Raw genomic sequence first — 72,089 nt, 5'->3', positions numbered from 1 at the left:
TGGGGCTACTCCGAGGCCTATGCACTCAACTTCAGGTGTCTGTCCATCCAAGGGGTGGCAGGATCGCTGGTTCCCTACCTCACCAAGAACATCACTGCCAGGTAAGTTTTATAGTTTGTATCTTTTGACATATGTTTCCCTTTCTAACATATACTATTTACATATATCGTATATTTTTTCTTTTTTTCCATGAGGGCATTTTGGTCCAGTTTATTACTTACCATAGCAAGTTGCTGAACAATACAATTGTTGTTGCTGGAGCAGTATTAATGTACATATACAGTTGAACCTCTATTATCCGGCCTCCCTTTATCCGGATCTCTCTATTATCCGGACGCAATCTCGCCGTGATTTTTTTTTTTTTTAATAATTACGGGAGGAAAGGGGGATTCCCAACTCCATGAGAACTCCTACACAAACACACATGAATTACATATTACTTCCAACATGATTAACATACATTACATCAAATTTCCTTCCAAATTGCTTACCTTCAGACATTTTAACATCCCCAAACATCCCCAAATGTAACAATGAAAAGGTTGCAGTATACACATTACTACATGTGGTACTACAATGGGCTACATCAGTACATGTGTATGTATATGTACATGTATAAAGCATTGGGTCTCCCGTATCCGGCCAAAATCCCTTATCCGGATGAGCCCCGGTCCCAACTTGTCCGGATACGAGAGGTTCAACTGTATCTGGAGTCAGCTTTGTCTTTGTCCATTTTAATTCCAAGTCACTTCCTGTCAAAGTCAGTATTATCAAATTTTGGCTTTTACTCTTAGTGCAGGCAATAATTCAAACTGCAAACAATGATTAGTTTATAGTTGAATTACATTACTTCTTTCCAGTTGATTTGATTTTTGTATGCGTAAATTTTACTGTTGCGTGTCAGTGCTGATGTCCGTCAAAAAAACTGGCCAGCAGAAATGAAGATAACTGCAGTCTAATGGAATGAATTTTTTGCTTCATTTGGTGTAGATGGTGCAATTTTAATTCCCCCATTGTGTCCGTGTGTGCGTCCGTGTGTGATCAACATCTTCAATTTGCTACTTCTCTGTCATTTATGAGCCAATTTTGATTCTGTTTGCTTTATATGATAGCACTACATGGGAGCTTTGAAACTTCTACACAGAATTTCAGTCGTGACCTTTGACCTTGACCTTTGACTTCTTTGACCTTTGACCTTGATTTTTTGACCTATATTGTACATTTTGCTACAAAATGCTACTCCTTGAGGGCTTCAAAACTTCTACACAGAATTTTGACCTTTGACTTCTTTGACCTTTGACCTTGATTTTTGACCTGTATTGTTCATTTTGCTACAAAATGCTACTCCTTCGCCATTTCTAACCCGATTTCACTTCCGTTTGCTTTATGTGATGGCACTAGGTGAGGGCTTCAAAACTTCTACACAGAATTTTGACCTTTGACTTCTTTGACCTCTGACCTTGATTTTTAACCTACAATGTGTATATTGTACATTGGCTACAAAATGCTACTCCTTCACCATTTCTAACCCGATTTCGATTCTGTTTCCTTTATGTGATGGCACTAGGTGAGAGCTTCAAAACTTCTACACAGAATTTTGACCTTTGACTTCTTTGACCTTTGACCTTGATTTTTTACCTATATTGTACATTTTGCTACTAAATGCTACTTCCGGCGGGGACATATATTACGCACGGCATTATTTCTACTTTTCCTTGTTTCTATTATGAAAGTGGAAGCTCCACCTTTTGATGGCTGGCAAGAAGAACTGTGATTATATGAGAAACTGCCATGAAAAATGTTGTAGCTGATCTTGCAGCAATTTTTGCGGCAAATCTGCAGTGAATGAGAGTGAATCTTTATGTGTATTGCACTTTTTGTGAGACCAAAATTGAAAACTTTGCCTATGATTTACAAAAAAAAAAAAAAAATGACCTGTTAATTGTCACACATCCTATATCATGGAGAGTCTGTTTGAAGTAGCTGAGAGAAAATGTCTTCAGGATGCAGTTTCTAGGCAAAATTTGAATTATCAGACCCTATAGAAGACCCAGTTATGCCTCAACCAAGTCACAACATGGGTCTGTAGGATGATGATGATGCAAGCAAAAACGTGAATCGAGATGTTGACGGTCTAGTAGAGTTAATTTGAATAAATGGAACAGTGCATGTTTCCATAATATGAGACAAAAATTGGTAAGTTATTGATATTTAAAGTTGTATATTTTTTGTCTCGCCCACCGGAGGTGAAGGCAAGACTAAGGGATCCAAATGGCCTCTGTCCATCGTCCGTCGTCCGTCACAAATGTTAAAGTTTACCTGCAAGACTCTCTTATGATGCATAACTTGGCAACTGTTAAAGCAATGGCAGCCACACTTGGGTGATAGAAGCACTAGGGGTATCTTCATGTTATGGTGTTGTCGGAGGTCATGTGATGATGTCAAAGGTCATTTGAGGTCATGTATTAAAGAGTATGTGCAGGACTCTCTTTTCTATGTTAAAGTTTACCTGCAAGACTCTCTTTTGACAAATAACTTCACATAAGTTGCTTGGATTACAACCTAACTTGGGTCATAGATGCACTGGGGGTACCTTCATGTTATGGTGCCGTTGGAGGTCACAGGATAAGGTCAAAGGTCATTTGAGGTCATATGTTAAAGTTTATTTGCAAGAATCTCTTATCACACGCAACTCAACACATGTTGCTACAATGGCAATCAAACTTGGGTGATGGATGCACTGGGGGTACCTTCATATTATGGTGCCGTAAGAGGTCACATGATAAGGTCAAAGGTCATTTGAGGTCATACGTTAAAGTTTACTTGCAAGACTCTCTTATCACACGTAACTCAGCACATGTTGCTACAATGACAATCAAACTTGGGTGATGGTAGATGTCTTTTGGGAAGTTGAAGGTAACCACAAGGTCAAAGGTCACAGACAGGGGTCAATGAACTTTTAGGGCCCAATGTAAATGTTTTTAGGGTGCATTTCGTTTATGGCTCATAACTTTTGATCCCTTTGTCCGTTTGTGGCCAAACTTGGTTGGAAGATGTCCCTTGGGGAGGTAAAGGTCGTCACAAGGTCAAAGGTCACAGACAGGGGTCAACAAACTTTTAGGGCCCAATGTTATGTTTTTAAGGCACATTTTGATTGTGGCTCATAACTTTTGATCCCTATGTCCGTTTGTGACCAAACTTGGATGGTAAATATCCCTTGGGGTGTTGAAGGTCACCACAAGGTCAAAGGTCATAAGCAGGTCAACCAACTTCTGGGAGTTATAAAAAATATTAATTCCTTGTACGCGAATGGGCGAGACACAATTTGGCACTTGCCTTGTTTTTCATTGAACAGTGATTTCAGTTAATCGCATATTAATGCAAATTTTACATTTGAGGCAATGGTGTTGCTGCCTCCCAACTGGGCAATTGTTATGTTAGATTATGTTATAGAAATCTCATGTTTTTCTAAATGACTTTGATAACAATGATAAGTCCCCTTGTTAAAATCATCACATCAACATAACTCTCAACTCAGGAGTACTTTGATGTGAGGTATATACTTTTTTTCTTCTTCTTTTTCCATTCATTTTAAGAAAGAAATCTAGGAAAGTTTTGTATTGTACACTTTGCGGGAGATTTGTTAGTTGATGACATCATCACCTTAAGTGTAATTTGCAGTTTAAATGTGATTAAGGTTTATAACACTGTTTTGTGAAAACATGCAAATCTTCAGAAATCCATTACTCTCAATTAATCTCATTTTTCGTCAAAACTAAATAAAACTTTTTCTGCTGTGATTAGCAATGCTCTGTTTGGTAAAAATCAACTAGAAAGGGGGTTGAACTACTTTCAATAAACAGTTTGTTCCCTGGTTGGGTATGATTTCAGTATCGGAAGCTGCCAACATTCCACATGTAGAGTGTTAGAAAATTGTATCAAGTGCTGTTTTTGCTACACCCGTTACATGTGAGTAGGATTTGTAGCTTTTGGTGTGGAGTGTAAATGACTATTAAGTTTGGCACTGCACTAGTTCCCTTTTTTGCCGGAAATAGGGGGAAGACAAACCAGATAATGTCACCATTCATTTGCACACTCATAGATTGCCTACTGGTGAATGAGTTTTGGCAAAGTTTGCTTCACACGTGTACTGCACTGTTCCCATGGTAGCTGCTCTTGAACTTGGATTCCATTTTGTGGCCTTCCTACTCCCCCTGCCCCACCCCTCCTCACACACCCACAGTTTATACCCACATCCAATTCAATTAATGCATTAATCTGAGGAGAGACTATCTTTTCTGATATGTCAAGCTCTTGGTATGTCTCCCCGGTCTCATTCATGTACAAAAAGTGATGTTAAAACAAACTTAATGATCGCAACATATTGATGCAATAAGTGGCTGCAAAGTGTGGACTTGCCATGAGATTTAAAAAAAAAAAGAATTGACAAGAATATGTATATAAACGTACATTTATGATGCCTTGCAAAATGTCATTTGTATATTTCCTGCAGCATGAATTTTTATGTGTTTTTTTTTGGTGAGAAACAAGACACAGGTCTGAAGTTTTTCAAAACAAAATGCAGATGAACGCAATATATTAAAAACTATTGACTGAAAAAAAGAAGAAGAAGAATAGAGTGCACAAACAGGAGTACAAGATATTATGAATAGTTGCAAAACAAACTGCAATGCATTATTGGTTGGACGTGGTGAAGGGATAAGTTAGAAAGTTTCAAGGTGAGTTTTGAAAGAGACTAGACGAGAAACTTGTCGGATGTGTGTGTGGGGAGGTTGCAGGAGTCGTGGTGCGATGACTTAAAGGATGTGGGGTCACTGTGGGGAGTCATGGTGCTTGGCCTCGCATTAAAATTCATGTGAAACCATGTATCAACTTGTATGAAAACATGACTAGGGAAATGAGTAGCAGTGCTGCTTTACTTGTCGTAGAAAACTTACTCTCCTCTCTCAACGCCCTTCCTCCGAATTTCTTGGAATCATATATGCTTGGTAAATAAAAACATCAAAAGTATCATCATTGCCGCAAAGGCATCAACTCCAATTTAGTTTGTATGCTGCTAACTCCCTTCTGGCGATAAACGGACAACCCAAGGACATCGGCCATGAAAGGCATCAAATAGTTCAATATTTTGATCTAAATGCAGAAGATCCTGCACCGGAAGAGAAAGTGTTTTAAGTGACTCTTTCTCCCCATGGAGTTATATCCTTTTCCCCTAATTTCTAATGAAGCTTGTGATTGATGTGAGATTAGTGTGTGCTAACATTTAAAGGGGAGTGAAGCCCATCCTATGTGGATTGAGTGAATTTAGGAATGTTAGTAGAACACATCAATGAAAGTTTGAGGAGAATTTGTAAAGTTTCAGTGCAGCCATCCCTTGATGAAAAGACTACCCAGGTACTACAGCTTGTGACCTCACATGTATGGAAAACAATCATATATAGAAAATATAAAGAGAATTCGACAAAATGTATTCTTTATGAAAGTACACATTCCCTCAGTGTATTATTGACATTACGTTAAAGATGATATCATTCCCCCTACCTTCTGTAAGAGGTAAATCAAATGCTCTCTCATTACATTAAAAAAAAGGGAAAATAGAATATTTAATTTTCTTTATATTGTTTTTTTTTTTGTACATGATGCTACAAAGTGTTGCAGTCATCTTATCCAGCGATGGCAGCACCAAAACTTTGAAATTTCATGACTTTTCAATGGATTGTCAGATTTTCCTCAAACTTTCACTGATGTGTTCAACTGATATTGCTGTATTCCCTCAATTCACTAATCACATATATTTGGGTTTCATTCTCCTTCTTGTGAATTTTGCATCGAGTGATTTACCACTTCTATCGTGAGTTGTTCTGTCTAGAGATAAGTTTGTTGAATGATGAAATGTGTTTGCCCTGCTCAAAACTAGCAAAAAGTAGGTCAATATGAATTTCCACTTTTCTACATAGCTTAGAAATGTATTAAGCTCTAAGCTTTAAAATGAGATGTAGCTTGTTAAAAATGTTGGACCATCCTTACACCCATTTAAAAAGTATTTGATTGGAATAAGAGAGTTAGGGGGTGCAGTTTCACATGAAAGGGAGAAAAGAAAAATTACAGATTAGGATCATGTAGGTGTGCAGTGCTGAACTGTAAATGAAAACATATTCTATTCCCCTTGAAAGCAGTGCTTGTCTGAAAAAAAAAAAGAATTGTTCAAATAAACTTATATCTCAATTTCTGTTTTGTTTAAAGCCACCAAATTTTGACAGTAGAAAGAGAAAATATTCTACTCTCCAGGGTAAGACAAACTTTAAAGGGACTGTACAGTGCTGGTTGAGGTGAGGATTCAGCTTGTAACATTTTGCGAGATATTTAGAAACCACTCTATGAAATGTTAAAGAGCATACAATTTTAATGGGAATCAAAAGTTTATTTGATGAAAATTGGTTTCGAAATGACTGAGATATCTAAAAACAACGTAAAACAAAGAAATCCTAATAAAAATTGTGGCTAGTCAATTTTATTAGGATCACTTTTTTGGATATCTCAGCCATTTCAAGGCCAATTTTCATCAAATAAACATTGAATCCATCTTGAAATTACATGGTCTTTCATGTTTCATATGAGGTTTCTTATTGTCTCACCAAAAAAAAAATGTTATAAACTTGAATCCTCACCTCAACCTGTCCTGTACAGTCCCTTTAAGAATTTGAGTCAATCAACCCAAGTGATATGTTTTGGTCCGTTTCAGAGTTGTTGTAATCTGTAACTTTTTGTGGTTTTTAGCTGGGCGGTCACAAATCAGTCTATTCAACATGCGCCTTCTCATGAAAGTGTTGTGTTGAATATCTTCTATGGCTTCTGCTTTTTCTCCTTGACTGAGAATCTGAGGTTATAATGCAGTCGTACCTCTTCCAAATATGTCAATGACACAGAGTACTACAAAATTATTCAATTCGTAAACAGTATTTGCGTGGCAGAGGAGGGTTAACCCATTGAGGACGGACTAATTTTGCTACAACACGCATTTCCCGTAGACACCTGCCCGAGTATACTCGGGACTCGTCCTCAACGGGTTAATAGGATACCTACACGTAATGGCCCAGGGTGACAAGACCTCATATCGCATTTGGCATAATTTGCCAAAATGAATCTGAGGTCTTGTCACCCCAGGGACGTCATGTATTATGTTAAGATGTCTGCAAATTCAATTTTTGTAGATCCAAAATACTGATCTGGGTTTAAAAACAGAACACTTATTATTCTAATCCAAATCAGTGTTTTGGCATTATTTGACGTCAACATTGATATCATTTTGCAAAAATGCTATGAAAATGTAAAAAGTTATTTTTTTCCCTCTCCAGAAATAGGTTTGAGATGATATACAAAATCTTGTCACTCCAGGGACCAACTTAAGGGAAAACACTACCGGTATTCTGTCTGATTGCACCCTTTGTTTCATTTCACCTAATGTCATTTTCTTGATGAAAAGCTGACGGTGCTGTGGTGTTTAAAAACTCTACATGCATGCTTTAACCCTTTGAGTGCTCTGAGTGCTGATTGGCTCAGAAAACTCCTAGAGCATTGTACAGACTGTCAAATATCCTGTCACAGAAAGAGTTAAGAACATCAACTTTTTCCTGTGGCAATAATGCTAAAAATAGGGTGCTTTTCTACGCTCCATATTCAGGCTCACATGCTCTCATATCCCAGTCAGCATCTGATGCAAGGTAAAAGCCATGATCGCTTCTGTCATTTGAGGAACAGTTCAGTACATCATTGAACAAATGCGTTTTACCAGAGGCTCCAATCTGTATTATCGCACCAGTGCAAAAAGGAAATATAATTTTTGTTTTCTTCTGTTGTTGTTGGATGGGGCAATTACTTGAAAAGTTTTTTAGTGAAATCGGACTGAGGTCAATGGTCAAAGATCAAGGTCAAATCCTAAAATTTATCTGTTTACGTGATAACTCAAAACTGGATGAAGCAGCTTTCACCAAACTTGTTTAAGGATGATGTATGATGGGGCAATTAGTTGAGGAGATTTTAGTGACATTGGCAAGAGGTCAAAGGTCAAAAGATCGAGGTCAAATGCTAAAAATGTTGCTATTTCCCCCATATCTATGCAATGCCCGAAGGTATTTCATTGAAACTTAGTGTAGACATGTACTACTGCGTAAAGATTTTCCAGAGAGAGTTTCATGTCATAAGGTCAAAGATCAAAAGGTCAAAGGTTAGGTGAAAATGTTGCAATTTCACTTTTCTCGCAAATGGTTCAATGTATCTGATTTATGGAACTTGGTACATATGCATGTACTGACTGGCAGGGATTATCTAGGGAATTTAGGGGTCATGGGTCAATAGTCAGGGGGGGTCAAAGGTCAAGGTCAACTTCTCAAAATTTTACTGTTTCCCTCATATACTAGTATATAATGCAATGCTTGCATTATTAGTTTTAAAATGTAATATATACATGTATTACCTAATGGAGATTCTCTGGGAAATTTCCACTCAGAAGGTTAAAGGTCAAAGGTTAAGGGTCAAAGGTCAGGTTTAAATGAAAAAAAAAATTGTACTGTAATTACGTTCTTTCTTCATACCTTGAAAATTACTCAATACATAAATTCATAACAGGGTTGGTCAGAAGTCAAGTAAAAATCCTCAATTCCCAAAATATGTGTACCTGCACCCTTAGACAATTATAGCAAACCCAGTTTGAGAAAAGTGAACATTCAAGAAATTTCTGACAAACCTGTCATATCAATATTTTGCCAGTTATAAATGTGAAACTGTCATCACACATTGACAAGACATTGTACTATACACCTATTGGGAGAATCATGCATTATGGCGGAGGCATCAGTAGCCATATTGTTGTTGTTGTTGTTTTTTTTTTCAGGTTGTCTGTTATGTTGTCAATCCTTCATTCTGCATTCCCTTTTTAAAAGAAAATGCCTGTGGTGGATCTTCACTACATTTGGCCCAGGTATGCTACATGTGTGTAGTATGCTTTGATTACTAGATTGCAGGTGCCTTCATGTTAAAGGTCAAAGGTCACCAAAATGTAACTCACACTGCCAATTCTGAGGTGTAACTTCACGTAGGAATATCCATTGTTACTTTTATGTATTAAGAAGTCTTAGATTTTCTTCAAATAATTGTAGATAAGTATTTGCATAAATGGATGGGATGAAAGGTCAAAGGTCACTGTACCCTGATCAAATTTTAAATTTCCTTGCCACAAGTTCAGTGGGAAATGACCAGTTTAGATATAGATTGGTAGGTAAGCTTATAGAAGACAGAATTGTTCACACAATTGTGGTGTGACAGGCTCAATGTCAGGGGCATAGGGAGAAAAAAATCTTCATTGTAGGGCAATATTGGCACAGTTTGCTAGATAGCAAATGTACCCAAGAAACTGACAATTGTACACATACAATCATATACTGCACATCCCTGATATGTACGTCACGTCATGCAACTTTTTTTTTTCAAAGATACACTTTGAACTTATCTTTGGATATATTTTTGGAACTGGAGTTTTTATACCGTCAGGAGTTGAATGCCACACTACAGGACCTTAGCATACAATTCACTTCGTGGATGAGGTTTTCTCACTTCAGGGTATGGAAATATGAAGCATTCCTAGATCCATATTGAAGAATATCTGAGTTTGAAGTGAAGTAGTTCAGGCAAGAAGGAGGTAACATTTTCTGTAGGATAAAGACATGAGTATTCCATGCTGATACCGAAAAATGGTCAATATTTGAGAATTTCAGATTGAAAGATGTGGGTGTTGTGTGGGCTGAAAAGGTCAAATTTAAAAAAAAAAAAAATCTTATCGCATGTTTTCATAAGTTTTGAATAAGTCTGTCGAGATAAATGAATGCTGGACTTTCCACAGATGGAGATAATTGACAAGAGTGGGTGGACAAGTGTGTGTAGCAAACCTGGTGGAGGTGATCGACCTCTCTGAGAGATATGCTGAATCTGATAGTTTGGTCTGAATCTGAGCATTTGGGCTGGATTAGGGTTTGGATGAATGTGAAAGTGTAGACTGAGTCTGAATGTTAGGCTAGATCTGAGCTTTTCAAGATTGAATCTGAGTGTTTGAGCTAAATTAGGTTTGAAAGTTGAGAATGAGTATGGGCATTTTGGGTTAAATCTGAGTTTTTTGGCTGAATCTGAGAGTTTAAACTGGGTCTGCATGGTTTGTTATCTAAAGATTTAGGCAAAATCTGAACAATTGGGCTTTAGTCTTAAATGCAAAGGCAGAATCTGTGTTTAGGCTGAATCTGAGAGTTTTGATTGAATCTGAGGTTTTATCCTGAATCTTGAGTATTTTGGCTAAATCTACAATCAGGCTCAATTAACAATTAGACTTAGAATTTAAGGGTTTATTCTGAATCTCAGCGGTCAGGCAGATTCGAAGAGTTTAAGCTGAGTCTGAATATTTTGTCTAAATTTGATTTTAGGCTGAATCTGAGATTTTAGGCTGGAACTGAGAGTTTAGGCTTTGTCTAAATGGCACTGTGTTGAGTAACCAGTACTCTGTCGCTCGTATGAAATTTACATCCCTAGAAGTGAGTTAATCCCCAAACCTTGTACAGTCCAATGCCTGATGTCCTTGTGATCCTACCTTATGGAGAATGAGGTGGTCTTCATGATCTTGTTATGTCATTACTTCAATGTCTTACTGAGGTCACACTTCAGTGCAGACTGGAGGTAAACAGTTACTACAAGTACACAGAGACAAAACTAAGGAACTGTTTTTAAAAACCCGTACGTTGTTGAATGGCTGATTTTACTACAACACGCATTTCCCATAGGCACGTGCTCGAGTATGCTCCGGACTAGTCTCCAACGGGTTAAGCTGTATTTATTCACATACATGTACCAGCAGTTTCTGTGCCATCACTGTTCATTTTGGCATCAGCCTCCCGAGCCGATACATCATTTTGCAGTTGAATGAAAGGAGGAAAGAGAGAAAGATATAAAAACAATGCTCAGGTCAGAGGGTGTTAGAGGAAATGCAGGGCACTCAAAGGTCTATACAATGGTGTAATATGCATATGTAGGTGCAGACGAGTTCATGTTGCACAACCACTGACATTCCGTACTCAAGCCTGTGCATTATTTGTTTTATAAAATGGTTCTATGAACTGCTTTGCATTCACCTTTATGGGTAAATACCAGTCAGCTACATGTCAAACTTGCTTTTGAAAAAAGCCAAGATGCCCGAAGAAATGTTTCAATCACACAGGCTGCTGACACGAACTCGTTTGTGGTAAATAGGTGATTGAGCGCATGCTTGTAAGTGATTGAGTGCACATTGCTAATGTATTCAATTGGGATGTCATTTAGCGTGATTACAGCAAGCCACAATCACGCCCACCTCTCTTAGTAGTCATTAGTACACAGTCCGTGGTAAAAAACTTATGCCCACAGGGCATCTTAGGCAAAATGAAAGACTGGTCACATGATTAATGCTCCTGGACAATCATTTGATTGGGATCCATACATGACCACTTTATAATTGAGTAAATGGTGTAACCCATCATCCTCCTTGTTCAGTTCATCAGTGCATATTGATAGTAATGCGTTATTGATGTTTCTCAAGAAAGCAATTTAAATTTCCCAGTAAGCATACAATATTTGTTCCCAATTATGGAGAACTGATAGTACGATACCATGTTGTGATTAAGTTCACTTTGTTAAAGAGTAAAATCATATATGAATAACACAGTACTCCCCCATTTTTTTTTTCTTTAATGGACAAAGAGGAAGAAAGTCATTGCATATAATACAAATAAATTTTACATGTGAAGGATATTCCTTTTTCTTAATATCAGGTTCATGTCATTAGAAAAAGCTTAGTGGGAGATCGTGTGTTCAGGTCAAGTGGGGTTTTGTGAAGATGTACATCATCACTTCAATACAATGCAATTCAATTTAATTTAATTTAATTCAATTCAGTTCAATTCATGTATACTTTATTCCAATCCAACAAAAGGTAATACATAATACAAAGTATACATTTGACAAATTATATTGTGTAAGAATTTGTAATTAGTACAAGTCATGAAGTATGATACAAAATACAGTACAAATGAAGCTAATGAGAGAAACAGTGCATACACTTTGCAACATATGCAAATATGATTGTTCCCAGCATCACTGTTTTGTAAAAACATGTGAAAGTTGGCGATATCATATTAACTTTCTTTATTGTGTATGAATTCTGTCAAAACTTCTGCTATTCAGTTCATTTGATTTTACAAATTTTACTCAAATTTTAAGTCACGTCAAACTTGGTGCAGAATTGCATTTTAAGGAGAAAGCTGCTACCAGAAGGTATTGACCGATTCAGGTTCGTTGAGGGCAGCAGACATTTCATGGCACTTGGCGCAGCCATAGTGGGTGTCTGAGCTGACCCCCCCTGCTCTCCCCCACCCCGGGCGACATGTTTATCACGCACTTGTAACAAAGGTTCGCGCACTAAGCAAGCATTCGCGCACTCAGTACGAGACGCCTATTGGCTAAAGCAGTTTTTCATTCTGCGCGCGTGCTAATGTAGGGAGAGGGGTGGGGAATGGGAAGGGGGGGGTCGGCTAAGACACCCACTATGGCTGCGCCCATGCCAAAAATACACATAGCGCGTCACAGAATCGGTCAATAACTCTGTTGTCCAGCTCCATGGTTTCACTCGCCTGCACGTGCTTGTCATCCCCCCCCCCACACTATTTTAAAGATATTCAAACGATGTCATTTTATGATTTCTATTCACCCAATGTCCATGTGATCCGCCCTCAGAACAGTGATGATTGACAGAGGAGAAAGAGTCCTCCACGACTCGTTTGGAAGGGCGGAGTATTGGGCAGTAAGTGTCTAATTAACTCACAGATGGTGAAGACCTGCCTGAGGCGGGTGTGGCAAAGATGTGATATGTAACGAGACCATTTACAATGTCAGTTGAAATGTTGCTAACATTGTGCAGTGGTTGGTTGTGGTCTGATATTATACCTCTTACCTTTGATCCATTACTTGTTGTTTTCACTGTCGTTTGTATTGATTATTGCACACTTGTTAGTTGACTGCGTGTTTACTGTTTATTAAATGACAGGTTCACAGAGCACTTTAAGTACAGTGGGTTCCTTTGAAATTTTTTCCTCAAAGTTTTGCTAAAGGGTAAAAGATAAATACATTTATAATACTCCAGAAGTCATGTGACATTTTGTCAATTACAAAAGGGTGAAATGACCTGCGGAATTACTCCGGACAAATGTAACGTTACTAACCGTAACGTTACTAACCATGCTTTTGGGGGTCTAGCTAAGAAATTATTGGTCGAACTGCTAAAAAACATTGTGTGAACATTTGTCATGATGCAATAATTGAAATTAATGCAACACTTTGTTTCAAGTAACTTGAATTTTTGCACACTTTTTGTTACAAGACATTGATTTTTTTGTCATGTCCTTTTTTCGTAACGTTACTAACCAGTCCTTTAAGTTGCCATAGCAATGCTATTATTTCTTGGATTGTATTCATCCTTATCTGTATCATAAACCTGGGAATGATGAACATGTTTTTGACATAATTTTGGCTTGAAATGAATAAATGGTAATTTAGTAGTAAAAACCAAATGTTCATTTATAGGCATTATATTAAGAACACAACATTAACATTATTTATCATGTGCTGTAAGCCATCCAGTTAGTAAATATTTAAGGATTCTCTAACATGTTTCCCTCTCTATTCTAACACAAATTTGGTGGTCCTCACACCATGAAACCTGTTGATGGGCTGTCAGGTGATGGAATACTAAATACGCGGTCATGTTTGATTGTGACGAATGTCGTGGAGATGACTGCATTTGATGGATATCAAATTTACTATCTTGACATGTAGATCTCCACTCCCTTTGAAAATGCCTACGAGATCATGTAGGGTATTTCTGGCATGAGGCAAATCTCACAAATCCAGAGTTTAACTGGTTTTTTTTTTTCCATTTGGTCAATTCCTGCTAGATTTCATTAAGATCTTGTGGATCCTGTGGATCATTAGTATAATGAGGTTGACATTTGCCTCTCATGGTGGAGTGGAACATCTACCCGCATTACAAGAAAATATTTGCAGAAACTTTTTTTTTTTTTAAAGAGAGAGAGACAATATATATAATAGAATAAAAAGACAGAGAAAAAAAAAAAGCTAGCCATTAAAATGCTCAGAAATCACTGTTCATGTTACCAGAGGAGATTTCATGCCGTCGTCTTGGAATTTGGCTGCGCCTGCTGTCAGCGAGACCTTTGGGAGATGTGACATGTCGCTCACTTCAGCCTTGTTTGATTGATTGACATGTTTACTTCTTCCATTCCATTCATAAAGGCCCGTAATCATTGCGGTTCATTTTCTTTCTGGTCATAACCTGGGGACATCAGCTCAGAATTGTAATGATGCTCTATTTTGATTCCATTTTATAGTGAACTTACAATTTCATGGGAATCAAAGTCGTAGTGAAATCTTATGGTTGGATTCCAAGTGTTCGTGTGTTGTTTACAGAAACCAGCCTGCCCAGCATTAATGTAATTTACTGTTAGTCATGGAATTGTAGCATGAAATTAAATGTTATTCCCATAGCAAGTGAAGCAAGTACTTAAATAGTATGTCTTTCAATTACAAATTCAAACTGAGGAGTATTTGTGACACTTTGAGGGAACGTGCCAAAATTCATGTGAATAGCATTTAAATTGTGAGTGCTTTCCCCCAACAAACATGCAATAGCAAACTATTTAGCCAGGCAAGGATACTGTTTGAAAAAAAAAAAAATTCAGAAATCAGAATGCGGAACTTAATGTCTTTATCATTATGTTAGGATAGCATTATTGATTCCGCATTATGTACATCCTTGTGATAATGTCTATATACAGGGTGTCCCAAAAAAAGCGGAAGGATGGATTTTCAGTACCTTGCATTCTAAAAGTGATATATTTTTTGACATCATTAGAAAGAGCATCTTCCGCAGAAGACAATGATATCAAAATCATTGAATTTGGTTCAGTACTTTTTATTCTATGCCAATTTCTGAAAATGCAGTCATTTTCAAATTTCACCGGATTTTTGCGAGTTATGAGATAATAATTTGAGTGCGACACGCGATCCATACGGTGAATATTGTGTAAGCTCGGTGATCCATGTCAACAAAAGATACAGCTTTCACATTGGGCATGTATGGATGTATGTATGTGCGTGTGTGTGTGTGTGTGTCTGTGTGTGTGTGTGTGCGCGTCCAATATGAAAGCGCTATCTTTTGTTGACATGGATCACCGAGCTTACACAATTCATCGTATGGAACGCGTGTCGCACCCAAATTATTATCTTACAAGTCACAAAAAATTGAAAATGACTGCATTTACAGAAATTGGCATAGAATAAAAATTACAGAACCAAATTTAACTAGACCCGGAATTTGTCAAGACTGACAAATTAGGTGATCCGATCTTTTGAAAATCAATGATTTGAGTTTTGATCCCAATATAGGCATGACTATATAGGTTTCATCTGTGTTAAGGGATATTGGCTGTGTGATGTTTGGATACTGATTTTTAAAAGGGAGTCAGGTCTGCCATCTATGGTACCAAATTCCGTTCACACTATAACGAAGATACAGAATGAAGTATATTTGAGCATTGAGCCCACTTTGCACAGCCAAGATGGCATCTGAACAAAAAGTGATTACTTTGTGAAATGATCGATGTGACATGGTCTTTGCGTGTGCAAAATATGGGAGAGATAGGACATGTATTTACTAAAATACAGGATGAAACATTTATGATCTTTGACCCTTATTTCCATATCAAGACGGTGTCTGATCAAGTAGTTGTTATTTTATGAAATAATGTACGTAACATGAACTAAACATGTGCAAAATATGGGGGTGATAGGAGCTATTTTTCTTGAGTTATTGCAAAGAAAGTTGGAAAAAGAAAGAAATATGAAAATACATCGAAGATAACCTTTAATTTCAACCACGTTTTTGGACGTGATCCCGACACCGTATGAATAACAAAGGGCACACGTACGATAGCGCAAAGTCTCAGCTACAACATATTAAAATCTGGGAGAAATTCACTGAAGGGTAAGTGAGCTAGTGCTCGATAACGACAATCATGTCAATTTTCACATCTAGAAAAATTCCCTCCCATAGAGATAACACGTCATAACGAAGATAAAGAAAGAAGTACATATGACCTTTGACCCCGATCTGCACAGACAAGATGGCATCTGAGCAAAAAGTGATTATTTTGTGAAATGATCCTTGTAACACAGTCTTTATGTGTGCAAAATATGGGAAAGATAGGACATGTATTCACCAAGATAGAGGATGAAACATTTATGACCTTTGACCCTAATTAACATACCCAAGATGGCGTCCGATGAAGTAGTTGTTATTTTATGAAATAATGTACGTGACATGAACTAAACATGTGCAAAATATGGTGGTGATAGGGTATGTTTTTCTTGAGTTATTGCAAAGAAAGTTGGAAAAAGAAAGAAATATGAAAATACATCGAAGATAGGCTTTGATTTCAACCAAGTTTTTGGACGTGATCCTGATACCGTATGAAAAAATGAAGGGCACATTCACGATAGCCCAAAGTCTCAGCTACAACATATTAAAATCGTAGAGAAATTCACCGAAGCATAAGTGAGATAGTGCTCGATAAAGATAGTCATGTCAGTTTTCATTTCCAGAAAAACTGCACTCCCATAGATATAACACGTAAACTCGTCAAATTTGACGATGTTACCTTTAATCCCTTTTTACGAGGTGATGCCGTCATCTAATCAAAATATTGTTACTATGTGACTGAAAGACCATTTAATAAGCTACAACATATTGAAATTTGGACAAAAATCAACAAAACAATAATCGAGATATGCTTGAGTGAACTTGAAATTTGATGACGTCATTTTAAAAATTTACTTTTTTTACTTCATTAAGAAATTTGATATCTTTTAATCATTTTTCCAGCATCGCCAACCCATGAAATGACATGTACAACTCATCAGCTTTCAGAATATGTAAAGAAAATGGGGGATCACCGTCCATCCTGACGAGTAAAATCGGATTCAAAATTGGCGTTTTTTTGGCATTGTTGCACTGTATATCGCCATTGACACGCGCGCGGAATTTCAACTTTGACGGGCCCGTGTGACGTCATATTGAGTAGGATTGACTTGAAACTTGGTAGAAATATTCCTTGACATTTTAGGCATCCGATAAGTGGGAAAAAACAGGAAATTTCTATTGCGTATGAGCTGTGCGTGCGTATATGTGCGCACGCGTACGTGTCCGTCCAATTTTTTCAATTTTTCAAAAAATGCTCCAAATGTTCTGAAACGTGTGCAAAAAAAATTTGAGCTCGATTTGAGCATACAAATATTTCAACGCGCGCGTACGCGCACGTTTTAAGAGAAAATATCAATTTTGATTATATGAGTAGAATGCGCTTGACTTGAAATATATGTGACGTAAATTTCATTGAAAATTTTCATTCCATGAAAGAGATATGATTGAGAATGTGTTTTCATATAATGACGTCATAGTGACGTCACGGTCGACTAATCACTATGATTTTATTAGAAGGTTCGTCTTTGGGACATGATACATATATGGTATAATTTTGACATTGATAGGAAGAGGACTTTCCGAGATTAGCGATACACAACTTTTGAGGAGAAAGAAGAAGAAGAAAAACAAAGAATCAGTACAGATACAGAAGGTGATCCGAGAGGATACTCGGATCACCTAATAATTTTGGTACCATGGTCTTCTGCGGAAGATGCTCTTTCTAATGATGTCAAAAAATATATCACTTTTAGAACGCAAGGTACTGAAAATCCACCGTTCCGCTTTTTTTGGGACACCCGGTATGTAGTAAATTTCATTACCCTGTCCAAGTCACTATGACATTTAGTTCTGCACTTCCAACGGAAGTTTTACATCATGGTGTAAACTGTGATCAGAATCACGTTTTGGGGGTTTTCGTTATAGTGTTTGTTTGGTGCTATTAAACTGAATCCTCTTTTTGCAGATACTACAAAAATGAAATGTAATGATATGTTTTTCAAAAGGCAAAATGTGTAGCTTATAAACAATAATTACTTTTTCATGATGTATCATTAATTCAATTAATGATACATCATGAAAAAGTAAAAAAATTGTGATGTTAAATGATTATAAGTAGACTGGTATTCATTCTACAATTCTAAACTCTGGCCATTTTCAAGCGGAATATCTTCGTTTTTTAGTATTTTCCCGCAATATCCATATTCATGTGGTCATGAAAATGACATTGTTGCATCTTTACTGCATGATTTGCAAGAAATAATTCTCACTTTTGTGTGCCTACAAAATGTTGGCTCCTGTAATATTCCCGCCCCTGTCTCATGACTGGAAAATGTAAGCGGTTACTAATCTTAAACCCTTATTTTGCATCTTGTAAATCATACTTCATTTCCTATCTCTCCTCATTTTTTCTTTTTTTTTTCACATAAACTAACATTTACCCAGGTCAGTTCTATTAGACCGATGTGAAGAAGTGCTACATGATTACTACGGACAAGTTGAATACTGGAATGTAAGTCATGCATGCGTGGCCAAAAACTATTGGTGTGTATGGCGTACTTTAGTACTCTGTAGTTGTCATACTGTACGTTCTTTCTACTTTGTGCCATGGTAGTGTTGTCTCAATACAAAATGAATGAAATGGGAATCAACATGTAAATAGTGCAGAAAGGCCATGGAAGTACTGGTACAGGTTTACAACTTTCCAGAAACCAAACATTTTATATACAGAGTCATAAATGTGAGAGCTGTTTGAATAAAAACCTAATACCTGCCAAAACAATTATTGCAGTAACTCATTTGACAAAATTTTATGACCTCAATGAGTGTAGACTGTCAGCATACAGATTAATTTCAGTAACTGTATTCATTATTGATCTTAAAGTTAATGAAGAAATTCAAATTGTCAAAGTTTTATCAAGATACGACAGAAATAAAAATATGAATGTTATAGAAATTTATTGTTTCACATGTTTCCATGAAACTGATATCAGATATAATCGTATGAGATATGCAAATTTGGCGATGTGATGAAGATATACTTACCTCACTGCTCTTCTTTTGGTTTGCACACATTAAATATTAAAGAGATAAAGGTCTTTTCTCAACAATTCAGAAACTCTATCCCCATGGCAAATAGTCATTGTTGCATCAGCACTTGGATTAACTCTAGAATAGTATAATGTGGTGAAAGAAAGACCTTCTATTCAATTTATTCAAAAATGTGGGAAGTCAAGTGAAGTGAAACTTTTTGGACAAGTCTCAACGAGAGACTTCGTGAGTTAGTAGCATCATTATCTTGTCAAATTTTCACCCCCAGTATGACAGATAACACTGTTTTATGAAAATTTGCCCAATTTTGAATTGCATGATCTTCTTAATTTTTTGTTCTTTTGTTTTTTTTTGTTTCATTGTCTGCCTGCATGAAATTTTCACTGTCCTCTTTGTTTGGTTTACTTTGTATGTATTTTCTCACTAGTTTGTGTGGTTTAATTTGTATTTTCTCATAAGTTTGTGTGGTTGCATGGTGCTGTGTTTATTGCTGGATGCTGTCTGCAGAAGAAATTTACTCAAACAGCAAATCCTTGTTCATTCAAGGGGTCAGACATTGCTCTGAATGATGCACAGTGTTTAAAAATAATCTATTGGTCTTAAAATGTACCAATACCCTGAATATTATGTTTGCTATAAGTCTGTAAAACAAGGAATGTTCACATGCATTTTAATTTCGCGAATTTCGCGAGAGGCAAATTCGCCAAATTAAAATGCACGCGAAAGTTCTTGTCTACACTATCTATTTTGCATTGCATGTTAGAGGCAACTCGCGAAAATTTCATGCCGCATAAAAAGCTGTTGGCTTCAATTCACGAAAATTTCATGCTGCAAAAATATCGTGTTTTACACTATTATGTAGAATGTACTTGAGACATGCCCTCTGCAAAATATTAGAAAAGTTTTGTCACTCCGATTTTTATTCATTGGGGTTTAACTGTAAATTTAAAGAGTACGCAAAAACAAAAATGACTTGAAATAGACTAGTCGATCACCCAATTCTTTTAATCGAATGATCTTCCTATCAATATTTTTTTTTTTCCAAATATCTCTTGAATGATAGTGATATGCATGTGTGCATGCGATTAGCTGTCTGATTGACGTGGAATCTCAATATTATTCGTAAAAACTTACGCGAATGGCGAGAACACGCACACGCCAGCACTGGCGCTTGCGAAGCAGAACTTAAAAGCGTGAAGCACAGGCGCCAAATTATGATAGAGGTATGATCTGATTTATTGAAATTCAGGGCCTATCAGTAGTATCACAGGTGAATTATGGCTGTTCTAAGTATATTCTAGCAGTACACAAAAGTTGATTTCCAGGGTATTGTTACACTTTAAGCATTGATCGAGCTGTTTTGAATGGAATCTTAAGCTATGTTTGCTGTTCTCAATTTTGCATTGGGTTGATGGAGTGAAATGCTTGCAGACTTTATGGAAGTTAAGTAGGTAACACAAGTTTTTAGTTTGATTTGATTTAATTTAATTTAATCTAATTTCATTAAATTCCTATTTCATTTCCAACAAAAATACATTTGTAGTATATATATAACGTCTGACATGCACATAGTTATACAAAGTCAATGCAACTCATTTCAAATGATCAGTAAAAATGATTTAATCACAATGTAACCCCTCTTAATATATTTATATATTTCAATCTTCTTACTCGTAACTAATTTCTGTCAGTAGCAAGGAGTTAAAAAATGCCTGGTACTGTCTTGGTGTCATGTTGATAAAAGTGTGAAGAGATACTCGTAAATATTTGTAGCAGTCAGTAATAAATGTACAGATCCCCATACCGGGAAGAATTTGGTTTTGCCAAGTTAAGACCAAGAAATGCCATCAAAAGAGCAGCTTAGCCTTCACCATGAAAAGCACCAATACAGTACTCTTCATTTAATCAGGTAGTTTCTATCATAACTTTGTTATTACCCGATTAGTCAGTACATGATTAAGTGGAGAGTACTGTATGGGCATAGGTGGTTGAGACTTAAAATTGTGAATTGGGTAATTATCAAAGCATAACATTGCACAAAAGATGGGTACTCCAGTTGCAGTCTTGGAGTGACCTACTTGTCCACGGTACATCTGATGATATTCTGACTTCTGACTCATTGTGAATATTATGAAAACTCTGCAATATATGTACTTTTGGTTGTTAACCCCCCCAAAAAAACAACAACAAACAAACAACAAAACAAAACAAACAAACAAACAAACAAACAAACAAACAAGCAAGCAAACAAAACAGAACAAACAGGATTTAACGTCTAGATTGTCTGTTGTATTTGTAACGGTGTTCTTCACATAATCCTTTCTAACTAATTATTGTCTAGATTTCATTGCCGTTTGCTTTAGGTGTGCGTCCTCGCCAATTTGGCATTGAGCGCTGGATGCGCGCGTGTGTGTAAACGTGATGTAACTCGTGGCATTGTTGTGGGTTTACTCACCATAACATCCTTGCTTGAGTATGTGACTGCTGCGAAACAGCATACTGACAAACTATAGTGACAATGGGAACTGTATGCATGTTTACTTAACTTGAGAAAAGCTGTAACAGTGGGAATGTATTCATGTTAACTTTCACTTGAGAAAAGCTGTTTGAAGATTAAAATGCTGTGAAAACTAGAATTAGAATGGCTTAAAAGGGCAGCGCAAAGATTTTGCTGAGAAATGACTTTGGTTATGATAGATATAATGTATCTTTGTTAGTTTTATGTTAATATAACATATATGCGTGTCTTGAAATCTTGATTAGAATTATTTCCATTCACACAGTTGTGGAAAGTGAGTTGCATAGCTTGTATCATATGAAAAGTATCTATTTGTTTTGACTGTCTTGCAGCCATTTATGCATGCTGGCTTATTATAAAGTGTGTATCGCATACTTTTGGTATGCACTTGCATGTGTGTGTAAATGTTTTGAAGCGTTACTACTGGTATCGAACAGGTAATCCCCTTTGTTCTTTCCAGGCGAGGAGGAGTCTTCGTTTTGCGAAGCATCTGAGGGACATCGGAGACGAATTTCGTCGGACTTATCTAGACTCGGACGATGAGAGAGACAACACTGAAGTCGTCGACGACTGGAGGGATATGCGGGTAAGTGAAAATGGATGCATCTTCTTTGGCATAAAACGGGGGGATAATCATCATAATCCTCTTTTAGCCTGCTTCATAGGTGAGTGGGTGGGTGGGGGAATCCAAACATCATCCTGCAAATCCAATCACTTGGTTGACTATGTAAGTAATGACTTTGCTGTGGCTGGAGATCTTGTTGGTCAGGCGTACGGGAGGGACAGCCCCCTTGATGAGTGGGGGGGGGGGGGGTATAGGGAGGATAGTGTGTTTTAATTGAGTGAAATTGGGCATGGTCCTGTTTATGTTGTGGAGCGGTACTCTCTTTAATGATAGACCAAGGAGCCACTGTGATAATCTCAGAAAATGCTAGAAGTAGGAACAGTTTGTATTTAAAAATTTTATATCAAAGTATGTCTAATTTGTTTTAAGTGAATGTCATAATTTCCAGATATGTATTATTACTTTTTTTCATCCCTTTTTATGTTATGATTCTTCAGACCCCTATGATCATACTGATGATAATGATAATGTTAATGGTTATTATTATCATTACCATTATCGTCATCATCATCATCATCAGTAGTTGAGGTATTATCAAGTATCAGTCATGCTACCACCATTACTGTAAATTTTCACTCCCACTAGATATACATGATCAAGCATAGCAGCATTTTGTCGACATAATGAATGTGGGAGTAAGGATGTTTTCCCAATGTTACACGATTATTGTATTATTTGACAACTTTATGATGAAGTAGTGAAAATCAAATTCTTAGGGTGATGCGTGACTGAGCGAATGAGATCAAGAACTGAATCTATTTCCTACAAATATGAGGCTGGTCATTGAGTAACTTACCGGTAACCTTAAGAAACCCAAGGCAAGGCTGTGCTGTTACAATTCCATCAACAAGATTGCTATCAGGCAACTGATGATTATCGAAGGTGAAGTTGATATTTATGGCCAATTTGCAGTCTGAAGTGCCATTACTTCTTTTGCAGTAATTTGACAATATTGATGAAAAATCAAATGTGTGGGACTTCTCAGGCAAAATGGCTTTTTTTTTTTGGTTCACGTATTAAAGCAACCTCGAATGGGAAGATACCTTATCGTGTTATTCAGTCCATGTTTGCTCAGTGAAATGAATACAATATATCAATGAAAGCTTACTGTAGATGTGGCCTGCCTAGTTTGACATTCAGAAAGAAAACTCAAAGGAGAATGTAACCCAAATACATGTGAATTGAGGAAATGCTGCAATATTAGTAAAACACATTAGTGAGAATTTAAGAAAAATCAGACGATCCATTAAACAGTTAAGTTTTGATGCTGCCATCACTGGATAAGAAAACTACAACACTTTTTGATATCAAGTATTGAAAACAAGATAGAGAAAATGCAGTGATTTCATTTTTCTAGCATAATGGAAGAGCACTTGACTTATGTCTTTCAGAAAGCAGGGGAAATGATGTTACCCTAAACATTTGTCAGTGACAAGTCAGGGATAGATAACTAGCTTTTTGCTGGGGGGGGGGGGGGGGGGGTTGACCCAATACCATGACGATAAGTCATGACAAGCAAAAAAAGTCCTAACATTTGTTGGCTGCCACTACTTTCCCAAATTCGCTCGACAAGAGAGAGAGAGAGAAAAAAAAAGAATCATAGTTGGGGGAGGGTTAAACCCCTAAACCTCCCCCCCCCCCTCCTGTCCCTGCAAGTTGAGGAAATGTGTACTTTCTGTGTATTCTGCATAACTGTATTCTGTATGTTTTCTTTTTTATTATCATTTGCCATACATGACATCACAAATTGTACTTAGTCTTCTCATCCAGCAGTGGCTATACCAAAACTTAATCAAAAGTGTATAACTCTTAGACAGATTGTCTGATTTTCCTCAAAATATCACTTTCACTGATGTATGCAACAGATTGTATAGGCACAGACACCCAATCCACAGTGAATTTCATTTTCATTTAAGGCTTATGATGTGTGTGATCCATTGACTTCATCAAGAAGTAAATGAAGGGTCTTGTTCTTTTGACAGATAGAGTGATTTTGTGAGAAGCGCATTCATTTTATTTTGTTTCACAGTAGTCCTGAAATAGAAATATTCTCAAAAGAAATTCAAAATTATCAATAAGTTTGCTCCTATTTTCAAAAATGGAGAGGGCTTTAAGTTCCCTAGTAAATTAAAGGAAAAAATGGGAAAATATGGTTTGGAAGCCAATTTATTTGTTTTGTTTCAGTGAATTATTAATTGAAAGCAGATCCATAATCTCTGTATTTGAGGAAAAGAGGTCTGCTGTAACACCGTGTTTATGTAGTCCTGGAAAGGACTGTTGGTTGGCAAAAGAAGAACGTAGAGAAAGGAGAGTGGAGGAGGGAAGCAACATACTGTATGTCCAAAAAAAAAAAAATTACAATGGGACCCTCCGCAATGATATCTTTAAAAGTAGTGAATCAATCTAAATACAAATTCAGGGTATGAAACTATAACTGATTGCCCACATCTTACAGAAAATCCCATTCGATTTGCTTCAGTGGTCAAAGAGAAATGAGGAATTTTGTAGAGGATATCAGGAATCTCTTCCCTCCAAGTTTTGTCTATTGTATTCTCATACAAGAGCTTCGAAGTGCTAAACTTGGAAGAATCAGACTCATGACATGCTTAACAAAAATCCACATTTCTCTGACCGCTTATCCAAATTGAATGGGGTTTTCTGCAAAATAGAGCTAAGATGTTATATTTTAAGACCTTGAAGTAGCATTTAGACAGTTAAATCATGTTGGGTATTATCAATGCGAAAATCTGATTGTAATTTTTTTTGGACGTACTGTACAGAGAGTGTGAGGAAGGCAGCACATAGTGATATTCGAATGGCAGCAGTGAACTGGAAGTTGAGATTGTACTAATGGAGACGGGACAGTTGTAAGAAGGAATAGAGTGAGCATCAGGTTAAAGTTTCAGAAACTGGTGGGAGGAGAAAGATGAACCAGAAAGGGGGGGGGGGAGGGGAGGAGGGGAGGAGAAGGTTGGAAAATCATGGAGATAAGAGAGAGAAGTGGAAAAGATGTGAAATTCCAAACGATGTTTCACGAAATGAAGCAAGAGAAGATAAAGTTGGTAAGAGATTGAAAATGCTGACTTGGGTGGATCCTCTAGGAAGGACTCCTGTGGGAAAAACCAAAAAAAAAAAGCTGTGGGAGAGAACGATTTGTATTTGTAATGATTTTCATCAAGAGATGACGCCTTCAAGCATAAATCATGAACTAGATGTCTTGTTCTGATATCAGCCTAATCCAGGAAGTGCCAGAGGGGGTCCGTATATCGCCGTCCACCTTCGCAGACAGGACTTTGCCCGAAACAACAGGAAAGAGGTCCCGTCGCTGCCGAACGCTGTCAAGGTCATCGTCCAAAAACTCAAGGAGCTGAAGCTGAGGAAAGTTTTTGTCGCTACAGATGCCGCTCCGCATGGTGAGGGGTGTAGCATGCACGCGATACGCTTTAGTGAGCATTGTGTAGGGAAAAATACATATGTACAAATTGAGCTGGAAAAAATGGAAAGGCGGTAGAAAGTGCTCTTAGAATCTTTGCCACAATGACACCCGTGCACACGGTTCATAGTACCATTAGATTTGTCTGTACATCATCTGTGCTATGAAAACAGGACTTTGAAAGTGTAATGGTTAGTGTATTTCCCCATCAGACATCCAATTACTTTAGCTCTCCATCTGATAAGTTTGAAATCACTAGATGCAAGAGAAATTTACCAGATGTGTGGCCAAATTTATCGGATGTATGACGCAATCAGCTCAAGGAGTGAGTAGGCTATGAAAAGGCATTATTAGCCATTTTGCAGATGAAACAAAAACCCAGCTTTAATACTTCCAAATAGTTCTATAATGTGAGTTAGGAATAGAAACAACCTGTGTAAAAATGTTAATCAGTATAATCAGTAATCATTGTTAGAATATACAAAATATGAACAATAGTTATAATAAAATTGTTTCTAGACTAAACCATCTACAGTTATGGTTTAGTGAGAAAAATAGTGATATCTCCTTATGTTTTAGGCTTTACTGCGAAATTTCTATATGGTAGGATGTTTTGTGATACAACTGACCTTTACATATGCATCAAATGTGATAACTCGAATGCTTTTAAATCACTGTTCCCAATGGTAAACAATACCTTAAAAAACTGAATACTGGAATCACCACTGTAAGGTGAGTTTTGAAGCAGAAGTGAGGGGGGAAAAAGTAAATCGCAGGCTCATGTTGGGGGGGGGGGGCACACACAATGTCTATATTTGTCTTCTGATCAGAAGTCTGGCTTCATTTTGTGGATCATAAATGTTAGACTTTCTAGAAGCAGCTTATCAGAGTGGAGAGAATTACTTGCTCTTTTCATGATAGATAATGTGGTGTGAGGTCAAGCATATAATCTCTCTTATCAAACACAGTTGATTACATTACAATTCAGAATATTTGTGAGATATGTATACCAATATATAGTGTCTTTTCAAGATGTCGAGTCTCAAATTCTTCGAGGAGTGTAATTCCAAGCAATTCTATGAATACTGCAGTGACATTTCAGTTTAGAAATTAACTGATGGCCAACCACTTTATTTGATGGGAAATTTACTTGGCAGCTTTTGAATCAATATTGCGATCATAATTTTCGATAAAAATCTTGAGCTTTTCATGTGGAATTACAGACCACTTTCAAGAACAATGGATATAATTTTGCCTCTACTGATTAATGATGTTCTTATGTTTTCTTATCTTGCTCTCTTTTCTACATTCTTTTCATACCTCTTGTTTCATTTTTTTTACTTGTATCTCTCCTTCTACCATCTCCATCTGCATTTGTTTTCATTTTCCTTCTTCATGATCATCCTCAAATCCTCCTCTTCTTTTTCCTTTCTTCTTTTTGTAGTCTTTTTCACCTTCTCCCTTTTCTTCTCTTTCTTTTGTTTGTTTTCCTTTCCTTCTTCCTCCTCTTCCTCTGTTTGGTTTCTTCTCGTTCTTCTCCTTCCGTTTCTTCTTCTTCTTGGTCGACTGCTCACCACAGAAATTGATCAACTCAGGGTGCAGCTGAAGGGATACGATGTGTACAACTATGTGCCACCGAGGTCTGTGCATGATAACTTCATGGATGGGGGCGTGGCCATTATTGACCAATGGATATGTGCACATGCAAGGTGTGTATTATGACGAGGAGTCACCTTTTTTTTTCTCTCTCTTTCTTGTTTTACCGTCAGGATCAATTGATCACATACTTGGGGGGGGGGTGGGGCTGACGTTTCAGAATCTTGGTTAGGGGATTGATAGACGTATGTACAAATTTATAGTCTAGTGTCCCTTGGATTGGACATGAAATGGAAATGTGAGAGAGTTACAAGCTGCACACTTAAGAGAGCCTACACCATTCATTCATCGCAAAGAGCAGGGTGCGTAACCACGGGAAATGGTCCTCCCCAAGAACATACAAACTGGACCCTGTGGAAAACTAGCTGGTGCAGCTGAATATGGGTTATCCAGCCATCTTGTCAGATGGAAAATGAAAACAAAACAAACAAACAAATATGACCAACCCATAAGTTTAAAAGTTTATTTCTGTGAATTCATAGCCGAGTTTTAATGACTTGCTGTGGTTTTTTGAAGGTGATTACCAGGTCGTAAGTTTAGAATACAGTCGCTGTGCTATGTTATATTATAGGTGAGATATATGAAACATGCATCCCAATTTCATCTAAGATCCATACCAACTGTATCATAAAGTATGGTATATATAAAGGCCTGATAATACCATGTATAGCATTTGTCTGTTTGAAATCATATTTTTGTGGGTTTTGGTGGGGGTTTTTTCTCACAAATATGAATAGTGCACCATAATTATGATAGCTGTATGAAAATCAACAAGAAGGCAGACAGTTGCAATGGAGATAATAATCAAAGACACCAAGAAATCCATCCATAATAGCAAATGCAGTGAAGATATTTGTAGGAGGATGACTTAAAAACAGCCAGGAGAATGCCATGGAATGACATGAAGTACTGTCAGATATATCTGCAGACTGAAAAGCAAGGAACATGTATCATGAACATGTATCATGACATCCATTTTCTCTAAAGTTTAGGAGGAAGGCTCTTTTCCAATGAGACTAACGTAATTGTGTTGTTCTATTTTTTTTTTTTTTTTTACCTTTTCCTCTCAGGTACTTCATTGGGACTGGCCAGTCTACGTTTACATTCCGCATATTTGAGGAGAGGCAGCTTCTAGGGTTTGACACCAAAGCGACGTATAATCGATTCTGCGGGGATGGCGAGCCGAAAGACTGTGAACGTCCGTCTATATGGCCCGTAGTTTATTGAGAATCACTTGTTGTTGTACATGTACGTCAATTTTGTTTCAGGATCGGCCCCACTGCCTACTCATGAGGACAAGCCGACTTTTTTCAGATGGAAATATTGGGAGGCATTTTCAAAGAGGTGCACACTGGGCGAGGAGGGGGATTTATGCAGAGTGCTTTCACGTGGCTCTATTTTGTTCATCGTAGTCTGTGTGGTGCTGTAGCCAGAGCCCAAACAAGGGTACGACACAGAGGCATACTGAAGTACTGTGAATGCAGAATATTTCATGGTGTGGAAATTTTCGTGAATTTCGCACTCTTACCGAACCAGCATGAGTGTATATGTAAGGACATGTGAGTTTATTTCGTTGTTGAAATATATGAATAATATGTACAGAAATGAACTCTCATCTGCAAAATTGTAAATGGGTGAAATTCACTGAAATTTCCACTTTTACAGTACTTTGGGCTCAACATTGATCATTTGAGTCATGAACTACTGCTCTGTACTGGGGTAGCATTTAATGTGTGATGCTTTGACATGTTTACACTGCCTTCTAGGGCCTTTAACAAGCAATAATACTGTAAATGACATGGTATACACAGGTACAATTCCTACAATTTTTGTTTTGCATGCCCCTCTTACGAGGGTCTATGCAGTCAATGGTGCTTTGTGTAAGAAATATGTTTTCGCAAGAAACAACATGTTGTGGTTGCAAGTAATGCTGGATTTTGAGGGCCTGCTGTGCTGTCTGTGCAGTAGATTGTAACAACACTGATTGGAGCAACAGCCTATGAAGTAGCTGCATATCAAGTCCTCACAACTTACTGGTAGCTGCCAATGTGTATACTGCACTAGATGCAAGTGTTGAAAGTCTTTGCTGGAACAAGCTTTTTCAGTAAAAGATGATTATCAAATTCCCACGGTAGTTAACACATTATATTCATACTATTATCATACTTGTTGACATTCCCTTCTTTGCCAGTCAGTTGGTGCTTTCTTCTAAGGTGATATTTTAATATGTTTGTGGAATCTTGCATTATTATGGGTGATTTAACCAATTCCATCACCATAGTCCACTGCTTTCTGAGACTATGTTAAAGGCCTTTTTATTGCGACAGTCACTAGAGAGTTACAGATAGTTAACAGTAAAATTATGCAACTTTTAAGTTCTTGTTTCTATATTTTCCTCATCTTTGAATTTCTATTCAGTAAAGACAATACCACAGTGATGTGTCTGTCCATTCTCATGTGCAACTCTTTGTTTTCTCTCTTACTTTTTTCCCCCAAATACTTCCTTGTCACTATTGTTTAGTTAGTCACCAGTGAAGGAGAGTAGTCGACCTCTTTGTTTTGTTTTGCTTGTCTGTGCAAATCTTGAATGGTATTAGTTCAAGTATGATTTATGCCAAGAAACTGTGTGCTATTATTTCATGTTGCAAATGTCAGTCAGTACTTATGAGCAGGACCGTTTTGTGGATGTGATGTAGAGAGCTAGAAACTAGCCCTTAATCTATGAATTATTTTTTGATATGACTTTACCCCAACGAATATGAGATAAAACACAGACTGGGTGGAAAACAAGTAAAACACTGCCGATGGAATTACCTATGCAAATGTGAACGCTACTTTTATTTTGGGACTGGTCATTGATGAGGAGTTACACATCTAATGTATGTGTTTATATAGAAGTTCTGCCCAAGTTCTAGTCTTCCGCACATCCTTGGGATTAGAGATGAACACCATTGAATTGATAAGAGTGACTTTTGTAAAATATTTTGGAAATATATTTTCTCATTCACTATGATGAAGAAGAAATGTGAAAGAATTTACAGAATTTGTCAAAGATGCATACATGTTTGTTGATAGATATATTTTCGGACTTACTAAACGATTGCCTGACAAAAATCGTTAGTCTGTATGGGAGCTTCGTTCGAGAGCTGTGTGTGTCTGTAAGCTCCACACTCCCAGCTAAGCGTGACAGCTTTTCATCATGATGATGAACAAGGAGTAGAAACTGCCAGGATGTTTGTTTGCACCGAATGAATTGAAATCATAATGTAACCCAGATTCAGGAACAGGTGTTCAGGATGGGTGGGGGCGCTGTGGCATAGTGGATAAGACTCCCGACTCCCAATTGGAGGACCCGAGTTCGATTCCTGCCCAGTGCTTGTACGTCCTTGGACAAGATGTTTGAACTCACCATATCCCTCTTGACCCATGTGTATAAATGGGCACCGGACAACGCTAGGGTGATTATAATGGCAGGGCCCTCTGGTAGAGCAGTGGCAACACTGAAGAGGCTACCCTTGGTAACTAAGACATTATTTTTATCATTATTATTATAATTTAGTTTATAATGATACCAGGATTTGATGTGTGTGAAAAGTGGCAGGACATTCAACAGTGCCTACCATATCATGAATATACAGGACAGCAGCATGGGATGGTAAACCATAGGGTATTTTGTGTTCGAATGAGAGGTCTTTGATGTCAAGACTGTAAGATGTAAAATGGAGCTGCTAAATGGTACTTGAAAATGAATGCATTGGTTTCGGAGGGTTTTGATCATGGCAGTCTTGTAGGAATTTTCATGTTATTATTTTTTTGTGCTTTTTATGGGGCAAGGAGGGAAGGCATTATGAAGAGGTGTAATGTAATCATAGGAGAAGGACTACTACGAGTATCTAAGGTCAAAGGTCAACAGAAATTAGCGATAAGACGGCACCGTAGTTTTCACTGGAAGATAGGAATGGGCTATGGAAATGGATACAAATTGGAAAGTATGGAGCAGATGTAATGTATAAATAATGTAGGGATGCATTCACGGTACAAGAAGGTATAAAGGTTTGTATGTACTCTACCACTTGCCACAATCTCCTTTATTATCATGTATGTAGGACATTCTAGCAGCGCGTTAAAAATGTGTATTGTTGTCTGCTCTATACAAGAGCGTAATGAACAAAATATGTTGGCCAATTTATTAATTCCCCATAGGCTACCATTGTTACTGGCTGTTCAATGATACACCCTATTTTGTCTCATCCGTTGCACGAGCACTTGCTGAGTGCAAGAAATCTTGTTACAATTCACAAGCGTGCAAACATCTTGCTAGTTGCTTTATACGCCATTAGTTGCATAGGGCCTACTCCTTTTATCAGTGCTGATCAGTGCGGAGTCAACTTCAGAGACAAGTAGAAGTACGGCACTTTTGTGCGGTTTATGCTTTCTCTACATAATGATTATAGATGATAATAATTATATTGGATTGCATTGATTCATGGGATACCAGGGAATATTGCACTCACAAGGGCCAATATTGCACTCATCTTGGATTCATGCAATATTGGCCCTAACTCATGCAATATTCCCTAATATCCCATTCATGGCCATCCAATATAGTATGAATATGATTGTCTACCTCTGTGTGTTGTACAAACTCTCTCTCTAACATTCTCTCTATATGTTGACACGAGTTTTATTATGAGCACAGTGTTCCACGCTGTTGCATGGAACTTGCAAGTGTCATTTGAATGTTGCATTCAGTACATTGTGACTGATGGCATTTGCAGGATTGCTAGCTTGGAAATGGGCTGAGTGACAGTTGATTAGATTTGATTTTGTGATCTGGATGCTTTAATAAGGGAAGGTGGTGCTCTGTGCTGCTGTAAGCATTTTTTTTGTTGTTGTTGTAAATATGTGTTACACGTACATGTGTTTTACATGTTTTCTTCTCAATTTCAAGTGCAGAGATGTTCCTTGAGTGTTTATTGGTCATTTTGTGACTCCATTAACTTATACACTATCTTATCAGTTTGTACTATGTAAACTATTTTTGATATGCTTGTTTGCTCTTGAGATTCTGATATTTAAAGTTTGTTTTTTGTTTGTTTGTTTTTATGGATAATGACAACTTGTCAGAGGAGTAGGTATATGAGCAAAGCAAGAAAAGTGACTGCTTGATTTGAAGTATTATATCAATTTAGTCTCCTTTTGGCCTTTCAAAATAGCTCTCTTGGCCATGTGAATGCATCAGGTAGGCCTTTGCTGGTTGGTACTGACCATTGATGATGTGCCTACTCTTGTGTACATTATCAAACAAACACACAAAAGTGTCACTCAGCATCTGCAGCTGCGATATATATAGTTTATGCAGCTGCCTTCCTTGTTGACGTTGTACACCAAAATATGCCAGTTTGTAAGTTTGATGAACAAATTTCCTTCCGATGGGTAAATGTTTTACTCGAGTTATTAATGCTTTGTGTACAAGACGAATGATAGTATAAGTAACACACGCATGTGACTTTGATTCTAAATTACCTATGTGGCACCTTGTTAGTTTATGACCTTACTTTGGTTTCAGTGCTCCCTTTGAAAGTATGTTTTCCTTCGGAAAGACTTATGGAATGCAAATAATGTGTCTACTTTTCTGCTGATTTTGCGGGCAGAATTGTTTTTTGTTTTGTTTTGTTTTTGTTTTTTCATGACGTCTTCCCCAGAACTGCCTTTTTGTCAGAGAAACATTGTTGGTTTAAATGGCTGAATTTGTATTTTCGTATAAAGATAAAGATAGATAGATAGATAGACAGACAGACAGACAGATAGATAGATAGATAGATAGATAGAAAGATAGATAAAGATAGCTAGATAGATAGATGGGAAGGTAAGTTAATAGGTAGAAAGTAGACTGACAGACAGGTTGAAATGATTGAAAGAACAACATTCTTGTGAACTTTTTAAGCCTCAGCCACAGAGGAAGAAAGGAAAATTTGGAACTTGGTGACAAAAGTTAAATAATCATTTTAAAAGGTCACTACTTTTCCCCATATTTTGAAAAGATCTCGAAGTATTGTCATGAAGCTGGGATGTTACCAGTTTGTGATCATTGATTTTGAAGAAAGATGGGAGTCATGGGGTCAAAGGGCAATGGTCAAAGGCCTAGTAAAAATGCTCAAATTCCCGAATACTTGCTCTCTGGAACAATGTAGCCTTGACTTGACTCAGTTGCACAGGACGTGGTGTCCCCTTGTGCTCCTTCGGGTGACCCTCCTCCATATGTCTCTATCCCTGGCCAGTTCCTCAGCAATGTTGTCAGCTAAATGAAATCTGGTTCAAGGAATGTATAAACATGAAACACATTTGAGGTTGTGCCATCAAACTTTCAAATATATCATTTCATATTTTTTTTTTTTTTTTTTTTACAAATCACGTGAAGCTGTCGTCTCACACTGTCAAGATGTACAACAGACCTATGGAGAATAATGTGATATGGTGAAGGCATATCAGTCGCCATAGCAACATATCTATTTTTTTTAAATGTTGTAATTGCATGTGTATATCAAACTTTCAAATATATCATTTCATATTTTTCTTCTTTTTTTTTTTACAAATCACGTGAAGCTGTCGTCTCACACTGTCAAGATGTACAACAGACCTATGGAGAATAATGTGATATGGTGAAGGCATATCAGTCGCCATAGCAACATCTCTATTTTTTTTAAATGTTGTAATTGCATGTGTATTTCCGTTTTGCACAGTGTGACATTTTTGAGATGATATGGAGAAATGAAGGGGAAAGAGAATACAGCAATGATTAGAGGACCCACCAATGATTTTTTTAAAGGAAAATTTGACAATCCATTCTAGAGGGATAATTTTTTTAATTAAGTTTTGGTGCTGTCATTGCCAGATGAGAAGACTACAAAAGTTTGTAACATAGCTGCAGGAACGTTTGACTTATCTCTTCCACAAAGCAGGGGGAATATTACTACTAACGTATGTCAGTGTAACAAGTTGAGGGAATGTGTACTTCTGAAAAATTTAATTTTGTGGAATTCTCTTCTGTATGCTTGGTCACTCAGGCATTTATTTATTTATTATTTATTTATTTATTTATTTATTTATTTATTTATTTATTTATTTATTTATTTATTTATTCATTCATTCATTCATTCATTTTTTGCATTGCTTAAGATGAATTGTTTCTAACGATAGTGATGAAAAATGTTATCATACTATTGTTTGGTATATTTTCACATATTGTTTATCTTGAAAATGATCCACACACAGGGAACATGACAAAATGTTCTGCCCAGGGAAGAACATGAAAAATAATTGTCCACTATATTACTTGGTCAGGCTGATAATTTTCTGACTGGTAGTTGACTAACCTGTATAGATATAATACAGAGTAGTGTTTGCTTCATGTACTCGTGATTTGTGACTACAAGTTCATGCATCAATATTCATTGTAACAAGTTTTATCTCAATTAGGATAGTGATACATGTATATTTTCTCAAATTAACTGATAATTTCAAAACCTTAGTGCTGTGATAATGCAGTAGATTACATATAATTGTGTAGTGATAACAGCAATAGTATAAACAATGATAATGATGTAAAGTATGATTATGATTGTGCTAATGATAATTATATCTAGAATCATAGTATCACTAATAATGATAATAATATGTATAATGATAAAAGCAGTGATTCATGTTAACATCAAAATCATCTCTATCATCAATAAGAATAGTAGATTCTGGTAATATTGAGTTGTGGTTATGCTGTCACTATTATCAGTAGCACACTTTCTGGTGTTGAAATCTTTGTAATGATTGGTTGATATGAACTATAGTCAACAGTTTCATTAAATGTCATTGGGCTTCTATGCAAATTCTGTCAATATGACAATATTGACTACTGTTAGATGACAGAGAAATAAATATCTTAATTATATTGACCTTTCTCTGTAGGAATGTGTGATTCATATTGCTACTCTAGTTGATGCAAAGTGATCAATCAAGAAAGTACTAATCCTTTCTTTTTTTTTAAGCTGTCCTATCAAACCCTAAAGAAAAACCATAATTATACTGCTTTGGTTAAAAGGATTGTATAGTTTTGTTTGAGACCTATAACTTCAGGTTTCTAACATTTTTTGGTGAAATAATAAGAAAACTCATATGAAATATGAAAGAGCATGTAATTCCAAGAGGTATTTGACATTTATTTGATGAAAATTGGTTTTGAAATGGCTGAGATACCCAAAACAGAGCAATAATGGAAATGATAATGAATAATGAATAAAAGATGAGACCCACCTTTGGAATGATCACTTTGTTTACCTTGTTTTGTGATGTCTCAGCCATTCCAGAACCGATTTTCATCAAATAAACTTTTAATTCCTCTTAGAATTGTATGCTGTGTACTTCATAAGTGGTTTCTTGGTATCTTGCAAAAAAAAGTTAAAAGCCCATTCCTCATCTCCACCAATACTATACCATCCCTTTAAATGCTTTATCTTTTTGTTGATACATGCTGATGATTTACACTACAGTGCACTCCCGTTATAACGAACACTGTAATAACAAACTCCCTGTTGCAAGGAAGTAAAAATTCATGTTTCAAAATTATCATCTACATTATCTGTATGTTCCTTACTGTTCAGCTATTACAAAATGTCAATATTACGAAAGGAAAGTGCCGATCTCGAGGACTTTGTTATAATAATAGTTGCCTATATTCATTCATTGTTTGTATTTTTCAAGGTAGAGTGAAAAAAATCTTTCATTTAGCCCTTTAAATTTCACGTCAGTCATTTTGGTGGCAGGATTTTCAAAAGCCTCTCAGTGCAATTGTAGAGCCCACAAATGTCAAAATCGCCTACTAATGTCAAAATTACCACAAATGTCATAACATGTCAATCACAAATGTCAAAATTACCACAAATGTCATAATATGGCAACCACATGTCAAAATTACCACAAATGTCACAACATGTCAACCAAAATCATTCTACATGAAGATTCAAAATACATAACAGGTATAGGTAACATTGTTAACTACAAACATGGAGAGTGGATTAATTGTAAATAAGTACACGTAGATACATGGATGTATAGCAGTGTTATAAATCAACTGAATTAATAAGGCTTTGCATTTTTTTCTTTAAATCTATAAAGGAATGTACATGTTTGAACATTTACAGGGAGTGCTTAAAACAAACTGGTGGCGACATATGCAAAAGAACTTCTTTTATATTCTGTTCTTGGGCGGTGAAGTTTTATGATAAAGAATAACATGTGCTATTATAAATTTCCAGCTTGTTTACTAATTAAGATGTGCAGAGAAAAGAGATGTGAATTTGATAGTTACATGATGGGAATTTTTGTAGCAAATTCCCCCGGACTTTGATAGGTTTATACACACAAATCAGATAAACTGCTTAGACAGGCACACACATCATAATATGCACACCGATAGTACACACACTCCCAGTTTCTACCCTCAGTCAAACTGTTAAGAACATTTTTTAGGAACTGTTGTCCCTTTAAAAGGTATTTGTGTGTGTGTGTGTTTGTGATGTTTAATTATATATATATATATATATATATATATATATATATATATATATGAAGGGTTTGCAAAAACAGATAAGTCCATTTTTGAAGATTTTGAAGTACAATCTCTGTCATTAAGTACAAAATAATACCTTTTAAATGATATATTGGTCACTACATATAAAGGTATATTTTTGAAGTTATGGTCAAAAGAAGCAGAAATTTTCCTATTATCCTCTTTATTTTTCTTGACCTTCAATCGCAAATATCTCCATTTGGCAAATATGGACTTATCGGTTTTTGCAAACAAACTCTTCATATATATATATATATATATATTTGAATAGTTCTTGCTAAATCTATTTTTCATCAAATGGGACTTTTTGACAGAAGTGTATTTATTTTTAGTATGTAGTCCCATTATCAATCAACTTTTCCAAGTATTGAAATTCTTGTGAGAAAATGGAGAAATCAATGAAAATTGAGTTTTGGTCCAAAAGGTGCTAAGTCCAGCAGGATCCAATCAGAAATCCTGTGTGCACATAATGCTTGACCTTACTTTGACCGAGTCCAGAGTAAGTCCAGGCTGGCTAGCTTTCCTGCCTGTGTAGCTTTTTAGATGTCCCGCGTATTATTTGATTATTGACTCTGAAATGTTTCATTTTTATGCATATAATACCTTTGGAAAGATGGAGGAAAAATGAGGAGAATGTGTAGAGATAAAGAATTATCCCAGAAAATACTCACAAAAACTACTGAAAAACAAAAGAAAATATGTACAGCATGTGTTGTGTAATCACTGCTAAACCCACAAGATCCAAAAGAATATTACTTCTTTAAAGATAAAAAGTGTGAATATGTATAGATCTTTCCAAGGCACATTTTCTTCATCCTGTTATGGGGTACTATTTTGGACATTAAAGGCATAATCTACCATTTACAGATGAAATAAAAACCCAGCATTAGTGCTTCAAAATAGTTCTGAAATGTGAATTAGGGATAGAAACAACCAATGTAACAATTTGAATTAGTATAATCGATGTTAAGTATTGTTAAATATACAAAATGTGAACAATAGTTATAATAAGAATGTTTCCAGACTAAACTGTCTACAGGTATGGTTTGATGAGAAAAATAGTGATGTCTCCTTATATTTTCAATTTCAATTTCAATTTTATTTTCGTATGGAAAATGCATAAAATATAACAAAATATAATAATACAGAATGTTCAGCTTGGATGTATACGAAAAAATACAAACATAGTACATAGCAGTCGATGTGACATTTTCAATATAAGTAAAAGAATGCTAAAGAGAAATACGGTGGAACCTACTGAAAAGCAAAGCTTGTTGAGTGTAGGTCCCAACAAAAGCCTAGTGTGAAGAACAGGATGAGGAGCACGGGCACAACTAAAGACCAAACTAAAGATTAAACAAAAGAGAATGACTATTAAAGGCATAATTTACCATTTGCAAAATAAAACAAAAACTTAGCATTAGTGCTTTAAAATGTTCTAAAATGTGAGTTAGGGATAGAAACAACCATTGTAAAAATTGAATCCGTACCATCGATGTTAAGTATTGTTGAATACACAAAATGTGAACAATAGTTAGAATAAAAATGTTTCCAGACTAAACCATCTACAGTTACGGTTTATTAAGAAAAATACTGATATCTCCTTAGAGTTTAGGATTTATTGCGAAAATTTTATACGGTAGGATGTTTTGTGATACAACAGACCCACACATATGGATCAAATGTGATATCTTCATTTTTATTTTTTTTTTTAAATCACTGCTCCCAAAGGGTAAACTGGACCTTTAATGCTAGGGGTACAGAAGATTCTTCTCACATATGATAAAATGAGAACAAGTAACCACATGCTCCACTCCATATAGCAGTTGCTCTAACAGTAATTTTGACAGGGGAGTGATAATGTGAATGCGACATAATTTTATGGTTTTAACATTCCGGCTTCCATTGAAAATACATGGGGAATGTGTCGGAAAATGGAAGACATGAATGAACAATTCCTACATGTGATATATTTTAGGCTTTACTGCAAAAATTTTGTATGGGTGGATGTTTTGTGATAAAACTGACCTACACACATATGCATCAAAAGTGATATCTTGAACATTTTTAAATCACTGCTCTCAAAGGTAAATAGGACCTTGAAATCATTGCATATAAGCACTTTAGATAGAATTATGTGTGAAATGAAAATCGAGGTTTTTCTTCTCATCATCAAAAGTGGACAAAAGTGGCACATTTTGGAAAGGAACTCTTCATAATGATTATATACATGTATGTATATGCATGATCACACACACACACACACATATAATGTATATATATATATATATATATATATATATATATAATATTAATATATGTGTGTGTGTCACCAATTTTACATAAAAAATGTTTAGTCATTCATATATCATCATCATTGTACAGTATCTAATGAAATATTAGTTCACCATGAAAAGAGGTGTGTATGTATGTGTGTGTGCACATGGATATATGTATATGTATATAAATGTGTATATATATATATATATATATATATATATATATATATATATTACATATACCTTATAAGTGTCATTAAGTTCATATAGGCCTACCAGTGAGGATGCCAGCAGGGGTATTGTTCGGTTTGCGTGCCTCGGTCAAGACTTGAGGAACAAAGAACAAAAGAGTTCTCCATCCAACATCGGAAACTCGGGGGGTGGGGGGGGGGGTGGGGAAGAAGAGAAGAAGATAGATTATACAACTTGACTTCAAATCATGTGCCATGAACCAGCGCCATTAGATTAACTATCTCCTGAACAAGGATTTTTTTTTTCATCTTGCCTGATTGTAGGTACAATGATAGAGATGTCTTCTGATTAAATACAGATATTATAGATTTTGAATCAGCATTGCGATAGGAGAATCACTTGAAAAGAAAATATCTGTCACAAAAGACGTCTTAGTGATAGCGACTTTTTCTATTTCTTCCTTTCGGCATGCAGGGATGATCGACCACATGATGTTTAATTGCTGGCAAATCCCTTTTAGTAGTTTTCGAGACTGCATCAAACATATTATGTATTTTGTTTTCCATTGGAGTTTTTCATATGAACATACACAAAACATTTTTGTTTTCATTTACCGCACCTAGAGTATAATTATTCAATAATTATCGTGTCTTGTTTGATGGGCTTTTCCCCACACGCAACGCACATACAACGCATCTACTGTATATTTCCCAGAATAGAATCTGAAAAAGTTCTCTTTTTTTATTACTTTAGCGTACGTAAGACGAAGTAACAAAAAACCAACAATAAAGACGTCGTTCACAAAAGGTACATTTCTCTGACCGCCGCAGCGACGTGTCGCTGGCTGTAGACATGGTCCATGCTGTGCCATACAACTGGACAACAAAGGCTTTAAAATTTAAATGACCCGGTCAGTGTACAGCGTGGCTATTCAGGAAGATTCTGTGGTTGGACAAAAGCAAACCAGAAAAATGATCTAGAATCCACGATTGGTTAGTGCGCAGCGCGCCGCTCTATCACGTGACGCCAATTAACTAAGGGGAAATCTGCTCAGAAAACTGCGCAGAAGTCGCATCTTTTTTACATCCTTTGATAATAATAGTGGTGCATTGTATTTCAAGGCATCACCACCATCTTGGTCTACATGACATGTGTGGTTCGTGGGGACGTACGTACGTGCTACCGTGCTTTCATACCTTCGCGTGTGTATAGCTGCTGCTTATCTCTCTGTGTACCAAATTGCCTCTGCGGAGAAGGGTAGTACGCGTGAAGATTCACTGATTTTGCCCTGTTATTTGCATCCTTTGTACGCTTAAAAATGCCTGACCGAAACGTAAGTAAAATATCATTAAGCCTAGGGTACTTTTACGAAACTTTAAGTACGAATTTTCGTGATTTTATCTATTAACTGTTGATAGCAATGTCGAAAGCAAATCGGAAATTGAACAAAGAACGTGATCAGTTCACTAAAGTGGAGGTGTTCTACAGCTACAGTGCCATTGGTATGAGCCAATGTGAAATGGTCAATAATTTTACACGGCTTTACAAATCAAATAAATAGGTGTAACTTGTTACACCGGACAGATCAAGTCTTTGCTTTGTAAATTGTATCCACATATTTATAACCCCGTTAAACACATGTCAACGCTTTCGCCTTACCCCACGTTTGTAAACCTGTCTAATGTCATGAATACCTGTCATAGCCGATTTCTCATCACAAGGAAATCCTAACGTTAGGACGTTCTGGAATGGGAAAGGACAACTAACGTTAGGCCTAACGTTACAACTTGAACTTGGTACAACAGGATGGGCATTGATGTTTGGGCAATTGGGTGGATTTGTGTTGCACTGCAGCTACTGAGCTACAGTAACAATAGAATATTGTTAGGTCATGATCACGCGGTTGCACGTGTGAAACACAAACGGATAAACTGGCCTTTGGCTTTGCTCGGACAACAGTAGCCTGACCAGACACTGTGAACAGGGTCTGACATGTGTTAGTGTTTCAACGTTGTAACCGACCGTCACTATTGACGGCAAAATCACATAAAATACCTTTTATTTTGTATGATTTTAAGAGTAATATAATTGCAACACTTACCTACAGCATATTTTCCTGATTGTTGAGTTGAATTCGGCGTTTTGTTGGTATCCAGACCTTATTGTTGATTTTTTCGGAGTATAGATCGTGCGGTGGCATCTTTTCCTTCGAGAGCTTCAAAAAATCAACAAACTACCACGCATGCGCATTCAGAAGTGGTTGCTTTTTACCTACGCCCGTGCGCCCGTGCGTTTCATGTGTTACGTAAAACTTGCAGTAGATCCGTGCGTGCTGCACCGGCAATGATTTGACCTTTTTGAGTCGGGGTCATCCGACTATCTCCGACTACCTACGTTGTAGTATACGAGAGTGAATGCTATTCATATAACACGCAGATGAGGAGTGAAGCAGTAAGGACGTTTACAGACCTGATTTCAGCCATAGATTTCGGTAAGTCTTAGACGTAATTAAACAAAAAATCGCACACCGGTTATTGAATGATGATCATAGATTACGATAGTTCCTTATATTTTAGTTTTCCACGATTAATAAAGATATTCATGAAGGAAACAGTGAACGATATAAGCGCGATAACAACGTCCGCGAAGGAAAAGGGGTGCAGCGCTGTCGCGATTCGCGACAGCGCTGCGTGTAGTTAGGACAACAGTTGCGAGTTGGCTGAAGATCCATTCATTGTAATTGCATTGATATCCTGGCCTCCTTGTGGCTTGTTTTATGTAACTATTACCATTAGCACCGACTGCAAACAGGGAATCGAAATTCTGGCGGTGTTGTTGATGTCTTTCTCGTGTTTTTCTGATTTTTTTTTGTGGTCACCAACTTCCAGAAAAAAAATGGCGGCCCACAGACAGCAGCTCGCAAAAGTTTCATTTTACTTGAGGACATGTTTTCAAAATCCACGAACATCAGGAAAATAACAAAAATTCCAGTTTTTTAGACCCTTGTTTCTTATGTGTGATGTTTAGAAGTACCGAAAATAAAATTTTGGATGCGATATGTTGTCATGTAGGTGAGAAAATTTCACTTTTGTCGGAGATTGTGCCCATATTATCAGTGGTTTTTTGTAGATTGGTAGTGTCCTAGTCGATAATTCAACCAGTATGCATGTACAGTTGTATAGATTACTGTAAAACATGATATTTTCGCGACATAAAATTTTCGCAAATTGGAGCCAACGGCCTATTTTGCGGCTTGAAATTTTCACGAGTTACCTCTTAACATTCAATGCATATAGTGTAAACAAGAACTTTCGCATGCATTTTAATTTCGCACATCTTGGCTCGCGAAATTAAAATGCACGCGAACATTCCTCGTTTACAGTACGTCGCTGTACTAAACGTATATTACGGAATATGTTTTACCTGCTGTGAACAGGCTCACGGCCGCATACTGCCACAATTATTCTAGTAAAATCTACATCTCATAAATACAAGTTACAACGCATGTAAATAGGCCTACACTGTTTGAAATATCCAAGATTTGAGTGAAATTTTCATGGAACATTACACAACACACACTTGTATTCTTAAGTGGGACTAAGCACACTTGACACTCTTTATTTTCAGCTGTTTTACCTAATGAAAGTGCCCCTGCTGCAGAAAGGCATCCTGTCGCAACAGAGCTGATCATTTATTCTGCATGATGAAACCAGCATGTGTAGGACAAACGAATATAACTGAAGTAACATTATCAACAAAAATATTAATTCCCACTGCAGGAGTCGGAGCAAGACAGGAAGCTCTTCCTGGGAGGGCTGAACTACAACACCGGTGAAAATGAAATTCGGGCGCACTTTGGGCAGTTCGGAACCATCACAGACTGCTGTGTCATTAAGGAGTAAGTCGGCCTTGAACAGAAGTTGGAGTATTCATTGTGTATGGTACTGTAGGTGTTGATCTCATTAGGTATTATCTGGTCCCTGAATATTTCTCTCTTTTTTTTAGAACCTATGTTCATTCATTTCAGAACTTGGTGTAAAAATTTAAAAGAATCAATCATCCATTTTTCGAATTATTTCTACAGAGATTTTATGTTTCAGAAATGTGCATGCTTGCTTTATTATTTGCCTGTCGCAAAGATAAGAGGTTTAATTGGAGCCTTTTTAGAGCCTCGCTGCAAATAAGAATCTGTCCTGGTTTATACACAGATCCTTCGTTTCATATCTTCAAACAGAAATTAAAAAAGAAAGAAAGAAAAAGAATCATGTCCTGTTAACATTGTTTAAGGGGGGAAATGCATATTCATTTTGATATTAACCCGTTGAGGACAAGTCCCAAGTATACTCGGGCAGGTTAGGTATCTATGGGAAATGCATGTTGTAGCAAAATCAGTTTGTCCTCAACGGGATAATGTCTGAAGAATTTCAACAAAGTATTGAATTGTTGAAGGCACATTAAAAATCGTATTGGAAATGTACTTACTATTTATAGAAGTTATAGACTTACATTGCATGTGCTCATGTGTAATTGTAGCTCATTTTATGCTCATCCACCTTGAAACTTAATGATGTCTTGTATGTTGCCTTTCTTCTTTTTGCAGTAAAGAGAAGAACAAATCCAAGGGTTTCGGGTTTGTCACATTCGCATCGAGAGAGGAAGTAGACAAGGTGATGATGGCGAGGAGAGAGAAAGCACACAACATCGATGGCCGAGATGTTGACACAAGACGAGCGCTGGCCAGGGATGTGAGTAGTTTGATTGTTATGCAGCTGCATCTGTTTGATGCGTCTTCATCCACAATAAGACATTTAGTGATAACATTATTGTCCCCACTGAACGAGTTCGAGCAGGGGACTATGAAACGGGCTCCGTACGTGTGTGTGTCCGTGTGTGTGTGCGTCCGTGTGTGATCAAAATGTTCAATTTGCTACTTCTCTGTCATTTATGAGCCAATTTTGATTCTGTTTGATTTATATGATAGCTCTACATGGGAGATTTGAAACTTCTACAAAGAATTTCAGTTGTGACCTTTGACCTATGTTGTACATTTTGCTACAAAATGCTACTCCTTCGCCATTTCTAACCCGATTTCGATTCTGTTTGCTTTATGTGATGGCACTAGGTGAGGGCTTCAAAACTTCTACACAGAATTTTGACCTTTGACTTCTTTGACCTTTGACATCTTTGACCTTTGACCTTGATTTTTGACCTGTATTGTACATTTTGCTACAAAAGGCTACTCCTTCGCCATTTCTAACCCGATTTTGATTCTGTTTGCTTTATGTGATGGCACTAGGTGAGGGCTTCAAAACTTTTACACAGATTTTTGACCTTTGACTTCTTTGACCTTTGACCTTGATTTTTTACCTATATTGTACATTTTGCTACAAAATGCTACTTCCGGCGGGGACATATATTACGCACCGCATAATTTCTACTTTTCCTTGTTGTACAAGAACCAGTGAGAGAGTTGTGACTTTGTGGACATCCCCGCAGCCACTGCGTGTACGTGATGATGACCACCATCACAATCACTGCCATGATTAAAGGGGAAGGCTAGTAACTGATCAGTGGGAATCAGTGGAAATGCTGGGAGATGATTGTTCCAATACTTATGGGATTCATTCGAGAGTTCATTTTATATCTATTGTTGTGTGAAAATGATTTGCTTCAGAACGGTCTCATATTCAAGTAATGTGCAGATTAATGCTGCGTCACTGGCCAGGGACGCTAACCTGGAAGCATTAAACTGCACATTACTTGAATATGAGACCATTCTGAAGCAAATCATTTTCACACAACAATAGATATACAATAAACTCTTGAATGAATCCCATAAGGATTGGAACAATCATCTCCAAGCATTTCCACTGATTCCCACTGATCAGTTACTAGCCTTCCCCTTTAAAGGTCCAGTTTACCTGTGGGAGCAGTGATTTTAAAAATGTTCAAAATATCACATTTGATGCATATGTGTAGGTCTGTTGTACCACAAAACATCCCAGTATATAAAATTTTCGCAATAAAGCCTAGAATATAAGGAGATATCAGTGTTTTTCTCAATAAACCGTAACTGTAGGCGGTTTAGTCTGGAAACATTTTTATTATAACTACTGTTTTTATGTATTTAGTGACACTTAACATCGATAATACGGATTCAAATTTTTACAGTGGCTGTTTCTATCCCTAACTCACATTTTAGAACTATTTTGAAGCACTAATGCTGGGTGTTTGTTTCTTCTGCAAATGGGAAATTATGCCTTTAAGTTTAATGTTGCGGGCAAAGACCTCAAATATCATTCTGTTCACTTGAATTTATCAAAGGAGACTTGAACATAAATTGCAGAGTGTTGCACTCTGCTCTTCTTGCTTCAGTGCAGATTGAGATTGTCTTTATAGAATATACATGGAGGCTTCTTGAGAGTCTCGCCATTCTTGAACTAATAGATTGTACAGGGAAAAGGGTATGCCTCATGCAACATGCACACTGGCACTGGTCTGACGGTCCCTGACCAGTGAAAATCACTGTCGGACCAGTAACTCTTTCAGGAATAGACCAGTAAGAGATGGAAAAACTGGGTACCTACTGGTCCAGCAGATAGGTCGGACCAGTAGGAAAAAAAAAATGGGTTAATGTGCAGCCCTGCCTAATGTCACTGTTTGTTTTCTCTGACAAGGGTATTTGGCTACATTTTTTTTACTCTAGCTTAGTTGGCAACTTGCCATCTTATCCTAAGATGGGGAAAAGGGAAAGTAAAAGGTACTTGAAATGTACTGGGTTTCTCCCAAATCTGTATATAAGATTAACATACAGTATATGCATGTGCATGGGGTGCCATAGCTAACACAATTTGCACTGATGGCATACACAGCATTTGGTATGAGCTTTGCTAAGTTCACAAACTTGGCAAGACACTCTTCAAACATGTGTAAACATCAAAGTGAATGTTGATGTGTGGTGTTGATAAGTGATAAGTCCATTTCCTTGACATGCATGCGCTTCACAGGAGAAAGGACCAAAAAAGCCCTCGTTCAAGAGTTTCATCGGCGGAATCCCCAAAGACATGTCCGAGGAAGACCTGCGCGGCTACTTCTCACAGTACGGCAACATCACCGAGATCAGTGCTCACCTGGCCAAGGGGTTTGCCTTCATCACTTTCGATGACACTGACAGTGTGGATCAAATCATCAGTAAGTTGTGGAAAGAGTCCTCCCAATATGCGCTCTCTTATAATGAGCTCTGTTGCATTGTCGCTTTCTTTTTCTTTTTGAGTAAGTGAATAGAGACATTATTATGCAGTTTGTTCCCATTAAAACAAACACTGTTACAACAAAATTGCAATACAAAGACGTAAAATTCAGGGTCCAGAAATATCAATGAGATACATCTATATGCTTATTTGTTCTGATAACAAAATTTCATTATACTGATAGAAAGCTGCCGGTCCCAAGGACTTCGTGATAACAGGATTTGCCCGTGCAAAGAACTTTTTGACACACTAATCTAAGTTTTGTTGTTATCTTATATAAAGATTTTTAAAAGAAAGCTCATATTAAAAGTGGTATTGATTTTATGCTTTGACAGTGCAAGTTGTTGAATATTTGTCATGAAAAAATTGTGTGCAGAAAGATTGAAATGACCCTCTTTGTTTACCAACAGTCAAGAAATTCCATTACATCAATGGCAAGAAGGTGGAAGGGAAGAAGGCTTTCTCGAAGGAAGAAATGCAGGACATCAAGAGGCGAGAGGAACAAGGTAAGTGTGTGGACAGAAGGAAAGGAAGAAAGCTGTTGATACCCTCTCTGTCACATGATTTTGATCTGTAGTTATGCCCATAAATACTGATGTTTCAAAAATTTTCCAAGAACTACTCTGAAAGTCACTGCTTGCTAAATTGATTAAAATTTACTATGTGCTGCCATGACAATGCCTCAATTCTCTTATTACCCCATGTCAATTTCTATTTGAAGTTCAATTTTGATTGGGTTTTACCAGGAAATATGTCTTTGTCCTTTGTTTTACAGGGTATGGCGGAGGGCCAGGCTACGGCCCTGGCGGTGGATATGGGCCAGGCGGTGGTGGATATGGTCCAGGAGGTGGCAACAGCTATGGCCAGGGAGGTGGTGGAGGTATGCTGATCTTCAGAGCTATGCATACCCTTTCTGTTTTAAGCTGTAATATGTCTATTGCCCTCTATCATTAGTTCACTTACATGGTTTAACCCTAATCAGGCCGGGCTTTTTTGGCTATGTTAAAACCAGAGGGGGGCGGATTCTGCCATTAAAGGACAAGTTCACCTTCATAAACATAAGGATTGAGAGAATGTAGCAATATTAGTAGAACACATCATTGAAAGTTTGAGGAAAATCGGACAATCCGTTCAAAAGTTATGAATTTTTGAAGTTTTTGTGCAGTAACCGCTGGATGAGAAGACTACTGCAGTGTGTGAAAAACTTAGATGTCACATGCGTACAACAATATAAGGAAAATATAAAGAGAATTTCACAAAATTTCATCTTATGAAAAAAGTACACATTCCTCCGACTCGTTACCGACAAATGTTATGGGTAATATTATTCCCCCTGCCTTTAGAAAGAGGCAAGTCAAGTGCTCTTTTATTATGCAAAAAAAGTGAAAATATGTTGAATTTTCTTTATATTTTCTTTATACTGTTGTACGCATATGACTCACAAGCTGTAGTAGTCTCCTCATCCAGCGGTTCCAAAACAAAAATTTTAAAAATTCATAACTTTTGCATCGATTGTCCAATTTTCCTCAAACTTTCACTGATGTGTTCTACTAATATTGTTGCATTCTCTCAATCGTTATGTTTATGAAGGTGAACTTGTCCTTTAAACATGGTTTAACCCTAATTAGGCCGGGCTTTTTTGGCTGTGCTAAAACCGGAGGGGGCGGATTCTGTGGATTCTTTGTATTGATAGGCACAAAAAGTATTTTAACTCTCATGTGATGTTCCAATGTCAATTGCTGTGTTCCATCAAACCACTTGTGCTCTCTCATTTTCTTTGAAATGAAAAAAAAAAAATTAAGAAAGGAGTATTGATGACCACGATATTAACTTGGCATATGATCGGTCATTTTCCTTTGTGCTGCTGATGTGAACTTTGCTGAAGGCATTATATCAATGTGAGGGATGTGAGATCTTTGCGCATCTGACAGAACTCATATCTGACAGAACTCATGTTAGCAAGTGTCACCACAAGCCCTGCGGAGCAGTGGCTGTGATGTATTTGAACTATGCAAATGCTCAGTCGGAAGCACATATGAGCCAGTCAAAAGTTAAGTGGCATAAGACATGAGAACTTGTCAGGTTTGATCATCCGTGTCACTGACATTTCTTTACTATTTCGCAAGATTACGGTGGTGGCTATGGTGGACCAGGAGGTGGATACGGAGGAGGCGGCAGCAACTACGGCGGTGGCTACGGAGGTGGTGGCGGTGGCAACTACGGAGGCGGAAGCGGTGGTGGCTATGGCGGTGGCTACAACTCTGGTGAGAATTTCGTACAGAAGTCTTAAATTTCGTAATTTTGACAAAGTTAGCCGACTCAGAGCCAAGTTATGTGTGTAGAGGGACAGTTGATCATCGTATTCTTTGTGTAATCTTTATTTCATGAGCTTATCTAAAAGGGGAGGGAAGCAGAATTTGCCCTTGTATAAAATCAACATGGAAATGCTATATAAGTGTATGCACTTGCCTGTCTCTAGTTTTGATGCAATAGTTTGTATATACCCTCCCCTAAACTTCTTCAAAGCGTCAGCGCGACCAGTGGTATCTGAAAAATGAACCTTTTGAAGTTATTTGATCATTCGAAAAAGTGTTTCTTTGTGAGCATCTCTGCTCATGAGTGAAAAAAGCGTCATCCACAAGCAATTCTATGAAGTAGATTGCTCTGTTGACAAACCCCAAATTTCTTCTTTTTCTGCTTTTAATGCTTCCAGGACCCGGGGGCAACTACAATGACTTTGGAACCAACTATGGAGGCCAGAACTCCAACTACGGCCCAGTGAGAGGAGGTGGTGGTGGAGGAGGAGGAAACTTTGGGGGACGTAACCAAGGACCATATCCTTGTAAGTTAAGGGGGGTTTGGGCCAGTCATGCTCTGTTACTAGATCGGTACTTGGCATTTCAACAGAACACATGACTTTACTTGTTTGCTTGTTATACAGTGGGTACTCGCATGCATATGTAGCCCCCACCCATTTCCTCTTTGCGGCTGAAATGTGCGCTTGACGCTCTGGGTGTAAAAAATTCAGTCCCGATGAAATTGTGTTTTGTCTGCCCCTGCTCTTACAAGCTAGTAGTGAATGTAAGCACATTGTAGAAGCTTACAGGGAACTTTGATTTTATGATAGAACCTTTGCATTGTGTGCCAGCAGCAGCCCCGTACGGCGGCGGCGGACCCGGTGGTGGTGGCTACGGAGGTGGCGGCTATGGAGGCGGCTACGGTGGAGGTGGCGGTGGTGGCTACGGCGGCGGCAGTGGAGGCTACGGTGGCGCCTCAGGCGGTTATGGCGGTGGCAAGAGATACTAGGTAAGTATGCGGAATAAGGTCGCGTTGACCTTGGGCCTCATAAAACATCAGTCTCAGTCACATAGTGATGGGCCAGATGGACCAGATCTGATGACTCATGAAACCTAGAAAGAGCATACTCTATAGATAATGGGCATATTGCATAGCAGTCAGCAGCCAACAAGGTTGCAAATTGGGTTGCCAATTCACTCCTGTAAAGAGATCAAAACGTTCACTCATATCATTCAGAAAAGAGCACATATTTTATAAAACTGTAGTTGACCCTTACCAAAACTAGGTAAAGCCAAGCAAACTTGTACTACTGAAGTGTGCACCTAGCCATCATACATTCATTTTTATTTCTTTATTTCTTTATTATTACTACTATTTCTTTTTTGCTCCCACATGGTAGCTGTAACTCCTCTTCTAGATTAGTGGTATAATATATGAATGCATAAGTTCAAAATCGTTGGGGATTATTTGGGCTTATATTCTGTCATAAAGTGCTCCGTCATTGGTTTAAGAAGTAATTGGTCCAGCCAGTCATGGAAATCTTACGTTTTAGAAGAGCAGTAGTAGGCTTCGTTTTATTTTCAGTAATACATCTGAAAGGGAGTAAATAAAGCTGAGGAAAATCACAAAAGATAAAATGAAAGCTTCATGCAAATGTTGACAAAAGTCACAGTTGAACAACTGGGTTTATATGATATTCTCTCGCTCAGTTTGTATATTTTTGTCCCATATTGACATCTCGGTATTGTTCATAATTTTTGAGTATGTGGTTATGAAACTGAGTAGGCGGAACTTATCTTCTCGTAACATTAACATGCTTCCTTACATTTATTATTAGTTTGATTTTTTTTTTTTTTTTTTGCCTTACTATGTATAGTTAGATTCTATGATTTGTAAGTTAAGAATCAACTTTGCACATATGTTTTGGAACATGTTTTCTACCACCCTTTCCAAGTTTCCTCATCCAAATCTATGCCCAGACCTCATTCTCTTTCCCAGCCCCGCTCCATTTTGTTTGTCTTGGCTTCTGTTTCCCTTTTTCCCCTCTCCCTTCAACTCTAACATGCATGGTACGCTGTCTTTTTGTGTAACGTTAAAGCATTCGTCTGTCAGGCAACTTATCAGTTACGATTAGTGTTCTATGGTTTACTATTCATCACAGGCAGAAAGTTAATATGGTAGCCAGCGAGAGGAAAGGAAAAGGATTCTTCAGCTAGAGAGGACAGAGCAAGATATTATACCCCAAGAGTTTTTTTTTTTGTTAAGCTCCCAGTTAGTGTAGGCATGAAGGGCCACACTTACCTCGCCAGAGAACAGTTTATGCAGGAGCACAGATAAACGACAAGGAGGGTACTGGAGTCTAGGATAAGGTGAAATCCGTGATTAGAGCGCTGTTCTTAACCAACGAGAGAAAGAGAGAGAAAGGACCTGGGGGCAGAGCTAAGGAAGTTTTTGGGGTATGATATTGGTCACGGCGTTATCCCTGTTAGGGGTCTCCACTGGAGGTAGCACGGCATCTTAAGAGACCACGCAAGTTTATTCAAGTATTGTCAGACGCAGACCTTACCACCAGATCAAGGAGGCGGACTTGAACTCATGCTAAATAGGCGTCCAGGAATTTGAGTGATTGTGTTTGGATATGCACAATTTCCCTTTGTGCTGTGCTACAACAAATTGTACAGTGTACCTTGTGTAGTTTAATCGTACCTGTAAGGCAACTTTTTTTTTTGTTTAATGTCCGTCGGCTTGTGAAAATGGATTTACTCATGAGTTAGTGCTGGTTGTTATTCTATTTGTGGTGATTTATTGGTTATCCAACATATGAATATCTACAGCTAATACAAATACCAATTACTTATTTCACAAATTTTCTCTCGGAGTTCCAATAGAGTGCAGAGTAGGTAACATCTTTGTACATCACATTTTTGCAATTCTACTCCCTCATGAATGTATTCATTTTGTAATCACAAATGAGTAAGTAGAAATCATCTCTGGTGAGCAGGATATCTTTCGGGCAGTGCCAGGCTTTGAACATATAGGATGTGTGTTCATCAGGATTTTGATTGATCGGAGCTCGTGGAATGAACTATTTTTTTATCAGAAATGAACCTGACCCTTTATGCCAAATATGTAAAAGATCATGATACGCCAGACTTGAATTTTAAATCGTTGTGTCACAGTTTTAACTTGTAACCTTTTTGTGTATATTAAATGTTTGTAAAAATGAACACAACAGGAAGCATTCTAGTTTACTATTTCTTCAGTTTAGTGATTTTTTTTTCCCCCACTAATGTCTGGAGGCATCCTTCCTCCATATTTTATGGTTAATGGTTACTTTGCGAGTATTTTCCCCACTTTGAGTGTTTGGTGCTGATCTGGTGTGGTGTGACTGAGATGTCTCGGGGGAAATGTCATAATTGCTTGTAGTATGGGTTGTAATTCTTGGTCAACTAATCTGTCCTGACAGTAATGATAACTACCCAAGCCTCCACCCGAAGAATGCTGGAGGCATTATTTTCCTTCGCCATGCTTTCATCAAGTCATAGATCAAACAAAGCATAGAACAAGTCATGGATTAGATAATCCTTATTTCCGAAGTGCAAAGCTACTCATTCATAATGCTATAAGATGCTTAAATTGTACAGTCATGATTACCTAGAGATATAATTGTGTGCCAAGTATCAGGTCTGGTTGCACAGTTTAATATTTCCGTGTGGTCTTCGATAGCCACATACCAATGGTAACTTTAAACTGACTATGAAGTAACAATTTTATGATAAGACACAACTTTTTGTAGATTTTTTTTTTTGGTACATTTTGATGTTTGGTAAACCTTCCCTCCTGTCAGAAACATTTCTTTTGGTTTGCTGCTTTGTCATTTTCCTACAAACTAATTTACCATATTGGAATTTGTAATGTAAGTATAGATCAGTCGCAGTGGTAATGTACACTTAGAGAAATTATTTTTCAGGTGTTACTATCTTCATATGCAATACAAGATGTAGTTGTTTGCTATTTAACTTTGGGGTCAATCCCATGAAAAGTTAAATTGGAGTCAGTTGTGATGTTATCTGTCAATTCCGTTTTCGCCTTTTTCTATTTTGAACACAAGATTAGCGAAACGAAGTAATAATAAATTAAGATGTGATTAATGTTGGTTAAAGGGTGAACGTAGCTTAGTGTTTCCTTCCTATTTTGGGATTGCATTTGGGTAGACGTGCGAGGGCTTCTGTGAGAGGCCATAGTGTGAAGTGTGGTGTGTTGGATGCTTTTTTGACATGATAATTGTGAGGGTTTTTTGGTTTTTTGGTTGGTAAAATGCTATGTGTGCGTTGTGAGCGATGATGACAAGCCTTTGCGTTGTACTGCAATTGTTTTCTGTGTGTTATTTTCTTAGTAGTGCCCAGTTCTGTAATTTTTTTATTCAGGTTACCTTTGTTTGTAGATTTATCTGCCTTTTCCAGCCAGCTAGCTTAATTAAATCGAAAGACTCGTCCGTCCAGTCAGAAATATATTTCCAGGAGTAGATAAGGAAGAGAATGAGAGAATCTATTCCTAGTCATCGTTGGATCACCGTGAGTTTCTAACCTAAGCCAGGCTCAGGTAGATTCGAACAAGGTTAGTGGCAAGTAGGGTATGGGGACATACTGGTACTGTTGTAGATGTTTTTGTCTCGTGAGGTATATCGAGATATATATATAAATATTATGTGTGCGGTTTTTATTTTAAGTTAGTAGACATATAGAGTGAGACATATAAAAATGTAACTATACATATTCACTAATTTAATCATTGCCTCATGTTCACCGAAAAATTGCACCATGTAAGAGTCATTTCCTTTTATAATACTGTAAAACTGGAAATTTTCGCACAAGCATGAAACTTTCCATAATTTCAAGATTTCAAGAAAGTCGAGATTTCCAAAAGTAGAATGCACACGTTTTGTCTACCCAATGCAGTGAATGCCAGTACATGTACAATGCTGGGCACCCATCATTGTCAGCAATTCGTGAAAGTTTCATGCAGCGAATATTTTGGGTTTTACAGTAATGCATTCCTGGATTCTCTCTATCATTTTTTTTTTTTTGACATTAGGCATGGCTCATTTGTTCAAACTTGTAATACAAATATATGTGAAATACTTGAAGTTAAAAGGTGCCGTGAACTGATTTTACCTCCTACATTTCCCACCACCCTTCAGCAAACTCTTGGAAGGTGAATAGTTTGGCATTTCTTGGCAATGATGGAAGATGTCTGCTCTGGATGCTCATTGTATTCGGTGAGATGATCAGTCCTTTACTCTGTGTGTGTGTGTGTACAACTGTTGAATTTAAAAAAAAAAGTACAGTCAACCTTGCCTAGGTCAAATCCATTTGGATTGAAGAAATAGCTTTGACAGAGAAAATTTGACTTAAGAGGGATTAAAATCAATAGAATATAAAGAGAAGAGGACTTGAAAAGACCATCGACTTGGGCAATTATTTGACTTAATGGGAGGTCGGCTTCAGCAAGGTTGAATGTATAGTACAGTATCCATGTCGTTAATATGATGAATGGAAATGACAGCACTAGTGAAAATTATACCAGTTCTATCAAGAAGTGATTTTTTTTTTTTTTTGGGGGGGGGGGGGGGAGGGGGGTAGGGCCAACAACTACAAATGCTGCATTCTGTCATGCATCGTGAAAATGAATTTCATAGTCGCATTACAACGTATTTCAGCAAAGTTGACCTGAGTGGTTCCTGTAAAAGCACCAGCGATTCTTGTGCAACTCTACAGTTCACAGTAGAGCAGACATAACCGTGCATAACCCTAATTTGACTATTCCTTGTGAATGCACATAACATTGTGTTCATCCCCATGCCACTTGTTGTTTTGCCAATGATGAGTACACATACACGTAGACACAAATTTGTTGAGAAGTGCATGGGATTTGTAAGTACAGGTTACTCTCAGTATTGTGAAGTCTTCAGGACTGGCAGTTTTCTTTCATTATATCAAAATTTTGTTACAACTGAAAGGAATTTTGCCGGGCAGATGTTGGTGATAATAGTTTTGGGACCTGAATTTTTACTGTGTTGTAACGAAATTTTGTTTCATAAGGAAGTTTGTTGTATCGGGGAGTGCGCTGTATAGTATAAAGAAGGATTTGGGAAGTGTGGTGGTGTCCGTGATTCAGCTTTGGATGTGAGACCCACGTAACACTTTCCTTTCTGTCTTTTTGAATCTTATTCCAGCCCAGAGGATACCCTGCTGATAGTGGTTGGCTCTGAAGAGATGCCTTGATATTGGCCTCTACCGTGATGACATTTGGCACAACCTGCTACAAGGGGTGAGTTTTGTGATGTGCGGTAACAGCTGACAGCTGTATCGGGTTTGGTGTAATACTGTACATGTATCCAATATATTTGCACATCATCAATCTGTTCTGTCGAGGGACTTTAGACGGTGTGTACAGTGCAATGAGATTTTTGTGCCAATACGCACTCCAAGCACACAAAGGATTTAAGAATTGTCTGTGGAGGAAAGTGAGAAATCCATGCTTCCTCTTCAATTCACAAGGGAGAGTTATCAATTTTTTACTTCCACCAGAGCAACACAGTTGTGTGCGTATCCTAAAAAAAAAAATACGCATGAACACCGTGTAGTGGCAAAGGTATAGGACTTTCTTGTTACCAAACAAAATTTCGCACTCAATACACCTCAAACTAAATGTATCCTATATTTTATTTATTTTTTTAAACTAGAAAGATGGACAAGTTGATCTGCAGCAATGTATTAAACAGAGTGTGGTTGGAAATGACAAATTCAAGCATTGTCAAGTTTTCCCAAAATTCCCTTATAAACCACATGAATCCTCCACATGGCCACAGTTTAGTCCAAGAGGTGAAAAGTGCTGAAATTACACAGCAAATCATGACAATCCCCTTGATTTTCCACAATTCTCAACACTCCATTTGCATCAACACGTTTGCTGTAATTTCAGCAAAACTTGGTAAGTGCATCTAGGAGGGTACTTACTTCTGGAGTACTGAAATCAGCAGAACAAGTTTTGCTGTAATTACAGCAAATCTGTTGGACCGTTGCAGATGCACAGTGAACACCATGCAGGTGGGGGTTTTTCCTTGCACACTTTTTTTTCGGTCATTTATGTGTTGAAAATAATTGTGTTTGGAAGAGACTCCTGAATGTATTAAAAGAGACTTAAAGGAAACCAAAACCCAACAAGAAATGTGGATTGAGTGAAAGCAGCAACACTTGTAGAACACATCAGTAAAAGTTTGAGGAAAATCAGAAAATCTGGTGCGAGTGATGAGTTTTTAAAATTTTTGGTGTTGGAACCCCTGGATGAGGAGACTACTAGAGGATATGATGTCATGCATGGACAACAATATGAAGAAACTGTAAAGGGAATTCCACAAAAAAGTCATTTCTCATGAAAATTACTTGTTCTATCCACTTGATACTGATATATTAAAGCATGTATATACATGTACATTATATTAAGGGTAGTAATTATTCTCCGTTGCTTCCTGATAGCGTTTAGTCAAGTGCTCTTTCATTATGCTAGAAAAGTGAGTTTTTGTGTAATTCCCTTTATATTTTCTTTATTGTTGTCCACACATGACATCATAGCCTCTAGTAGACTCCTCATCCAGCGGTTCCAACACCATGTTCTCAAAGGTCTATAGGTCACATATTTATATATATTCCAGATGATCACAATGCACATGATCAGCAAGATAGTGTGTCCACTAGATGTTATGGGACCACTACTTTAATTCCATATCAGATCTGCCAGTAGTCATGTCGCCAAGTCACAACCAGCACCTTTTTGGATTCTAACACTCAATTCCACAATCCAACAGAAATTTCAAACCTTTGCATTTGGAAATTCTTTACAAATTTTTACTGCCAGTCTGATAAAAGTATCATTCCAGTATCATCCAGTGAAACACCATTAGCCATGGTTCCTCTAAAGTCCCATCCTGCTCTTGACACCATTGTACCAACTGTTCATGCTCATTCTGTGTGAATGAGATGAACTGTACAACTGACGGCTTCCATGTCACCATAATATCTTCTTCGTCAGCAATACACTATTGCCATAGTATGCTGGTTAATTGATGAGTAGCAATATGTCTTGTTGAGTGACATACATCTCAAAGAAAACGAAGTATACAGATTTCCATATCTGCTAACGCATGCATGAGGTAGTGCCACAACCAGTACTTCACTGTCAATTTTGGCAGGCCAGAATGAGGTATTTTCTCCAGTAAATTTGTCTTCAAAGTCACAACTCCACATAACCAATACTCTGTACTTGTAGCTATGTGGGAACAGGATTGTACTACAAAGTGTAGTCTGCCCAGTTTGGCTGCTAGGCATTTGACTACATATCAAGTTCAACTTGCACAGTCTTCATCCAAGTTCAAGTAGAAAGGCCTACTGCGTAGTTACACAGGGATTAGCTCCTCCACAAACAATCCCTTTAAGGATGCAAACATTTTCCTGTTGAAGCATCTACACCTAAAATGCAAGGCCTGGCCTCAGCTAATCCAAACAGTCAACATGTACTTCATAATACACTATGTTGGATAGGCCTACATGTATTAAAAGTGTACATGTGAAAAGTGTTGTTACAGTGAAGGGTACTCTCTTGCATTCTGTGTTGTGTGTGTTTTATAATGAGCAGGGAGGTGAGACATGTGTCTCACCTGCCTTGTGCAAGAGGACAATTAGTTTCCAACTATATCACCCTAAAGTGTTACTTAATATGTGAAAAATATACAAAAGAATAATAAATGTTCCTTGAAACTTTGTTGTTGTCCTAGTAAATGATGTAATATAGAATAGAACATTTCTAAACAGCTCCAAAAATCTGTTGAAAATTGTGTTTTATAGCATTTCTAAACTAAGTTAAACAAAATTACCTTGGACATACAAAACTATTCTTTATAGCATTTTTGTTGGTCTATGCTGCACACACTGTACACTTCTGTGAAAACTTCAGCTATAAAATGCAACTTTCAATAGAAAAGTAGGGCTGCTATCTTTTCTAACCAATGATAGGCTATTCAGTTGAACAACAGCATAGATGCCAAGTTCAAAGAAATTTTGTGAGTGAGAATTTCATGACTCAGCATCTCGGGGAGCACGCATGTGCACGAGCAAGGGAGCGAAGCGACTGAGCAAGGGGAGGATGTTGAAGGAGGGTGTCCGCCCTCCCACGGTAGGGAGCTTTTTCAATTTTTAGCTGGTCCATACTTAAGTGACTATTTTTTACTTATTTTGAAATACAAAAGGTAAATATGCCTTCACTTGCAGCTCTCACTTTAATCCTTTAAGCTATGCTCCCAATGCGTGAGAAAGATGGGTGTCATGCGTGAGATCGTGAGACAGACCCGAAATGCTTGAGTCTCACTCACAATGCGTGAGACTTGGTAGCTCTGCAACAGCAAAGTTTCAATGAGCATTCATTATTTGATATTCATATGTATCTGCGTGTGTTACGCCAAAATTTTTATTTTATTGGCAAAAATTTTACTACATTGCTTCTTTGAAGCAATTTTGGGACAAAGTTATCTCTCATTCAAGTGTTCTACAAAAAGTTTGTATGATATTGGGGTAATGCATTGTGGAAAATAAAGGGACATCCCCGTAGTACTAGTGTTTACTGTGAAAGCGCCCATATAGATTTGGCTCAAAAGATATCAAGAGAACATGTCTATAAGCTTGTCTTGTATCAAAATAATTAGTTGATATACTATTGGTACATATATAATCCCCCCAAACTACACCCAACTAAGGCCTGCTGTCAATGATGACAAGACGTAAAAACGTGCTGACACGAGTACATACACAGGTATATAATGAGTAAACATGACTTAAGATGATTACATTGCTTGATATTTAAATTGCTCGATCATCATTAGTGTGGTCATGGATAATATTCCTTATTAATATCTGAAAGCTTACCTTAGCACCAACCATATCATAATTATGGTCATTTTCTTGTAAATGTCATGGTAGTAAAGATAAACACATATTTTTTCCATAGACTCTTCACTGGGAATAGTCTTTTACTGTGAGAAATATGAATCTAAACTACATTAAGCAAATATCTACAGGCTTTTATTTCTACATCATAAACATTCTTTCCTGATTGGTTTGACTGCATTTCAGTTGTTACATAAGATTTCAATCATCTCTAGCGATAATAATAATATTCCACGATGACTAGTAGCATGACATATGTGTGCACGCTACATTTTGCACTGTTGCCTTCTAATGGACCGGTTTGTGAAGCAATCATACCAGATGCCTGTACTTTTGATGGCTACATATCATGTACATGTTGTGAATATAGCTACTCCATGAATATGCTGTTTTCATTTTCTTTGTACATCAGTCTTAGCAAGTACAGGCAGGTTCATTCTGTGCAGTTTAAGCCAAGATCAAACAAACTTGCCAACTTCAAGGACAATAGCTGAGGCAGGAGGGAAGTTTGATTTAACCCTGATTGTGCAAACACCAGTCTCCTTCCAGTTCCATATAGATGTACAGTGTATATTCAGCTCTCTTTCATTAGCTCATGGAACAAGACCAAACTTTCTGGAATGCTTCATAGTACTGAACATGCTATGTGGGGAGGTATTTGGCTGCTGTCTGCTCAAACTGCAAAGGCCCATCAGGTGAGACCACAGTAATAGTGAATGATAAATGTGTTGCTTTTATCAGTGTCAGGCAACAGTATTTCTATCTGAATGAAGCAAGAATGTTAATGTTGTTAGCTGACATTTTACTTTTTGCATACCCCTTTGAACTAGTTTTGTTTGCATGCAGAATCACACACATTGTATTGTACCTTGTTACCCCCACCAAAGGGGGAGGTTATGTTTTCATTACAGTTGGTTTGTTTGTTAGTTCGTTCCTTAGTTTGTCCGTGTGCAAAATAACTCAATAAGTAGTGAACGGATTGGGATGAAACTTGCAGGAAAGGTTGAGAATGACACGAGTAACAAACAATTAACTTTTGGTAGTGATCCGAGAATTTCTGAAAATTTATGAAGGATTTTGATATTTTGGCAGGTGGGGTCAATGAACTTGGGAGTTCAGGCTGCGCATATTTGAGGTTTGCATGCATGCACTAAAGCGCGTGCTTTAGTTTCTGCTAGGGCGAGGTGCGCCGCACATCTGAGGGTTTAAGGCGTTACAAAAGCTTCTATATTGTGTAATTGGGCGACTTTCAGCATACTATACACACTTCAGCATGCTATGAGTACGTATGGGTGGAAATCGGGGGCCCGTTGCATAAAAGTCACAATGGTGATAACTTTGCCATCCAATGGTAACCACCATGGCAACAATACTCAACAGCCAATCACAATCAAGAATTCCATGGAAGTTAACATTGTATGGCAAAGTTATCATCATTGTAACTTTTATGCAACAGGCCCCAGTTATCTCTATGGAAGAACAAGATCAGTGATGGAAAAGGGCTACATGCTTGGTGGAGGTCTTGCTGCGCTCTCAGAGTGCTTCTCTAGTTAAATTTGTTATTGAATTACAATGTAATGTGTTCCTATTCATTCAATTTCCAGGTTGAGTAACGAACTTCTATGAATTTTTGAATGATTTGGAAATATATAGTGTGCACAAGCCTCAATGATGGAGCATATCACTTTCAGCACTTACACGAAGTTAGATTATATTTGTCTCCTAGACTCAGTTTTTCTTCATTCAAAAGTATTGGGGGGGGGGTGAATACAAATGGATTGAATGGATAATACTGTATAACGAGAAATTTTCGCGTGCATTTTAATTTCGCGAATTTCGCGAGCGCCAAAATTCGCGAAATTAAAATGCACACGAAAGTTTTTGTCTACACTACATGCATTGAACGCCAGTGGCAATTCGCGAAAATTTCATGCCACGAAAAAGGCTGTCGGCTCCAATTCGCAAAAATTTCATGCCGCGAATATATCATGTTTTACAGTAATGAAGATCTGCATTTCCAATGCATTGATAAAGAGTGCTACTGTATTCTATTACACAGAAATGCAGTTGAAATGTAGTTTGAAAAAAGAGTACAATCTATTTAGCATAACATTGATTTCTTTTTTCCTGTTGTTATCAAAATGAGATGAAAAATATGGAATGAATGGCATTTTAATCCTATTCCCACCGGGGGGAGGCATTTTGGCCCCCTTGACATTTCGCATGATCATTCCACAACGCATGATGCTCTCATTGCAACATTCTATAACTTTTTACTTTCAAGTATCACATAACTTTTGAGACCAAATTTGTCGCTCTCGGACATACCGTTTTGAAGCCACCCTGTCCGCTCCTTTGAAAAATATTTGTTGACCCAAAAATTGCTCAAAAACATGATTTTGTGTAACAATCCAATGTAGATTGTGTTTTTGCATTTAATTCATACAAAAACAAATATTTTTACTTTCAATGGCTGACAAAAATTTATTTTAGGCTAATAATGCTTTAAAAAGTTTTTGCGACAAATTTTGACAAAAAACAAAGAAATACATAAGACATTCAATAAACAATAAAATTCGAAAGAAGTAATTATCAAGCCAAATTTTTGCTTCAATATCATTGTTAAGGATATTGAAAATAGTATGTTCACCTAAATAATTTTTTATTTGTGTGCAAAAAAAAATTGCATAAATTACCATTTATTAATATAAGAGACACGAATCAAAATGTGAAAAATCGAACTATACAGTCTTGTAGATTACATTGGCCTCTACCTTAGTGCAAATTTTTGCGAGGATCACGTGATCCACAATTGAGATCTGAAGTGGGGCCAAAAAGTCCCCCCCCCCCCCCCCCCCCCCCCGATGGTTTTAAATCCCTCAAAAAACCAGGTGGGTGTAGGGTTAAAGTTCTTGAACAGTCAATAATGAATATGCAAACAATGAAGTGATGTTGCCATACCCTCTCAACTTGCCATACAATTCAAATTTTGAATTTTCAGTTATTCATTAAAAGGAAAACATGCATCAGCCTAAAATCCTGATAGATCGACCTGATCATTGAAGTTATTTAACCAGGAATAACCACTTCAATAACAGAAAATTGAATCTTATCATTTCTTCGGACATGATCAATAGAGAATTGAAAGGTTATGGCAACATCAGCTCACTCATTTGCATATTCATGTCAAATACATGTATGAAAATGTATAAAAACTGTTCTGCAGTCAACAGTTCTGCTTTCAAATGTTTGAAAACTGTTCTGCAAAAATTAACAAAACTTCACAACTTCATAACTTCCCTATTTCATTATTTATCTAATTCTGATAAAAAAATTTACACTGTTGTCCTCCCAAGTTTTTACTCTTATCATACTATACAGGCTGATTTTACTGAGCATGTGAACCATTTGCAGAGGATGTAAATGTCAAAAAAAGGCAAAGTCCAACATTCTGAAATTTTCACTTTCTTTTTTTTGTTTGTTGCAACAATGGCACTGAAAATAATTCTCATCACGAGTAACACACAGCTAAACATTTGTAAGTAGAAAAGCACTCTGAGAGCGTAGACCTCCATCAAGCAGCTACTTTCCACCGTGATCTTGCTCTTCCACAGAGATCAGTGATTTCCGTCCACTGAAAAATCGCCCGATTTCACAATAAAGTACTAGGCTTTTGTAACGCCGTAAACCCTCAGATGCGCGGCGCGTCTCGCCCTAGCAGAGATTAGGTAAATAGAGTGCGCACTTAAGTGCCTGCATGCAAACCTCAAATATGCGCAGCCTGAACTCCCAAGTTCATTGACCCTTCCTGCCAAAATATCAAAAATCCTTTATAAATTCCCCAAAAATTCTTGGATCACTACAAAAAGTTAATTGTTTATTACTTCTGTCGTTCTCAACCTTTCCTGCAAGTTAATCCATTAATCCCAATCCCAATCCGTTAACTACTTTTTGAGTTATTTTGCGCATGGACAAACTAACTACGTAACAAACCAACGGTAATGAAAACATAACCTCCTCCCTTGGCGGAGGTATATGCCTCAAAAGGTATGCGAATAATTTGCAGATATGTTGTAAATGATCAGAAAAACTTCACAGATTTTGCTATTAACATATGTGAGATATTCTAAAAAACTGCTGAGTTCCATATGGAAGTTCACAAAGATTTCCTGAGCATTATGCACGTCTTGTGAAGGTTATGTACACATATGACAAGGCTTTAACACCCTTTTTCAGAGCAAATTATGAGCAGATCATGAACAAATGTGCAAGTGCACAAGAAATTGTCCTATTTTTGTTGTTTTATTTTAAATCAAAAACTAAAAATGGACACCCACAAATATTTCACAACACTTTCAATCCCCTGCTTAGGTTTTGCTATCATTTGGAAACTATTAAAAATGTGAATGTTGAAGTTTGCTAGTTTTTCATTCACATCCTTTGCCAGGTTTACAAGCTCTAAAATCAGCTTGAACCTGGAATGGAATTCCTGCTTAATAGCAAATGTTACAAAACAGTGCAACAAGGCACCAATATGTGATATGTGGTAGACTTACCATTATTGTGTAGGACTTAAAGATTTGAATAGAAATAATATTGTAATTAATTAAGGATACTTGTAGAAAACTTCTCATACAATTAGGAATCTAAGGAGCAAGCATTTTGTATTTTGTTTGTTTACAACTTTGTTTAGTGTCTGGCATCAGAGCAATGTTAAGCTTTAAGGGAAGAAAATGAAAATTAATGTAAAAATATGTTGCAGTACATTATTGTAAGCTTTACAGAGCAGCACACTGTTGCTTTGTAAAAGAATACATGCTGCAGTTTTTGCAGAACTCTCCTCAGTACAAATTTTAACTCTTCTCATTTGTTCATTTCATTTCTAGGGTATCAGTTTGATGGATTCCAGCTTCACCCAACATCACCAACAAGCAGCATCAGTCCAAAGTTTGATGTAAATCCAGGGGTCTAATGGTCGCACCTTCAAGTATCTCGTAGTTTTAACAGATGCATCAGTTATCACAGAATGCATACTAGTGTGCCACATAATTTAGGGTAGTACAGATCATTATAACATAAGAGTTAAAAAATCTATATGGACATATGGGTTGAGTGAATGCAGCAAAGTAAAATAAGTAGAACATATCAGTGAGAGTTGGAGGAAAATCGGACAATCCGTTCAAAAGTTATGAATTTTGAAGTTTCTGCTCAGCCACAGCTGGATGAAAAAACGATAGCTTATGATGTCACATGGGTACAACGATATAAAGAAAGAATAAAGAAAATTCAACATATTCCCATCTTTCTCGCATAACACAAGAACACTCAACTTCTCTCTGTCAGAAGACAGGGAGAATAATATTACCCTTAACATACTTCAGTAACAGGTCGAAGAAAAGCACACTTTATTAAAAAAGGCAAGTTTTGTGAAATTCTCTTTTTTATTTTCCTTCGATCGTTGTATGCAAGTGACATCATACACCAACACTGTAGCAGTCTTCACATCCAGCAGTGACTGCGCAGATACTTAAAAAATATCAGAACTTTTAAACGGATTGTCTGATTTTCTCAAACTTTGTGTTCTACTAATACTGCTGCATTCTCTCAATCCTTATGCACATGAAGGTGGACTTGTCCTTAATATTTGCCTTATCACAGAATGATACAAAGTGTGATTTATAAATCCAAGGAGGTTAAAAAGAATGGAGCCACAACCATCTTATATCCTTTGCCAGATGTTCGATGCTGCCACTCAAAATATTTAAAGCATGTGCCAAACTGGGTCTGCCGCGCAGATAGGAATACAATGGATTCGTGTCTCATTGTATCACCAGTCACTCTCAGGGGAAGGTGTGTACATCTTTGTGATGGTAATTACTCTTTGCTATCCCTTCTTATTAAAGACAGGTGATATAATTATGATGGTTAAGACACAGGGATGCGCAAATAGAAATTAAAAAAAAAAGGAAATAAAGATGAAAATTACCAGACTGCACAAGTGTCATCGAAACCAGACATAAAACTTTTTGTGAACATGAAACAGCGATTTCTAACGCCATGCCCTAAATCCTAACTGTACTTGGTCTCGTATTATGAAGAGTTAGAATTGATTACAAAATTGACTTCTATCATAAGTCTGTGGCAGCAATTTAAAATCAATTATATCTTTAGATTAAACAGGGTCCTAGACTATTTTGACCCATGGAGATACAAAGGTAGATGTACAAGACATCGTTTTTGTTAGTATCGCATAATGCGTTGCCATGGCAATGGCAAATTTTCTTTTTAAATTATTGATTGAACTACTCTCATTTTTTGAGCAATTAACCCCAAATGTGGCATGTGTAACTCCTATCAAAAGAAGATGTGCAAGACACTTTCTTCACTGGTATCGTCTAGTGCATTGCCGTGACAACAGCAAATTTAAAAAAAAAAAAATACAGAATGTTGTGGATGGAACTACTCTTTCATTTTCTGAGTAATTGACCCCAAATTTGGCATGTATGACCACTTTCAAAGGAAGATGAGCAAACGCTTTTTGTTAGTGTTGCATAATGCATTGCCATGGCAACAGCAAATTTTGACAAAATCTTATACATTGTGGTTGATCAAACTACTCTATCAGTTTTACAGCAATTCAGTTCAAATTTGGGATATAAGATGCCGTCAATGTAAGGTGTAGTTGTGCAAGATGCCATTGATGTATGTGTGAACAAATATGTTGCCATGGCAACAGCAGTTTTTGTACCAATCATACCAAAAAAAGTGGATTAACCGAACTCCCTGTGTTTTTGGAGTACTTGACTTGAATTTTGGCACATATGTGATGACTACTGTGTAGAAGTGCAGAACACATCTTCTATCTAGATGTTTATCAATACGTTGCCTTGGTAACAGCATTTTTTCACTGAAAAGCATACCTTTATATCCTTTTTAGCTAACTCCCTAAATCTTTGAGCATTTAGTTTGAAATTTAGCCCATGTAACTGCTATGATAGATGTGAGAACTTTATCTTTGGTTATTGTTGAATGATGCATTGCCATGGTAACAGCATATTTTGAATGAAAATCATCCAAAATTACTGTGGATTCAGTCAACTTCCTCAGTCTTTAAGCACTGGGCTTGAAATTTTGCATATGTGACCACTATAGTACGTAGATATATGCAAACTTAATCTTTCATCATTGTTGAGCTATGCGTTGCCATGCTAACAACATTTTTTTCATTCAAAAGCATACAAATATACTGTGGATTCAGCCAACTCCCTCATGCAGTCTTTTAGCATTTAGCTTGAAATTTGGCCCATGTGACCACTATGGTATGTACAAAATGTGGATGTGCAAACTTAATTTTTTGCCATTGTTGAACAATGAATTGCCACGGTAACAGCATATCTTGAATAAAAGTCCTACGAAAATACTGTGGAAACATTAGAGCATTTAGCTTGAAATTTGGCACATGTGACTGCTGTAGTACAAAAATGTGCAAATTTAATCTTTTGTCATTGTTGAAGTATGTGTTACTATGGTAACAACATTTTTCCCTATAAAGCATACAAAATATTGTGGATTCAGCTTACTCCCTCAGTCTTTGAGCATTTAGATTGAAATTTGGCACATATGACTGCCATGCTACACAGATGTGCAAACTCGATCTTTGGTCATTGCTGAACAATGTGATGCCAATGGTAACAGCATAATATTTTCAATGGAAATCGTGCAAAAATACTGTGGAAACCTCCCTAAGTCTTGAGCATTTAGGTTGAAATTTGGCACACGTGACTGCTATGTTATGTAGATGTGTGAACTTACAGGTGTTTTAAAGGTGAGTAAAATAATATTTCTACAGGGTCATTGGCACCTCCATGCCTTCAATTGTCCCTGATGTTGGGGACTTAATTAATAATTTCATGAATTTTTACATGCAAAAATAGATAAATAAATGAATGAAATGAATACAAACACTTGAGATATGAGAAAGAGCAAAGAAATCATTTGCAAAGCTCATCAAATATTTTTGTAAGAAAAAAAAATGTATCCATTTTCCTCCATTTTGATTTGTTTTTGAGTGGGTCCCTTTAGTGTTTTATTGTTTTTCTATAAGTTTGTTGAGTAAGCCTCATAATCATGTGAAAGTATAAAAACAGCTAATTATCTGTATTTAGAAAGACTAACCACCTTACTCAGAAGGAAACTTTGGTGAGGTAATTTTTTATTTTGTTTTATCTGTTCAATCAATCAATAGGAGCAGTTTTATAAAATTTGTACAATTATTATTCATAAGGCCTGACTGTTAGTCATTGAAGCTATTTAAAAGTTAATGACAAAATTATTTGAATGAAATTGTGTATGTCTTTTATTTATCCTAAGTTTGTATTATCTGAGCACTTCATATCCAAGATGCCATAATGATTGCAGTGTTTTTGAAATGATGAGAAAGCACATGCAGCATCCTAGTATTTTGCATGAGTTCTGTCTGTAAATGTACATATATTGCCCTAGATTTAACTGTCAGTATTCTTCTTTTCTGATAAAGCATTTTTCTTTTTCTTGTATGAATTCCCATTTGTATTACAAATGCTACATATCAAGTACCAAACTGTAACACCCCCCCCCCAAAAAAAAATGGAAATAAAGAAATGTCTTTCAACGATGAACACAAATCTTACTATACCATTTACAATTATTTGGTATCTGTTGATAGATGTACTGAGATATGCTTTGTGGAGTAAAGAGGAAATAGAATGAAAGACAAAAAATTGAGTTGATGAGTGACTTGTCTTACTTCTGTCAGCTATATCATGGAGAGTGAAAGCCTAAACATGTTTGAAATCCATCATATGAGACAAAGTCATCGCATTTAGTTGACAATAAGGCGAGGATTTACATACTAATATTGTCAATTTCAACAAACCATGACATATGCATAATAAAAAAGAATATCATGAACATGATTAGGTCCTACAATATGCACTCCAGCATCTGTCCAAAGGCCTATATGATTTTGCTGAAATTACAGCAAAATTTCGTCTGCATGACCTGCACATACATCATGTTTCCTGAGCATGTGTGATGGTCCAAGAGATTTGCTGTAATTACAGCAAAACTTGTTCTGCTGATATCAGTACTCCAGAAGTAAGTACCCTCCTAAATGCACTCACCAAGTTTTGCTGAAATTGCAGCAAAACTGATGATGCAAGTGGATTGTTGAGAATTGTGGAAAATCAAGGGGATTGTCATGTTTTGCTGTGTAATTTCAGCACTTTTCACCTCTTGGACTAACCTGTAGCCATGTGGAGGATTCATGTGGTTTATAAGGGAATTTTGGGAAAACTTGACAATGCTTGAATTTGTCATTTCCAACCACACTGTTATTAACTCTTTAACTCCCTTGCATTATTGTTTTAGTGTTGAAATTAATTCAGGTGTGCACCACTGTATGTACATTTTCAGGACGCGTCAAAGTTTGACTTCTCTTTCACATACACCTGTATTTGATGAGGCTTAATGTAGAGACAGTGACACAATGGATTGAAGATGGATCAATGTAGCCACAGTATGTGCAGAGTTTTACTCCCATGAAGTATATGTATACAGTATATGCATTGACTTTTTTTACTCAAAGTCCTCCAGAAATAGCAATGATAAAAAAAACTTGTGTGTATTTTCCATGCACTGTTTATACAGAAACTGGAGAATCTGTGCAGCAGAAGAGCAGGGATGACGGAAACACTTCGTCTCGTAGGGACAATACTTCTGTATCTGCACCATTTCGATGGGAGGCTTTCTGTCAGCATTGCAGAGGAATAGATGTGTTGAGAGTTTAAACGCGATGGTCTGCTGGATGGCATTTGGCAGCAGACACTACTGGTGACATTGAGCTTGGCTTTGGCTTTATTACCAAATTCCGCATTCCGTGAAGAAAGTCAACAACAACAAAATTGTGATATCCAATAGAAATTGTACATTTAGTTCCTGTGTATTGGATGGTAGTGGGGGGGGGGGGCAGTCCTTGGTTATTCCATATTTGTATGGGCATTGAAAGATCAGTCCAAACTAAACCCATGGGGTTTTAAAAAAAAAGGGGGGGGGGCATGTAATTTGAATTTGAAGCCAAATTTTAGGTTTCATTTTTCCCTCCTGTTAGTAGTTGTTTTGTCTTTCGGAGTTCAGATTTCACAATTTTAGTGTGCTAGATGAGAACTGAATGGACAAGGCAAGCAGTAAAATAAAGCAAGTGGAAGAAAATGTTGCTCCTACAATTGGTTGAGTGGAAATGTCTTTTCCAATGGTAAATCAAGTTTCTTCAAAGATATTTTTAACATGGTCATCATTACCAAGGTTTCTGCTTCCATGACTTGTCCATAAATTCACTCAAACCTATCCCTTTCTTTTCTCACAAACGTCAAATTTAAAAAAAAAGTGAGAGTAGAATGTTTTAAAGGGAACAGAAAAATTTGAACCAGAAATAAGCAGATTTTCAATTGAATCATTTTCTCTGCTATAACTCCTTGTTCAATCTTTCTTTTTTCTTTCTTTCTTGAAGGCTTCATAGGCTTGGAAGATCAAAAAAAAATTTCCCCACTTTTCTAAGCATTGTGTCGTTGCATTTTGTTGTTGACTTGTATGCAAATTAAATTGGATATGACATTGAAACATGCTGTCCATCAAGAGTCATTAATCCTTGTTGAAATGTGGTATTGAGAAAGTAAGGGGGAGCATAAAAAAGACGCGGAAGTGAAGCTGTGAATGTACATTGTATATGGAGTGGAATCAGTGCTAGAGCCTCCTATTATCTTTACGTGACCTCTATCTTAAATGCTGTCAACATTGTCTGTACACATGTTTTGAACTGGACTGAGTGAGTTAAGGCAGAACTTGCACATCTTGTGTTTAAATTAGTATTTGCTTCTGTATGTTGTATGAGAGAGCAAAGGTGTGCCTATATTCTGGACATTGCGTATTGGAAATGCTTCACTGTGCAAACTCTTAAAGGGAGCGTATAGTTTTGGTTGAGACCTAACTTCAGGTTTCTAATATTTTTTTGTGAGATCATGAGAAACCTTTCATGAAATATGAAAGAGCATGTAATTCCAAGGGGGATTCAACATTTATTTGCTGGAAATCAGTTTTAAAATGGCTGAGATATCCAAAAAAGAGTGTTCCTAATTAAAAGCAGGTCACTTTGTTTTACTTTGTTTTTGGATGTCTCAGTGATACCAAAACCAATTTTCATCTGATAAACTTTGAATTCCTCTTAAAATGGTATGATCTGTACTAGTTTCATAAGTGATTTCTTGGTATCTCACAAAAAGTTACAAGCTCAATTCTCATCTCCACCAATACCATACAATCCCTTTATTAAGATATGGGGGATACAGATGCCATTCATGACACAGACACCAATGTATACACATGTGTATATAATTATATAGATAGATAGATACAGTGCACTCCCGTTATAACGAAATGCTCGGGACCGGCAGTTTTCTTTCGTTATAACCGAATTTTCGAAATAACGAATAAATTTCGAATAAATAATGAATAAATTTCGAATAACAAAATTTCGAATAACGAAATTTCGTTATAACCGAACAAATACAATATATAACGAAAACAAGGAACCACGTATATATATCATAGTATGTTTGCTAAATACTCATCATACACTGGAAAGCTATGTGAAATGTGATGGGATAACTGTAATACAATAATAAAGTTCCCCTCAGAAACTGTGCGTGACACAAGGAGCAAACACACAGTGTTGTGAAGTGTTTACCCATGCAGAGACGCTATAAATGCTTGTTCTGCTACGTATTTTCGAAAGCAATTCGCATTTCGTTATAACGGAGCACGTTTCTTTTGTTTTTCTTTGTTGGTGGCGCTCGGAAAAGACTTCGTTAAAATGGAAATTTCGCTATAACCGTGTTCGTTATAAGTGAATTTTCTACCACAGACTTTAATGGTGATAATTTTGGGACCAGAAGATGTACTTCGTTATAACGAAATTTCGTTATAACCGTATTCGTTGTAACGGGAGTGCACTGTATAATGAAAACAAAAAGAAAACTGACCAGAAATAAATAATAGTGAAAACTTTGCGTGAAGTTGTATGTGTATACATGTGTGTATATATATATATATATATATATATATATATACGCCTCGTGGAGGTGGCATGAAACTCCGAGTAGCATTAAATACAGATGAACCTGCTGTCAACCGAGTGAACTTGTTCCAATACTTCTGTCTATATACATACATACAAGGGCGTACCGAGGGGGGGGGGGGGGGGTGTTTTGGGTGTTCAAACACCCCCCTTTTCCAAAAGGGGGGTGTTTAAGGTGTTCAAACACCCCCCTTGGGCAAAAGGGAGGTGTTTGAGCTATTCAACACCCCTCTTCAGCAATGCTTAGATGTTGACAAATGAAACAAAAGCTGTCTTTACCGCTTTTATTTCCGTTTTGAATTCCGCCTTTCCTTTCTTTTGCGTTCATTTTCTCTCTCTCTCTCTCTCTCTCTCTCTTCCTTGTTTTAATGTTTGTGTGGATGATGATACATTATGGAGTTACATAATATCATACGCACTAAAGAACTCGTGTACAGTACGTATTAATACTACGTTACTGCACCGCGCGCGAAGCTGACGCGCAAACAGAAAACCAAATCAAACAAGATAAAAACAAAACATGAATTCCATGAATTCCATGTTTTGTAACGCTGAAATATAAAAATTTTCGTCTCGCTCGCTGCGCCCGCTCACTAAAAATTTATCAAAAAAAAAAAAATAAGAAGAACAAAACGTAATGATGACGTGGAAATATAAAAATTTCGGCTCACTCACTCGTAGTAATTCAGAGTATTTTTCCAAGTCCTTGGTTTGTTGGCATAAATCGTTATCTATGAAGCCGTCACTATATCTTGATTAGAATTGTAAGATTTAATAACCAAAAATTGATAAGAATTCCATGTTTTGTAAGGTGAAATACAAAAATTGTCGGCTCGCTCGCTGCGCTCGCACGC

The 72,089-nt window shown here is 37.1% G+C and overlaps 2 protein-coding genes across 4 annotated transcripts in view; both read left to right on the top strand.

Annotated features, from left to right (window-relative positions):
- Window positions 1–28,854, top strand: part of LOC139741178 (GDP-fucose protein O-fucosyltransferase 2-like) — a 31,715-nt gene extending 2,861 nt beyond the window's left edge. Inside the window, 6 exon segments of the mRNA XM_071651771.1 lie at window positions 1–101; window positions 18,590–18,656; window positions 22,174–22,299; window positions 25,571–25,751; window positions 27,351–27,480; window positions 28,498–28,854. The exon segment at window positions 1–101 is cut by the window's left edge and continues 102 nt beyond it. Of these exon segments, the coding sequence (XP_071507872.1) occupies window positions 1–101; window positions 18,590–18,656; window positions 22,174–22,299; window positions 25,571–25,751; window positions 27,351–27,480; window positions 28,498–28,654 (762 nt within the window). The 3' untranslated portion in view covers window positions 28,655–28,854.
- Window positions 28,855–40,721: 11,867 nt separating this feature from the next.
- LOC139741163 (heterogeneous nuclear ribonucleoprotein A3-like) lies at window positions 40,722–68,988 on the top strand. Of its 3 annotated transcripts, none has more exons than XM_071651756.1 (12): window positions 40,722–40,853; window positions 43,300–43,418; window positions 44,121–44,265; window positions 46,528–46,711; window positions 47,181–47,276; window positions 47,546–47,650; window positions 48,897–49,034; window positions 49,484–49,612; window positions 49,922–50,076; window positions 51,230–54,346; window positions 55,309–55,398; window positions 68,754–68,988. In XM_071651756.1, the coding sequence occupies exons 1-9, from the start codon at window positions 40,839–40,841 to the stop codon at window positions 50,074–50,076; spliced, it is 1,086 nt and encodes a 361-aa protein (XP_071507857.1). In that variant the 5' UTR covers window positions 40,722–40,838; the 3' UTR covers window positions 51,230–54,346; window positions 55,309–55,398; window positions 68,754–68,988. The 3 variants fall into 3 exon arrangements, with proteins under 3 accessions (XP_071507857.1, XP_071507854.1, XP_071507856.1); XM_071651753.1 differs by having other exon boundaries at window positions 49,919–50,076; XM_071651755.1 differs by lacking the exons at window positions 51,230–54,346; window positions 55,309–55,398; window positions 68,754–68,988 and having other exon boundaries at window positions 49,919–50,628.
- Window positions 68,989–72,089: the final 3,101 nt, after the last annotated feature.

This window comes from Diadema antillarum, unplaced genomic scaffold (genome assembly GCF_040938485.1).
Source record: "Diadema antillarum isolate AM-2024a unplaced genomic scaffold, OU_Dant_1.0 seq00000908_RagTag, whole genome shotgun sequence".
In the NCBI taxonomy this organism is placed as follows: domain Eukaryota; kingdom Metazoa; phylum Echinodermata; class Echinoidea; order Diadematoida; family Diadematidae; genus Diadema; species Diadema antillarum.
This window is presented reverse-complemented; position numbering and strand designations above follow the sequence as displayed.

What these genes read in the sequence shown, in the direction of transcription:
- LOC139741163 (XM_071651753.1), top strand. An exon ending in GACGAGCGCTGGCCAGGGAT is followed by an intron (nt 44,266 to 46,527) that starts GTGAGTAGTTTG and finishes TGCGCTTCACAG; the next exon opens with GAGAAAGGACCAAAAAAGCC. An exon ending in CAAGAGGCGAGAGGAACAAG is followed by an intron (nt 47,277 to 47,545) that starts GTAAGTGTGTGG and finishes TTTGTTTTACAG; the next exon opens with GGTATGGCGGAGGGCCAGGC.